The sequence below is a fragment of the Typha angustifolia genome, chromosome 12 (genome assembly GCF_048772165.1).
Source record: "Typha angustifolia cultivar Huaian chromosome 12, ASM4877216v1, whole genome shotgun sequence".
In the NCBI taxonomy this organism is placed as follows: domain Eukaryota; kingdom Viridiplantae; phylum Streptophyta; class Magnoliopsida; order Poales; family Typhaceae; genus Typha; species Typha angustifolia.
Window position 1 is genome coordinate 6,421,237 of NC_133250.1, and position 72,089 is coordinate 6,493,325.

General features: G+C 36.0%; 3 protein-coding genes across 4 annotated transcripts; 2 read left to right on the forward strand and 1 right to left on the reverse strand.

The window, feature by feature from the left end:
* Positions 1–26,379: 26,379 nt before the first annotated feature.
* On the forward strand, positions 26,380–29,219 carry LOC140772329 (zinc finger protein STOP1 homolog). Its single transcript, XM_073114351.1, has 2 exons — positions 26,380–26,768; positions 27,443–29,219. The coding sequence occupies exon 2, from the start codon at positions 27,493–27,495 to the stop codon at positions 29,023–29,025; it is 1,533 nt and encodes a 510-aa protein (XP_072970452.1). The 5' UTR covers positions 26,380–26,768; positions 27,443–27,492; the 3' UTR covers positions 29,026–29,219.
* Positions 29,220–41,928: 12,709 nt separating this feature from the next.
* Positions 41,929–50,575, reverse strand: LOC140772117 (uncharacterized). The gene is made up of 4 exons (XM_073114025.1): positions 50,352–50,575; positions 44,076–44,181; positions 42,534–42,682; positions 41,929–42,458 (listed from the first exon to the last, which is right to left on the reverse strand). Exons 1-4 carry the CDS (start codon positions 50,490–50,492, stop codon positions 42,363–42,365), a joined length of 492 nt encoding a protein of 163 aa, XP_072970126.1. The 5' UTR covers positions 50,493–50,575; the 3' UTR covers positions 41,929–42,362.
* Positions 50,576–61,605: 11,030 nt separating this feature from the next.
* LOC140772005 (uncharacterized protein At5g49945-like) lies at positions 61,606–65,823 on the forward strand. Of its 2 annotated transcripts, none has more exons than XM_073113883.1 (3): positions 61,606–62,645; positions 64,530–64,733; positions 64,817–65,823. In XM_073113883.1, the coding sequence occupies exons 1-3, from the start codon at positions 61,677–61,679 to the stop codon at positions 65,042–65,044; spliced, it is 1,401 nt and encodes a 466-aa protein (XP_072969984.1). In that variant the 5' UTR covers positions 61,606–61,676; the 3' UTR covers positions 65,045–65,823. The 2 variants fall into 2 exon arrangements, with proteins under 2 accessions (XP_072969984.1, XP_072969985.1); XM_073113884.1 differs by having other exon boundaries at positions 61,608–62,627; positions 64,817–65,820.
* Positions 65,824–72,089: the final 6,266 nt, after the last annotated feature.

Sequence of the window (72,089 nt, forward strand, 5' to 3'; positions counted from 1 at the left end):
AAACTTATAAGCCTTAGATGGAGGAATGGTATTAATGGAAAATGACTGCTTGTAAGATTGTCGGCACCGAAAAAATCAAACTGGCTATGTTTAACAGGATAGTAAAAACCCTTAAGGATGTAAGATATGTTCTAGATCTATAAAAAAAAAATCTTATTGTTTAGATCTTGAGTCAAAAGACTTTTCTTTTTGGGCATCAGATGGCGTTCTCAAAGTTGCGAGGGTAATAACTATCATTGAATGAAATATTAAAAAAATCTTTATAGATTTATAGGAGTAGACTACTAACATTAAGACATGTGTACTTAAACGAATTAACCGCTAAGGAATGCACCACTTTAGATTGAACCAATCAAATATGTAAATTGATTTGCATAGATATTTTTACCCATAAAATAAGTACTCTTTTTTTAGCCCAAAGCCTATGAGAAACTTATCACTTATATATGATATTAATATTTCTTAAATATCCAATATGATACTAAAACTCATTTCTCGTTATTTCTTTTATTGTCATGATACTCACTTTAAACTCAATTTTTATTCACTTCTCTTCATTCATTTGAATAAATAAATATATAGCATCAAAGTATTCTTTAAGCGCTTTTAATTCCACTATTAATACATGTTAATAATGTGTAAACTTTACTTAAATTTGAGCTCAAAGTTAATAAAATATTTATGTCAAATATATAATATTTACAATGGTTACAATTTTACAAATATCATAGGAATCTCTTACAAATTTCTCAAGTTGATTTTGGATACAAACATCAAGGTGGAGATTGTTGTAATTGATGCTTGAATCTATGTAGGATTAGGGAAAATGTTTCCTATTTGTGTGAGTTGCTACAATTGGATCAAATCCTATCTAGAGTTATAAGTCCTTTCTTCTAATATAATAGGACTTGGAGGTTAATGCACAGTAAGACTTGCAATAAGAGTTTCGTATAAGGACAAGGCAATTGTAGATTTATTTCACACCTATTAAAACGTGGATGCACTCATGAGTCAGATAAATTAAGGAGAGGATTAAGAGAGATGCATCGACCAAGTCATATCTACCCATTGTGCAAGAAGGGTTAATTGAGGGATCAAGAAATGGAACGAGGTGATCTTTTATTCTTACGAACTCTTGAATTTTCTTATTTATTAGACTTGAAAATTATTGAGAGGATGTACAAAGAATCTTGGCTTATGTTTTGAATGGTTTCTGACTCCATTTTATGGAGTAGATTTATTTTTATTAATTTCTTCTTGTTTAGGTAGTAAACAAATTTTCGCCCCCTTGAACGTAGGTCTAGAGTCCAACGGCGTAAATTTTGGTGTCTCATTTGTATGTGTTTATTTTCATCGATCCATTTCATGCCATCGTTGAATTCTTCAAAGCATTTTAATTGTGAATCCACTGTCATCAATGCAAAGTCCAAAATGGAGTTTTGTTATTACTATTGGCATGAATGGAGAAAATGGCATGCTTTTCCTCCTCTTTGTTCAAACTTCTTTTGTCTCTCTGATTTGATTTGGTGGCTAACATGGAAAGACCGCCACAAGGAAATTTTCAGCTACGAGTTGAACATAGACTGTGTTTAGACAAATTATTATATCCTTCTAGCATCTTTAATTCCTTATAAACTCTTTTTTTATCACCTTAATAAAACTTTAATTGGAGTTCGATCTCCAATCTTTTCTTAAACAATAAAGTGTGTGTGTGTATATATATATATACACATTATAAATAAAATGTCCCTATAAATACGAGAAATTCACGTTAATTTCCTTTGCCTTTAATGTATTAATGAGAGATGTATGTCATGAGTTTGAATCCTAAATTATCTCTCATAAATCTTTCTTCTCCTTCTTATGTCATGACCCACCCACTTGTCTAAGGATGTTCTATTCTTAGGACACTGCTCTAAGTCTTGCCACCTTTTGAATTCTTGAATAATTCTTTTAATTCTAAGAACTTATTCAAACGTCCACTTTTTTCTATTTTTCTAGTCTTTTTTTCTCCTTTCTTAGTTCATATTGGGAAAAATTCTGTATTATTAATCACCCTTTGAATTGTTCCCAAAGGGATAACCTTTCTATTCTTATTCTTTTCTAGTAGTCCGGTAGGTTCGGCTTAACAATGAAGGGGTGGATTTGGTAGTCTGGTAGAGGAATGACCCACTGTTGCTCGTAGGCAAACTTGCATTCGTCGGCTTGGTTGAGTTTGGGTCGAGCTCAACTCCAAACTTGAGAAGCTTTTATTAGCTTGAGCTGACCTAACCCTAGACTATTTTGATTTTCTTAGGCCCAAGCCCACATTACTTGTTGGTCGATGAAAAGTTGGGTCAGATTATACTAAGACCTAATATATTTATGGACCCAAACTCTTTCATTATTTAGGGTCTTGTTCGTTTTAAGTTTAAGGGGGTTCTCTAGACTTGGTTAACGATCCTTAGCTAAGTTGAGTACCTAAACATAGTTTTATATTTTTTTTATCTCTAACTAAGTTCCCTCTCGAATAAATAAAAAATAAATTCTAATTTACTCTTGATATAATTTAAATTTATCCTAAGCTTTCATACCTTTTCTATCTTTTCGTTATCTTCTATCTCGCTCTCTGTCTCCCTCTCTCCTTTCTTTTAGAAAAAAGGCTAATAAAAGGAGCTCGTCTTTCCTTAAATAACTCACAAAAAATAATAACCCTAGAAATATATATTCCTAACACCTGTAAAAGAAATTAAAACTTTATTATTTAATATAATTTATTGATAGGTATAATATGGGTTTAAAATGGCTAACTTGCACTTCTATTTTATAAATTTAATAATAATAATTTAATACTGACACAGACTTAATTTTCTTAAGAAAGAAATATATTTTACTTTTTCATGCTATATTAAGTAATAATTACACTCTTATATCAAATCTTCTCTTATTTATTTCTAATTTTCCTCTAATATAAATACATTTCTCCCTAATTTTTAATAAAGGTTACTAAGTCCATAATAAATTATAGAGGAGTTGCGGGCTCATGCGTTTAAACCTACATTGGCTCATTATTCCTTTTTTCTTAATGAAAGTTTACAATATGAACAATTTATTAAGGAAATATTTTTAAAAAGTAATATTAAAAAATTTTACGGTGTGCTTATAATAATAATAATAATAATAATAATAATATATTGTTATTTTAAAAAAGATATTAACACTGTATTGTTTTCAAAAAACATAATAATATGTAAGCCCATAAATAAGCCGCAAATAGGCTTACCGGTAGCATAAGCCCATTAGCTAGCTTATAATGTAAGCACATAAATTAATAATTAAAAAAGCCATTAATTGATTAAAAAAATTACCTTTAAAGTAAAAAGGTTATTTTGACTAATATTATATATTATTTATTTTACCTCTAAAACTAATAATTTTTTTTTAAATTTTTTCACATAACATTGACAAATAATAATTACACTTTGGCTTAGTTCACAATCAAACACTATATTTTTTAGTCTATTTTAAGGTACCTAAATTGAAACTAAAAAATAGGGCTAGCTAATTAAGTTTAGGGCTTAGCCTCAAACTAAGCAAAACCTTAGATTTCTATAATAATACACCTTAACATCTAGAATCCCTTATTGTTAACATCTATTAAGTTTTTAATATTGGCAAATATGTATAAAATATTCTAAATATTTTTATACATATATATAAGCATATCTAAAAGTTTTGATAGGATTTGATTTGAAGATTTTCAAAATTTGAAGCATTTAATTTAGCTCGTTCGTAGCGTGTTCACAGGTGTTTGAACGCACCCACAACTCTTCGCAGTGCATTCATACATATAGAGAACATCTTTTGGTTGTCCATACGTACTTGGAGGTCGTTTGAATGCAGCCACGAAACTTGCAAATTCTAAGGCTTCTTAAAACCTAATTTGATTTAGATTTGGCTTTATTTATATAAGGTATATAAGGGTTGGGATACCTTATTCATTGATAGAAGAGATATTCATCTCATCTCTAAGAGATATTTATCTTATCTCTAAGATGTATATAAAAGTGTTTAATCTATCTTTAAAAAAGGCCATTGATAATCTTTTGAGATAATCTTTTGGAGGCTATCGGAGATCATTTTCTAGTTTTAGACGAAACATGCTGAATGGTCTCAACTCTATGCATATTCATTAGATTTGGAAAGACTACATCTCAAGGGTCACTAAGACGGAAGAATCAACCTCAAGAGCTATTGAGGTTTGCAAACTTATCATAGAAAGCAGTGTATTATAGGGTCTAGCGAGCAAGATTGGTACAGATTGAGTTATGAAAATCGACGGGTGATCCGTAAGCTTCTTGTTAGCTATTATAAGTTTTAGTGATTAATTTTGATTGGAGTTTAGATTTGTGGATTTTTACCCTGTTTGAGGTTTATTTATGTAAAAGTTTTTATGTTATCTTTACTTTATTCTTTGATTATTATTCAATATTTTTTACTTATGTAAAGGGTTAGAAATCATGCCTAAGACTTTTATAGATATATTTGCATATCTATATTATTATCAATTGATATTAAAGCAGACTTTCTTAATTTAGAGAGAGATTTGCTAGGAATGGATTTTTCTATAGGACAATTATTATTTTTCATTAGAGCACCTCTCATATTAAATGAAGCAAACTATGCTTATTGGAAGGCTTGGTGCATGCATATTTAAAATCTATAGATGAAAGAGTTTGGTTATCTGTAGTAAATGGTTGAAGTCCTCCTACTAATAAAGTGGAACATAAAGCTGTTGAAAAGTCGGCCGATATATGGAATAAAGTTGATTATGAGAAAATTAGTTGGAATAGCAAGATAATAAATGCTATTTTCTGTTGCATCTCTCCAAATAAATTTCATCTGGTTTCTACTTGCAAAGTAGCAAAGGATGCATGATATATTCTTGAGATTACTTATGAAGGGACATCTGTTGTCAAGCTATCTAAGCTATAAAGATTGATGATAAGTTTTGAAACCCTTCACATAAAGGAGAATAAGTATTTTGATGAATTTTATGCAAAACTCAATGTATTGTGAATTCAAATTTTTATCTAGGTGAAAGAATTCTTAAGAACAAAATTGTTAAGAAAATTCTTAGATCCTTGCATAAAAGGTTTCAGGCCAAAGTCATTATTATTAAGAAAAGTAAGGACATAGACTTAATGAAAATGGAACAACTTGTAAGGAACTTACAAACCTTTGAGTCTTCTTGTTATAAACTTTGAAAGTCTACAAACCCTACCTTGACCACTATTAGAGATGAAGATGAGGAATCTAATAAGGATTGTGAGTTGGACCTTGATATCACGAAACTTTTCATGAAAAAAATTAAAAAATGCCACTAGCAACAAATTTGAAAGCAAAGTCATAGAGAAGGATAAAAAATCTTATGAACTCTACATTAATATTGGTTCTAAAGGATCAAACTAGAACAAAAGTCAAAGGGGAGTGGTTCAATATTATAAATGCTAAGGGCATGGTCACTTGCACGAGTATCCAAATTGCCTTAAGAAAAAGGATAAGGTTTTTTAAGTTACTTGGAATGATATTGATGAATCTAATAATGATGATTCTAAATTCGAAAAAGGATATTATTTTGCTTTCACTACTTCCTTGTTACTTGCTGAACTTTCTAATATATCTTTTAGTGCAGATAAATATGATTTAGGTAGGTCGAATGATGAAGATGATTTAAAACTTCAAAGAGCCTAAACTTTTATAAGAGTAAAAAGGCTAATTTGAAACTTGTAAGACAACTCGAAGTGACAAAAGAAAAAAAATAAAAAAATCAAGATGATGGAGCATCATGCAAATATGTTGAAAGATATGGAGTGTCTCAAAGAAGAAAGTTTAAAGCTCTAAGATTTGGATAACACTCTCTTAAATTCAAACTCTTTAATTTTTAAAATTTTTTTATTACAAGATAAAATTAAAATTTTAGAGGTTAATATGCATGAGCAAATTGTTCTTAAAGAGAATTTATTTAAAAAAATCAATTATCTCTTCTCCTAAAGTACAATATAATTTATATTCTTTTCTGTTATTTGTTAATTCATCTTATCTTTACATTAATATTTCTCATATTAATTATAAGACAAATGTTTAAAATATAATGAGAAGTATAATATGAATGCTAAAATATATATGAATATCTCTAAGGGTAAAATTTATATTCCTACTTGTCGTCATTGTGGCGGTTAAAGTAGGCCACATTGTAACTTTGTGCAAAAACCTAATATTGACATGCATTTTTACTAGTTCAAAATAAAATCCATAATCTACATATATATACCATATCTCAAATATTATCATTATAATTATTCATAAATTATACCCAATTAATTAGCATATATTTACTTATAGTATCTGTATTATAACATGCAAACTCTTATCACATATATGCATAAGGTTCTAGATTTTGATAATTACATAATTATCTTTAAGACATAAATATCATATTAAAACATTAATATGTCAAGTTTCATAATATTTTAATGACATCCTATATAAAGACCCATAAGTTAGGGACATTTTGGTGATTCTACTCACTGAATAATTTTCTAAAATATAAACATATGATATATAATTTCACATTGTATTATTTGAATTTGTATTCAGAACAATACATAATATTTTTTTATTTTATATATACCTTCGGGATATTTTTGAAATTTTTTCCAACTTAGGGGTATTTTTGAAATTTGATTTGGCATTTCCCTAAAAGATGTATAATGCTGTCAAATATCATTCTTAACCTAAATTATCCAATTAGATGATTATTGGATTATATTTTATTATTGACATATTTATCCATTTATTCATTAAGAACACAACATGAGAATATTCTTGTATTTTACATGTAAAATCTAATATATTTAGGTCTATGAGCTAATAAAAGTGAGTTTAAATTATATAAAACTCTCATATAAGTAAACATATTTCATCATAATGCATTTCATACTATGTATTAGTTGAATCAATATCTAATATGATTAAATTTATGTTTCTTCTATCCACATGGAAGCATGATCCACATGTCAAAATTATATAAAACTCTCTCTCTCTCTTTTCATAATTTCTCTCTCTCTAATCTCTTTTTCTTTTGATGTTCTCTCTAATCTCTTCTTCTTGTTTTTCTCTTTACTGATTTTTTTTTCCACATAATAACTCTGTAAAATCTAAATTATTCTTTGCTGAATTTACTAAAATTATAATTAAATATTTACAGAATTAATTAATTTTATGAAATTATAATTAAATATTTGCTGAATTATTTAATTTACTGAAATTAAAATTAAATATATGCTGAATAATTTATTTTGCTAAAATTGAGATTAAATATTTTCTGAATTATTTAATTTGCTGAAATTAAGATTAAATATTTACTGAAATTGAAATTAAATATCTGCTGAATTATTTAATTTGCTGAAATTGAGATTAAATATTTTCTGAATTATTTAATTTGTTGAAATTGAGATCAAATATTTGCTGAATTATTTAATTGGCTGAAATTAAAATTAAATATTTGCTGAAATATTTGAATTTACTGAAATTGAGATTAAATATTTAATTTGCTGAAATTGAGATTAAATATCTGCTGAAATTGAAATTAAATATCAGCTGAATTATTTAATTTGTTGAAATTGTGATTAAATATTTGCTGAATTATTTAATTTGCTTAAATTAAGATTAAATATTTGCTGAAATTGAAACTAAATATCTGCTTAATTATTTAATTTGCTGAAATTGTGATTAAATATATGTATTTGCTGAAATTGTGATTAAATATATGTATTTGCTGAAATTGAGAATAAATATTTGCTGAAATTAAAACTAAATATTTGCTCAATTATTTAATTTGCTGAATTTGTGATTAAATATTTGTATTTGCTGAGATTGAGATTAAATATTTGCTAAATTATATTTTAAATTTGATCTCTGTTTAGGTGTTTACATTAAAGTTAAAATAGTTCCAAAAGAAAATTCACTAGATACAAACATTGGCCGGTAAGATTGCATTGCTCTTAGCCAAGACAAAAAACATATCAATTGCAACTAGTGTGGAAAAGAAATTAGTGACAGTTTAAAAGAACATTTAGTTGGAAGATAAGGAAATGTAACAGCTTGTACTCAAGTTAGTTTGGAAGTCAAAAAAGAAATATTGGCTATTCTAATAGGCAAAAAAAAGAATAAACAAACTACACAAAGAAGAGAGTCAATGATTCGTCAAGAATTGATGTATGATTGTGAAAATATTGACGATAATAACAATGAGCAGAGTGGAGAGGATGATGAGGAGAGACAGATGAGGAGGGAAATGAAAGAAAACAGAAATATACAAAAAGATGAGGAGATGAGAAAAAATAATGGTGGACCTAATGGTAACTTTCAAAGATCTAAATCAGTTCATATATATAGAGAAAGAGAATATGGGGGTAGTAGTTCTAGAACTCCTAGTGTTATGGGTTTTTCAGTAGAGTCTGAAAATATTGGACTGATGGATACATATCTTCAAAGAAAAAAGGATCGTACATAGACTATTATTAAGATAGCTCTCAAAGGAATAAAAAATGTAAATAAACATATTGGTAGGACTATTTCTAATTTTTTCTTTTACAATTATATTCTTTTTAATGTAGCTGATAGCCTATTTTATTACACTATGGTGGATGCTATATAGTCAGTAGGGCCTGGTGTTCCGCCTCCAAGTTTAAAAGATATTGCTACTTAATATATTGACTCAGAGGTAAATAAGCTTCACAATTATATTGAGACTTTTAAAAAGTATTGGGATGAATTTGGTTGTACACTGATATGTGATGGGTGGACTATACAAAACAGAAGAAATATAATTAATTTTCTAGTGTACTCGGGCATGGGGATAATATTTTTGAAGCCTGTGGATGCTACTGCTCATTTTAAAAGTGTAAATTATATTTTTCAGTTGATGGATGAGATAGTAGAAAAAATTGGTGAAAAAAGAGTAGTCCAAGTGGTTACTAATAATGGGGCAAATTATAAGACTGCTAGACAATTACTTATGATGAAAAGACAACATTTATATTGGACGTCATGAGCTGCATATTGTCTTAATCTCATATTGGAAGATATTGCCAAAGATGTGATATAAAGATATAAAGATATTGCCACTCATTTTTCGACATTGGATAGCATAATGTGATATAAAGATGAGATTATACAAGTATTTACAACAGCAGAGTGGTCTACAAAAATTAAGAATATAAAACTTAAAGATTAAAGTTTAGGTGAAGCTTTGAAGAACATGGCTCTTAGAAATACATTTTTGCACAATATTACAATTGTCACCGCAATATTTGAGCCTCTTGTCAAGATATTACGACTTGTAAATAGTGATACCAATTCTTAAATGGGTTTCTTATACGAGACTATTGACTTAGCAAAAGAGTCAATAAAAAAAATGTGGGCAAAAGTTATAAGAAATGGTGGAAGTTGATTAATTCCAAGTGGAATAAACAACTACATAGAGATATACACGCTGCTGGTAAGCAATGGTTTATTAATTAATTTATTTTTTAAATATTTGAAATTTGAATGCTTATAAATTTTAAAATTTAAATTTCTATAGGATATTTTTCGAATCCCAGATTTTAATTCTCTACAAATGTCAATAATGATATTGAAGTCTTATTGGGAGTTAGAAAATTAATTAGTAGACTAGAACTTGATATTCATAAGCAAATCCTTTGTGATAAAGAAGTGAGTTATTATTTAATTAAATAATTTTATTATTATTTGTTTCAAGTTTCAATATATCTAATTCTTGTAAAATGTATTCAATTATATATTTCAGATGGAGAAATATAGATTGAGAGCTGGCCAATTTAGTACTGCTAAAGTTGTTGTATCTATATCTCATAATAGTCTAGCTGAATGGTGGTCAATTTATGAATGGGAGGAGGCGCCAAATTTGACACAAATAGTAAATAAGATCTTAAGTCAAACTGTATCTTCATCACAGTGTAAAAAAAAATTGGACTATATTTTTCTTGAACCACACCAAAACACGTAATCGATTGACAATAGAGAGATTAGAGAAATTAGTATTTTGCCATTATAATATGAGATTAAGGGAGAAAAATTTAAAAAGAAAGATAGAAAATAATCAGTTGATTGATTTAAATCATATTTTTGATGAAGAAGACCCCCTGATTCTATAGATCAGAGAAGTGAAAGATAGATTATTAGATGATAGAGATAACTCATAGTTAGATGAGGCATTGGGGGAGACCACAACTATAGCAGAGGCTGGTACAAGTTGTTTGGCAGCGAGAGATAGTATAGCTACTAGTGCCAACGATAATTCTGATGATCCTGATGATACATCTGGTAGTGAGATCGTCCCTTTCACATTTGCTGAGGAAAGTCAAGAAGGCATAGGGATTGAAAATAGAGAAATTAAGGATGTACATACATATCAGCGACGTCGTTATCAGGATGTTTCTTTCTATAATTATGGTTTATCAAGTATTTATTGTTTCGAATCATCACATGATCTATATGCTGATTATTATCCTCCTCAATATCCTCAGACAGAAGATCCACATATTGATTATTATCCACCTCAGAGACAACAAGATCCATTTGATATGAATGATATGACGTAATCACTCTTCAGAGCACTAGGCCCTAGACACCATTATTTATAAACTTATGGTGATTATGATGAAGACGACCATAAGGATTTAGGAGAGCCAGCTCGGTATTTATCGAAGTTTTGACTTTTGAGTAAGTTAGTACTTTTGTTTAAATTTTAGGGCTCATATGTGAATAATTATTATTTTCCTTTTTTTGTCATATTTTCTAAATTTTTTAAAATTTTCCTGTATTTTTAAAAAATATTTAGAATTTTTTGTAATTAACAAAAATTTGATCTGATCTGGGCAACCAATATAGCCGATCCAGTTGATACGTATCGTTTTCCCAAAAGGCCAATCTCGATCCTAATTTTTTGAACCTTGATTGTAATTCAATCTTTATATGAGCATTATCACATGGGGTGTTCTTAAGATATCTTTCTTATTAGGTTGACATTGACTAGTTGATCTTTTGATTTAGTTTCACCTCCTAATATTTCTCTTTATTAAAGATCAACGAAAATGGATACCATGTAATTAGTTTGAAAGTGTTAAAAGTGTCCAACTTGACATTGTGCACTTCTATATTATTTATAAGTCATCTAATCTTTTAATATAGTGCATTAAAAGTCGTCATTTCACTAAAATGGTTATATGATATAAGAAAGAAACAAGTGGAAGAAAAAAATGAAAAATGTTTTTGAATTGAAAGAGAAGATTGTAAACTGAGGAATAAAGAGCCTCAAGTTATTAAAAATAATAAAGAGCCTCAAGTTATTAAAAATAATAAAGAGCCTCAAGTTATTAAAAACTGAGGAAATTGACTTGGGAATAAATTTTGTAATATGCTAATGTATACATTTACACACATATTTCCTCTTGACTTTACAATGAGTCTGACTTTTTTCATAAATCAGTTTGAAATTTTTGAGTGCATCAACTAAAAATACTTGAATATGATATATAGAGTCAAATGTTAAATATTTTGATTTGTGAATTGTTATTGACTTTGAGTACTTTGAAATTGAATTTAAGACTTATAATATTTTTGTGCATTTTTTAAATTTATTGGCTAAAAAATAATGTGAAATAAAGTATGATTTCAAGAGGGGCATGAGTCTTTGAACGATTACATGAATCAAATATAATTTTGAGTGACATATTCCCTTTCATATTTCAATATTTTCACCTTGTAGTGATTATATTCTTTGTCAACAAAAAGGAGAGTTATCTAGAGTTGTTTCGAAAGAGTCGAGAGAGCCTAACTTACCTAACTTTAGTTGACATCTTTGAACATTGTTGAATTATAATTTAGATTTGAGTGTATCTTTGCTTCTCTCTTGTTATTTTTATCTTCCATATTATTACTTTCACTTTGTTCTTGGATTGTTATATGTTTTGTGTAGGAATGCAATACTATAATTTATAAACTTGTGTATATGCTCATCTAATTGATTGTAATATTTGTAACTCTAAAAATTTTATCACGAATTGCCAAAGGGAGGACTGTTAGCTTTTTATAGTTAGCAAATGTGTAAAAAAAATATTCTAAATGTTTTTATATGTATATGAGCATATCTAAAAGTTTTGATCAGATTTGAAGATTTTCAAGATTTGAAGCATCAACGTGTTCACTGCGTATTCACAGGCATTCAAAGTCGAATGCACCCTATAGCCGTTCGTAGTGTATTCACACATAAAAAGAACATTTTTGGTCGTTCGAATGTAGCCATGGAACTTGCCAATTCTTATTTTCGTGAAAACTAATTTGATTTGAATTTGATCTTATCTTTATAAGGTATATAAGTGTTAGGATGCCCTAACCCTAGAGGAGATCAATCATTGATCAGAATAGATATTTATCTTATCTCTAAGAGGTATATGAAAGAGTTTAATCTAACTCTAAAGAAGGTCATCGATCATCTTTTGAGATCATCTTTTAGAAGCTATTGGAGATCATTTTCTGACTTAAGATAGAAAATGCTGAATTATTTTCAACCTACACATCTTTATTAGGTCTAAAAGGACTATGTCCCAAGAGTCACGGAAGTAGTGTATCACGAGGTCTAGAAAACAAGATTAGTATAGATTAAGTTGTGGGAATCAACAGATGATCTGTAAGCTTCTTATTAACTGCTATAAATTTTTGTGATTCGTTTCTATTCGAGTTCGCATTAGTGTTTTTTTCACCTGGTTTAAGAATATTTTAAGTAAAAATCTTAGTGTTTTATTCATTGATTATTATTTCATATTTTTTTACTAAAGCAAAAGATTGGAAATCGTGCCTAAGATTTTTATAAATATATCCGCATATCTATATTTTCTCAACATCTTTTCCACACCAAAGAATGTCAAAGAGGCAGATTGAATATTGGTAGGAATATGATCAATGTTTCGCTATATTTGAGAAGGGGCTTTCAAAATTACCATTGTAGAGTTCCTTTTATTTTATTTTTTATAACCGTGGTAATTAAATAATTCAATCTTCTTTCATTTCCACCTCGAGTGAATGTACTGTCGTAAAAAGCTATGAAGTATGTGGAAGACATTTTGAACACTTGTTATTGTTCTCATCTTTTAATGAATTTGTGTTAGGTAAAACAAGAATAAGGGAAACTCCACTTTATTTATATTGTAATTAGGGCTGATTATAAGCGATATCTTTGCTTCTAGATCACTTAACCGCTAGATTTTCCATCTAATTACTGCTTTGAGATCAGTAATTATCATCAGTAATTATCATGGTTCTATACAAGGGTTGTTTCTACACTTTTCCGAACCAAATCTCTTGACAAAGCTTTTGACATACTTCTTTTAAGAAATAAAGATACCCTTGTTTGAGATAATTGAAAACTCAAAGAATTTTAACTTCACTATCATGCTCAATTCAAGATGGCTCTAGCGAATTCCTTAGCTATCTCATCACTAGTGCATAGCTCAAAGATAATATCATCAATCTAAACCACTATGATATCTCTGGAGCCTCTCTTGACCAAAAAGGTTTTATCCACTATCACTTGACTAAATCCAGACTCAAAGAGAAAACCATAAAAATGTATATTTTTTTTAAAGTTTAAAAACATAATTTGGAAACTAGGATCCTCAGAATCTTTGAGTTGTTCAACAACACTTCCTCATTCAGAAAGTCATTTAGAAAATCTTTCTTTGTTTATTTAAAAATGTATAAATTTTAAATGATCAGTAAGAGCAAATAAAATCCAGATGATTCTAGTCAATATTTTATTAAAATCTACACAACTTTGGCATACCTTTGTTTCCAACTATAGATCCAAGTTCATTAGTTCTATCTTTGGAAATCCACTTGGGTCCTATAACGTTAGTGTCACTAGTTTTATCTGGGAACTAAAGTCCAATTAAGCACCATTTCTGCCAAACTGCTCTAGTTCTTATTACATAGCATTAATCCAAGACTCATATCCTAAGGCATCTTTCACAGTTTTTGGCTCAAACGAAGAAGTATAGCATACATACATCTTTCGCAGGTAGTCTCGTTGTCATGTCCTTTCTCAGAATTCATTTTGAGCTTGAGTAATGATGAAACATTTTACGAACAAGAGTAATCAGCAAGACACAAGATCCTCATGTAAATAATATTCTGACCATGCAGTTCTAGTTCTTGGATATTCAACTTCTAGCCTATTAAGCTCACAATCAGATTTAGCATTTTTCAGTACGAAATGTTTGACGAAATTCAGCGATTCATCATACAATTTTCTTTTACTGCAAGCAATCTCCGTATCACTTATTTTAATGTTCATGAATTTATACATGCAATCAAACATGCATTCTTCTTGGTTCAATTCCTGCACATATTATGATGCCTTCAACTATGGTTAGTGATGATTCTATGCCCTTAAGTAGGCAAGAAACGAATTAATATCAAGGTGCTTTAGATCAAGAAAACACCAGAAACCGTGCAAGTAAAAAGTAGTGGAGTCAAACAGCAAAATAGCACAAAATAGCAATAAGACGGATCTCACCCTTTCTAATCAATGAAAGTGATATGTGAGAGTATCGTACTTATTCTAGTCTTCTAGCTATTTGGTTGCTCCTTCTTGAATGGATTTCTACTTCTCAAGGTCAAAAAATATTCAAACAAGAATACAAAAGAAATTCGCAACCTAACAAGTTGTCTAAAGCAATAATAATAGAAGTAAAATCTATTAAGACATGCAAGAAATAACACCAAAATGTTAACAAAGATTTACATAAAAACTCCTCCATCGCACGCACAAGAGAGGCAAAACCACGAACCTACCCAAATAGAGAACTATTAAAAAACCATTGAATATAAGTTACTTATAAATCCACTCACACTGATCACACATGAGAGCTTAAGCTGCCCAGAATATGTTTGTCCGGGCTCTCTCTTCAGTTAATTGGCCATCTCAAATAGTGCATTCGAACTAGTGTTATGCATGTATATAATCATGAATCGTTATGCATGTATATAATCATTTAATATTGTATATACCGCATATACAATTTCACTAATAATAAGTTAACCAAAATCTTACTCTGGTCCAACATTTGGGAAATCATCACTTTATGTATGCATAATTTATATCATAATACAGCCACTAGAATGGATTAATCATCATACCAAAAAGAAGAACAAAAATGATATTTATATACTAGATCTGTCAAATCAAATATCAAATTTAAGTATTCCTACAATATCCATATCATAACAGAACCACTCAGAAAACACTAGATATGCATATGCATTTGAATCCTAGGTATGTTTTTAAACCTTTATTTAAGTAAAAGATGTGGAATAATAATCAACGAATAAAGAAAAGATAAACACCAAAACATTTTATGTGAGAAAACCCTAAATAGATAGAAAAAAAATTATGGATTTAAATTCGGATCAAACCAATCACTAATAAAATATAGCAATTTACAAGACTGACTTATAGGCAATCAGTATCTCCCCATGACTTTATCTGACATAATATCAATTACTAGATTTTGTTATTCACTACTTTCTATGATTGATTTCTAATCTTAGTAATTCTCGAGATTGATTTTTCGTCTTAGTGACCCTTAAGATGATTTCAATGTAAATGATGAACAAAACCTTCGCCATGTTTCTTCAAAAAATTTCTTCTCAAGGTAATAGCCAACGTCCTTTAGGATTGGGGCATCATAACTCTCATATCCCTTACAAAGATAAGACCAAATTCAAGCCAAATCAGGTCTCACAAAACCCAGATTTCATAAAGTTTTGTGCTTGTTCGAGCGCAAGTCGACTCATTCGAATGGCATGACTTAAGCTCTAGGTTCATTCGAACGGCCAAAACACCCTTCTATATCTTCGAACGACTTCAAACAATTTCCACGGTGCATTCAAATGGGCCCCAAAGTGTGTTCATTCGTATAGCAAAATGAGAAGTTTAATACTGTGTTCATTCATTCCTATGCCCTTAAGTACTTTTCTTTTAATAGTAGTTCAATCATCATGATATCATTGAGTACTTTAATAATAAGTTTAAATCGATTGGAACACTTTGATTTTAGAATCAATCTTCCACTTTAATATTATTTATCAAATATTTCATAATTTACGTATATATTCATACATAAAATCTAGACACATTATATAAATATAAATTATATTCTAAAACACAATTTGTCAATTATATAAGAATAAATAAAACCTAACAATCCCCTCCTTGGCAATTTGTGACAACATAATTTTCTACGATACAAAGTGTCTACATAATAATAATATGTATATATCCTAATATAGCATAGCAAATGAAATGCCTATGAGAGTATATAAATAAATTAAGCATAGAAAACTAGAATCGAAAAGACTACGCCAAATGCCTACTATAGTAGGCTCCCATTTTTTGTCATAAATTGATAAATAATATAATCACTACAAGGAGAAAATAGTAAAATATGATAGCAAATTTTATTTGATTTACATAATCATTCAAGGACTCATGCTTCCCCTCAAAATTATAGTCTATTTTACATCACTTTTCAACCAAAAATTTCTAGAAACGCATAAAATTATTCTAAATCTCAAATCAAAATTCTAAGTATTCAAAATAAAAAATAATTCACAAATCAAAAGATTTAATATTTGAGTTTACATATCATATTCAAGTATCTTTTTGGTCAATACACTCAAGAATTTCAAATTGGCTTGTAAAAAATGTTAGGCTTGTTATAAAGTCAAAATAAAATAGATGCACAAATATTTTTATCAACACATTATAGATTGAACGGTTTGATCACCTAAATTTATCAAAAAAGAAATCTAATTATTGTATCTTAATAATTCGCTCTAGTAAAACATAAAAATATTAAACAATTCTAAGACATCAAATATCAAAAGGAGATATTAAAGTAAAGTTGAACCAAACATAGTTAACAATCTCATGTTTCAATTCAAAAATATTTTTTATTTTTTCATTTTCTCCACTTATTTTTTTATATTAAATAATCATTTTGGTGCAATTACAGCTTCCACACACGAGTTAGGTAGCTATTCTCTTGCAAAGCACTATATTAAAAGTGTAGATGACTTATGATGATATAGATGTGCATTTATAAGACGACTTTTATACTAATCATGTAATAGTCATTGTTCCTTTTAACAAGAAGAAATATTGAGAGGGTGAAATGAAGTCAAAATATTAAATAATAAATATCAACATAATGAGTAAGATATTTAAAGAACATCCTATGAGATGATGCTCACACAAAATAGGAATCACAATAACTAAAATGGATGAGCATAAAAGTGATAAATAATATTTAAAAGTAAACAAAATACTTAGAGATAATATACTAAATCTTAATACAAGTGACCATGACTTCAATAATAACTCTGTAAGAAGACAACTTTATAACATAAGAGTCACTCTAATTCGATAAGAGCATCAAAATTTTTAATTTTCTAATTATTTTATTTTTAAATAAAGCAAACTATAATCAAAAGCAAAAATGAAAATGAGAAACTCAAAATAATTAAACACCAAAATAAATCCTAAAATGCACAGATTATCAAACAATCCAAAATAAAAATCTAAAACTAAAAAGTAAATATATATATATATATATATATATATATATATATATATATATATATATATATATATATATATATACACACACAAAGCATATAGTTAGGAAATATAATAAACAAACAAACTCTTCCTAGTTTGTATATCTCACTAAGGGATCACTTAATAGCACCATCTTGAAGGGGTGTCAAAAGATCTTCTTTTCTATCCCAAACTTATTTAGTTTTCAACTCATAATAAAAAAAATGCTTAGGTATTTGACAAAAATTATAATGTGGCCTAATGTTTCCTTTAACTCCACAATAATAACAAATAAGAACAAATCTATTATTTTTTACTTTGTTGAGAGTTTCAATGTTTAGACTTTACCTTTTTTTTTTGCACATATCCTGTCATAAGATATTTTATGTTTCTTGGTACTCTAAGATATCTTAGCTTAATCATTCTTTTGATACTCTACAAATATAAAACAGTTTTAATATTAGATGAATTTTCTGCAAAATCAATACCTTACTTATCTTTGTCTGTAATTTGGGCATCCAAAATTTCATCAATTTTTGTTTTCCCTTTAAAAAAAATCACTTAGTTTGTTAGAATTTCTCGTTCTAGATTAACTTCTTTCCATTTCTCTTTTAGTTTATTCAGTTGATTCGTTATCTTGACTAAATGTTCATGCTCTTCTTTGTATTTATCTTTAAACTTTTCTTTTTCAAATTCAGCTCCTTTCAAATTAGTTAAGAGTTTTACATTTATCTTTTTCAGTTTATATGACTCTTGATATAACTCATTGTATGTTTGTTGTAATTCTGAATCATTTTCAGAATCTATCTTATTTTGATCCTATTCATCTATACTCAAAGAATCATTAGAAAGTTCTAGACATAACGAAGTAGTGAAAGTAATATAAACCTTTTTATTTTTGGTTTCAAGGTTATCATCATTAGAATCATCCCAAGTGACCTACAAAGTATTACCCTTTTTTTAATGCAAGTTGGCCATTCATAAACAAAGTTACCATACACTTGACATTTATAATAAGAATTTAGAATTAGAATTAACAAAGGGTTCACAAGAATTTAGAACAAGGATTAACAGAGAATTCACAAGAATATATGTTCTTCTCTATGGCTTTGCTTGTTACTGTGGCTTTTCAATTTCCTTAAAAGTTTCTTAAATTTTTTCATGAAAAGATCCATGACATTAGGGTCTAACTCATAATCCTTATTAAACTCCTCATCTTCATATCTAATCATTGTTAAGGCAAGACTTTCTGATTTTCAAGGTTCCTGATGAAAAGACTCAAAAGATTAAGTTGCCTATAAGTTATTCCACTTTCATTGAGTCTATCTCTTTACTTTCTTTAATAGCAATGACTTTGGCCTGAAACCTTTCAGGCAAGGATCTAAGAATTTTTCTGACAATTCTATTTTCAGGAAGTATTCGCCTAAATTAAAACTTGAATTCACAATATCACTAAGCTTTGCATAAAATTCATAAGAAGACTCATTCTCCTTCATATGGAGGACTTTAAAGTTTGTTATAACTTAGACATCTTGACAACAAATATTCTCTTATGAGTAGTCTCAAGGATATCCTATGCATTCTTAGCTATTTCACGAGTAGAAATCTAACAAAATTTATTCGATGAAACACAACTAAAAATAAAACTTATAACCTTGCTATTCTAGCCAACTTTTTTATAGTCCGATTTCTTTCAAAACTCAACAGATTTTTCAACAAGCTCGTTGTCTACTAAGTGCATTGGTGCATTCTAAACTTTTACTATGACAATCAAACACTTTTATCTACTGACTTCATAAAGGCTTTAATCCTTTTCTTCCAATAGCCATAACTCTCTCCATCAAAAATTAGTTAAGGATTGTCCATCTCTATGGAAATCCATGTTTACTGGATTTCTCTTTAAAATAAGATAGCCTGCATTGATACCAATTGAAAACACTAGATACGCATATGTATTTAAACTCTAGACATGATTATCAACCCGTGCTAAAGTAAAAAATGCGGAATAATAATCAATGAATAAAACAAAGATGAACCCCAAGATTTTAACGTAGAAAAATCCCAAGGGGTAAAGCATCACGTATCTAAACTTGGATCAAATCACATTAATAAATCATAGTAATTTGTAAAACTGACGTACAAACAACCCATCGATCCCCATGACTTTATCTAATATAGTATTGATTGCTAAACGTCGTGATTCACTATTTTTCATGATTGATTTTCAATCCCAGTAATCCTCGAGGTCGATCTTCCATCTTGGTGACCCTTAAGACAAATCTTTTTTAATGTAGATGATGAACAAAATCTTCATCGATGAAAACTCTAATTTCTTCAAAAACTTCTTCCTAAACTAATAGCTGACGTTCTCCAGGGTTCGGGCATCCTAACCGTTATATACCTTATGTAGATAAGACCAAATCTAAGTCAAATCAAGTCCTACAAAATCTCAGATTTCACAAAGTTTTGTGTCCCATTCGAACACAAGTCAACCCTATTCGAATGACCTGACTTATGCTCCAAGTGTGTTCGAACAGCCCAAAACACCATTTTGTATCTTCCAACGACTTCAAATTGATGCGAACTAGGTCGGATCGAATCAGATTGCATCATGAGGATATTGAGCTCAATGGATCGAATCTATTTATCTCTTAATTTATTTATGTTTATCTCTTATGTAAATTCTTAAGACAAGTCTAATTATGTCATGTAAGTTCTTAAGGCAAGTCTAGTTAAATCATATAAGCTACTGAGACAAGTTTAATTAACTCAAGTAAGCCACTAAGGTAATTTCAATTAATTCACATAAGCCACTAAAGTAAATTCAATTAAGTCATGTAAGCTTCTAATGCAAGTTCTAGTTTGAGTCATATAAGTATTTAGGGCTAAGTCTAAGTATGACTCATTGTACCGACCTCTATATATAAATGTTGAGCTTCTTTGTTTAATCATCCAAATATCCAAGTATTGAAAAATTATTTTAGTCTTGAGTTTATCTTAGAAGTAAAAGTAAGATAATCTACAAGTAAAAGTAAGTTAATCATAGCCATTTATTTTCCTAGGAGTAAATCTAACTTAGAACCCTAATTCTACCTATAGCCCATAGCCACCATAACCTCCACGAGCCACACTACCTTACGGCCGTCCACCACCACCCTTGGTTGTTAGTCATCCTTCAACAACCGCCACGACATCAAATATTTACCATTCTATCTCATTCTAACCTTACTCCACTATTTCATTTATATCTTTTCATCCCGACCTCTGATATCTTTCATAACTTTATTTCGTCTGAACCAGTCTAGATCTGGTTCGTAACATTGGTATCAGAGTCAACATTTCTTGGACAATGGTAAACACATGATCCAAAGCTAACCTGATGGAGCAACCATGAAGGACTAAGAACTCATCTTCATACTGACTAGGTCTTATCTAATACCATCTCCACCACTAGCAACTGCCAGTGGCAAACCACACATGGGCAAAGATGTTGATATAGTCATTGAAGGAGAGCTTCAAGAGGATGGATCAAAAAGGCTCTCCAAACCTTGATGACAGCTATCTTGGCTCGACACCACTCCCTTACACCACCAACGCCATCGGTCAAAGCAGAACCACCCTCCCTACGACATGAAAGTCCAAACCGTGAGGGAGGCAAAGTGTCAGCCCAAACCACAACCAAAGCACCACATCTGGCCATGGTGGAGATCTTGCCATCTCTGCAAACCGTTTTTGCCACCGATGCAATGTCGGAGCAGCCCTTAGCGACGACCCTATTATTATCTTCCTTAGCCATGGTGAAAATAAAGGTCAAAACTTTCCACTGATGATGATCTAGACACTTTTGATCTAATTTCCAACATCTTCCTTGGATCACATACACCCGAGCTATGACCTAAACCGTGTGCACTAAGACCCTACCTCAAACCATTAATGGCTAGGATTTGACCTGAGCCACCCATGATCAGGGTAGACTATGCCTCAAACAAGTAGGCTCTAGAGTAAAACCCACCCTAGTGCCCTCCTTGAGGATAAGGTGATCAAAAGCATGGTAGATTGATGCAAACCGAGTTAGATCGGATTGCATGATTAAGACATTGGGCTCAATAGATGAGTCTATTTATCTTTTAATTGATACATGTTTATCTCTTATGTAAGCCCTTAAGACAAGTTTAATTAAGTCATATAAGCAATTAAGATAAGTTTAATTAAATCACTTAAGCTACTAAGACAAATTTAATTAAACCATATAAGCCTCTAAGACAAATCCTAGTTCGAGTCGTATAAGCCTTCAGGCTAAGTCCAAGTAGGACTCACTATACCCAGCCTCTATATATAGAGAGACTGAGCTTCTTTGTTTTATCATCCAAGTATCTAAGCATTGAGAAATTATTTTGGTCTTGAACTTATCTTACAAGTAAGAGTAATGTAATCTAGGAGTAGAAGTAAGTTAATCATAGTCGTTTATTTTTCTAGGAGTAGATCTAACTTAGAACCATAATTCTACCTCCGACCCATAGCCACTATAACCTCCATGAGCCACCCTATCTTACAATCGTCCACCATCACCCTTGGCCACCTGCCACCCTTTGACGAATACCACAACGTCGGATATTTACCGTTCTGTCTCATTTTGACCTTGCTCCACACTTTTATTTATATCTTTTCATCTTGATCTCTAATTTAGGTGAGACTAAAGCTATTAGAACTCTAATCATGAGACTATAACTACCTAAATTTTCATAATTTTTTTACGTCCGGTCTAGATCTGGTTCATAACCCAAACATTTTGAGGCACATTTGAATGGCTTCGAAGTGTGTTTGAATGGTGGAGTGAATAGTTGAATGTAGAGTGGTCATCTCTCTGCTCTTGGATATTTTTTTTATTGTACTTCAATCGTCACAATATCATTTAAGCACTAAAATGACAACTTTAAAATCATTTCAATTCTTTGATCTTAAAATCAATCTTTCACTTAATATTCTTTATCAAACATCTCATATCTTGTCATAACTTTTGCATATGCTCATACATAAATTTTAGACACATTATATAGAAAAAAAATTATATTTGGAAATGCAATTTACAAATTATATAAGAACAAATAAAACTTAACATAGTCCTTGTAAAAAAAGGTCTGCAATCATGAAATTAGTATCAATATGTTTAATTGACAATAAATGATTCGTTATTGACCCTTATATAGTAAGTGCTTTAGTAGATGAGTAATTTTTCATACGGAATATCTCTAAAAGTTCTACCAATTAATGTGTTGTGATTGGTGATTAGAAAGTGCTTTTTTTGCTTATGGTTTTAATAGTAGTTTATGAATTGTTGAGTAGTTAGCTTGTAACTGGAATAAGCATAGGAAATTGAAGTCTTGCATTCAAAATTTCAAATGGCCCAGCTTGGTGTTCTAACATTGTAGCCCGAAAGAAGAAGAGCAATTTAGGTATTCAAACGGCCTATCTCAGCATTTGAATGCCGTAGCCCGAGAGCAGAAGAGCAACTTAAGTGTTCGAACAATCTAGCTAGATGTTCCAACGTTATAGCATGAGAGTAGAAGAGCAGTTTAGGCGTTCAAATGTCAAAGTCCAAGAGCAGAAGAGCAACTTAAGCATTCGAACACCAGTTGGCCGTTCGAATGCCCAATGGCTAGGAGATTTCGTATTACGATTTATTTATTATTTTTGGGCATATGGCTAGCCTCTAAATGTGTCGAATGGTAAACACTTTGGCATTATTGAATATTTGGACATTTATTTTGAATCTATGTATGAGCCGCCCTTCTCCCTCCTCTCTTCCCCTTGATATCCACAAAGAATTTCCTCACGCGACCAAAGCTACCCCTCTGTTGCTTTTCTCTCCTCACTCTAACGACCCTCCTTTCGATAAGTAGCCCCATTCTCCCTCTTTTCTACAACCCTAACTAATTTCTAATCCATTCATCCTCATCTTCTAGTGACCAAGGTTAATCTTCATTAACCTAACCTTTCTTATAACTATCCCGCAACTTTCCCAAGGCATCTTCCTCTCTTTAGCCCTATCTAAAACTTCACTCCACCAACATCATCACCTCCACAACGATCTCCACTTCCCTTTGAACTCCTCTAACCTTCGACCTACAGATTAAAAGTAGATCAATCCCAACCAAAAGCCCTACCCAATCCTATATATCTTTTCGAGTTTTGAATTCGGTATTGATTTGTGATTGGGTTGCAACAAGTTGGTATCAGAGTCAGCCTTTCTTGGCACACCTCCATGATGACACCAACTACTAGATCCATAGCGACACGAAGAAGAGAAGAAGGGGAGACATCCACGCACGTGGAGGAGAGCAACTCTATACCTTCACCTGCAGGGACACCCAAGGGAAAGAGAACTGTGCACAGACAATGCTACCTCCTCCACCTTACGTCACGGATCCAAATATGTAGATGCTGTCAATTTCCATCGATGCTTTGTGACTTTTATTCTCCACCATCCTCGTCTAAGTCATTGGAACCTTGAGTCAAACGATCATGTAACAAAATACCGGGTTGTTGTGGGCGATTCAAGAAGGACCGATCCGAAGATTAGGATTTTCACACCTGAAACCCCCCTCCCTCCCGGCCCCCCCAATGATGGTCGCACCAGTCGGTCAAAGACATCAGAGGGAGACCGTGCCCGAGCTGAGGTTAGGTGGACCTTGCTGGCTAGCGCAGTTTAAAGACAATGATGATGTCAATCCTTGTATTGAGATAGATGATGAGAAAGACCAAGGAGATGAAAGCAGACGTCGAAGGAATTATGTATGGCCAAAGGAGCACCCACCTTTAATTAGGGTTGGAGCAAGATTCAACCCCAACTGTGATATCGACATTTTGCGTACACTGTTCAATTAGAGTTTCTAATTTTTTGAGATGGTGATCCAATTAATTGGTTGTATAGTGCCTAACAATTCTTCAAGAATGGCTAAGGACCAAAAGGTTCTTCTTGTATCCTTCCACCTCAAGGATGCAGCATTAAGATAGCTTTGATTAGCTACCATGCATAGGTTGATCACTATATGGGTTGAATTTCACCGTTTGCTCTATAAATAGTTTGGATCATCGAGCTATGAAGACTTCCGTGCTATCTTGATGAAAACGGTCTAGAAAATGATGGTTAGAGCATACCAAGAGGAATTTGAGTGAGTGTCCAATGCACACCACCATAGTCGGAAATTCAGCTCAATTCCACCTTCATCATTGACTTACGGGAGGACATTCAAGGCAACGTGTGAGTGGTACAACCTATGGATCTAGGTCAAGCCATAGATGATGCTCTGCTTATGGAGGACAAATATCGAGCACTTAGAAGGCACTCGAGGCAGCTATGGAATAGCAGGCCACCACCAAAGCCATCACACACCGTCGACGGCTCTATTTACTCGTAGTTGGCTCCTATAGGTGCAACTGGTCAGCAACTAATATTTCGCACTTCCACTGATGTGAAGACAACTCCTAGGCCTCCTATGCATACTCTAATACCTACCTAGATGGAGGAGCGAAGGACTAAAGGGTTGTGCTTCATGTGCGACAAGAAATTCACCTCGAGACACCATTGTGCATAGTAGACCGAGTCGTATAATGGTCTATATTAATATAAGCTAGGTATACAATTCTTATAAGGCCACCGGTAGGTATGCAATATTTGAAAGAGAAACCACTACATGCACAATTGTAACATAAGGGGTTTTGCATATGTAGTAGCAATAGGTAATATTCACCTATATATGCAATGACTACATATGTTAATTCTCTTGTATGTAATCAACTAAACTAAACAACATAATAATCTCTATGTATGCGATGGCTATATATTATCTATGTATGCAATGGCCACATGTTATCATATAACTATATATTTTTCTAAAAACATGGTTAAGAAATATTAACATCCATTTTGTCTGTTAAAATTATTACGTTTCCTTTAAACCTAATTTTCACATGTTATATCCACTTTTCCTGATACATGGTTAACAAATATTAACCCCCATTTTGACTATTAAAATTATTATTTTAGTTATACCTTTTTTTTTCAAAACATGGTTAAAAAAATATAAATGCTCGTTTTGATTATTAAAATATTTTATCTTTTAAACCTATTTTTCACATGTTATACTATTTTTTGTAAAACACGGTTGAAAAATATTAGCACCATTTTGACCTTTAAAATTACTATTTTTCCTTTTAAACATGACTTTCACACGTAATGCCGGTTTTTCTAAGATATTGTTAAGAAATATTAACACCCATTTTAATGGTTAAAATTTCTAGTGAAAATTTTGATCTTTAATTACTTGCCAAACTGAAATGATAGTGTACCCAAATTTGAGGGAGGCGCAGCCAGAGCCAAAACCAAGTTTAGGAACCACATATATACATCTTTACTCCATTGTGGGACTAAACCTCGCTCCCACCAGAATCTCACTTTTATAATTTATTTGATCCGAATCAAATAATATGTTTGGATAAGTAGGGTTGCATAAATCCATGAAAAAAGCTTCGGATCTCCTTTATCAACTCATTAGAAATGAAAAGAATAATGAAGAAGTGGAAAAGTGGTCCATTTTTTTTTCTCTCTCTCTTCTTTTCCTCAACCTAGTGGTCTGGCGGTGACCAGACCCCGTGGGCCTCTTATTTGTCCGACTCCGCTCACCACCTCATCGCTGACGTCTGCTCACCTCCATGGTTCCTCTCTTTCCTTCGCCTTCCATATCCACTCTCTTTAACGTACCTTCGGATCTCGTTAGTCTAAACTACTACTCCAATAAAATACGGGGAGATCTTCGACGGGGAGCTCTATTTCTCCTCATCATATTGGGGGAGCATTTTAAATTAGTGCTTTCCTGCGGTGTACTCTAAGGAGAAGTCAAACATGGAGAAATTGGGAGATGTGGGAGAGATTGGGAGCTCTAAAGATGGGAGTTTGGATCAAGGATGCATCCGGCTAGTTGAGAGATCGATCAAAGGTGGAGTCTTGGGGATTACTTTCTTCGGGAAGCGCGTTGGATTACTCCAAGTAAGTGGCTTCTTTCTGGTTGTTACTATCTTCGTTGCAAGATCTTTTTTCTTTTTTTTCTTTCTTTTCAACTTTTTCTGATGGAATGGTGCTTAGGAGAAGTTTTGGTAGTGGCCATGTGGGAAATTTTGGGTTTTTTTGAGTTTGTTCTTTTGGGTCTAGGACATGAAAGATCTAGATGTAAGATTTACTTGCTTTGGAACCCATCAAATTCCGGTGCCTTCTTCTCGGAATTGTAGCGACCCAAATCAAGAGCTTTTGGGTGTGATCCATCTTGGGAGTTGCGAAATTTGAAGATTTTCTGCTAAAAGAACTGATTATGGTGGGTTGTTATATGGGATTATATGCTTTTAGATCTGTTTGTTATTGGTGTATGGATTAGTTTGATATCTTAGAACTCTAGAAGAAGGAAGATAAAATGGAAGAATCCTTTACGTTCTGATTAATGGAGGTTGGAAGGAGGTTAGATGTGTATTTTTTATAACTCCTCAATTTATAGTCTGTATGCTCTTGGGAGCGATCTGCAAAGGCGGCAGGAAATGTGTGGAGTTACAGCTGTGTTAGATTTTAACTTCAGTATGCAATTTAGGAGGTTTTTTATATCAGGAATTTGGTCATGCGATCTACTTTGATTTTATCTTACACTTTGTGCTTCATAAAATGTGTTCCTGCAGTTCTCTCTGAGCAGTAGACTTTAAGAGAGAAAGCTGAAGTGGATATCAATATGAAAACAACTCCCAAAGCTTCAATGAAATCATCCTCTTCATCAATGACGAGTGATGCAGCAATAGATGTCAACCATAATAAAACATTCATCCAATTTAATCCCTCAAATGTGCCTTACGCCCCAAGACCTGGGCAAACATTCACTGATTTTTCCCCACCTTTTGAGACCCAATCTCAGAGCTTGTATCATCCTGATAGAGAGGTTAAGACCTCAAATCAGTTTGGATCAACTCCAACTATGAATAGTTCGATGTTGGATTGGGACCCAAGAACAATGCTAAGCAATCTCTCCTTCCTCGAGCAAAAGATCCACCAAGTTCAGGATATCGTTCGGTCCATCATTGATCAGGAGGAGCATCAGCTCCCCAACAGAACTGGTGAATTGGCTGTTCGGCAACAGCTTGTTACAGCAGATCTGACTTGCATCTTAATTCAATTGATCTCAACTGCTGGAACTCTTCTTCCTTCAATCAAGAACACACTCCTCTCGACTAATCCTACAGTTGGACAGCTAGGAGGTGTACTTAGTGCTCCGACTAGCTTTGTCTTGAATGGCAGTCCACAACATAATGAGGTTGTAACTCCTGATCTAACCAAGGCTTCAGAGTATGCTGAACTGATGAAAAGTTTCAATACCTCTAGTGAAGAAGGAGATGAGCTGATCAAGTGTTTGAATGCTTGTGAGGGTGAAGTTTCTGAGTCCGTTCCGGTTGAAGATCACGATTTGAAAGAGAGCGATGATGGTATAGATGGAGAAAACCTGCCCCCTGGTTCTTATGAAGTCCTGCAACTAGAAAAGGAAGAGATTTTAGCACCTCACACTCACTTCTGTTTGATCTGTGGAAAGGGATTCAAGAGAGATGCTAATCTAAGGATGCATATGAGAGGTCATGGGGATGAGTACAAGACTCCGGCTGCCCTTGCCAAGCCCACCAAGGAATTAAACGCAGAACCCACGCTCATCAGGAGGTACTCATGCCCCTTTCTTGGGTGCAAAAGGAACAAGGAACACAAGAAGTTCCAACCCCTCAAGACGATACTATGTGTGAAGAACCATTACAAGAGAAGCCATTGCGACAAGAGTTATATCTGCAGCAGATGCAACACCAAGAAGTTCTCGGTTATTGCTGACCTGAAAACTCATGAGAAACATTGTGGTCGGGACAAGTGGCTTTGCTCTTGTGGAACTACATTTTCGAGGAAGGATAAGCTGTTCGGCCATGTTGCGCTATTCCAAGGTCACACACCTGCCATCTCCTTGGATGATAGCAAAGTTTCAGGAATGTCTGAGCAAGCAGAGGGCAGTGTGTTGATGAGCAGAATGGAGGGAATTATAGGATGTAACTTTCCTGGGAGCACATCACAGGACATTAAGAGTCTTGACACCAAAGTTGCTGACGATAGCTTTAACTATTTATCACCAATGAACTTTGATTCTTGTAGCTTTGATGGACTTGATGAATTCTCGCGACCTTTCTCCTTTTTACCTTCTGGCTCTTGCAATTTTGGCAGAAGGAATGGAGAAAACTAGATCTTCCCACCTGTAATGATAACGACGATGAAAATGGCAAAATAGCATTGATCAGCAATAGATGTATGCAGTTTTACATGGTTCAACCGTCCTCTTTCTTCCTATTGTGGGTTGATTAATGTCTAGTGAACTCGTCTTTCTTCATTCATGTACTTCATTATGGTTAATCAGTAATAATATCTACTAATTATCTATCTGAATTGCTTGATAACATTTCTGTTAAACTGTGTTCCAGTTATTCTTTCCTTTCAAGAGAAAAACTTCATTACAATTATTTGCTGACTGGAATTTAGAATTCACGAGATTAGATCGAGGAGTGTTTATGCTTATTAGTATTCCAATTTATGCATGTCTGCTGTGGAGGTAGGAGGCAGCATTCCTAGGAGAAACTAGTACATGCATCGTCTTCCCCAACAAATAATTTGTGTCAAACCTTGTTTAACAGAACCAAATGACTAGCTCTGGCAAAGGAGAAGGTAAAGAACCTCCCACTCCAGCAGGGGGGGAGGATGTCCTCCTTAGGCGAGCAACTGCATCCAAACCAGCAAAGGACTGAGAGGAGATGCGCCCAAGGTCTTGGGCGTCAGTAGCGGCTGGAACAAGTCAGCCCAAGAAGGGGGATGGAAAGATTCCAGTTGAGATATTAGCCAAACTCAAGAAACAAACTGACGACTGTGTCATTGTTTCGCCCGAAGTGCTCGAGTGGTGCAGGGAGAAGTGGAAGATGACTCTGTTCGGGAGATTCGTCGGTAGAGGCATACCTCTAGAGAAACTCAAAGGAACCTTTTGCGAGACTATGGTAGGGTATAGAAGGTTTTTTGGTCTCTGACATGGAAGATGGGTATTACATCTTCTGATTCGACCGGGAGGAAGGATATGGAGTACGCATTATTTAATGAGCCATGGACGGTCTTGCAGAAATTTCTCAATCTGATACCTTGAAGAAATAACTTCAGACCATCCTTGGCGGCTTTCGCCACCGCACCGGTGTGGATCCAGTTACCTAACCTCCCAAAAGAATATTAGGAGTTAGAAGCTCTTCTCTCGGTGGCTGGCTTACTTCGGGAAGCCACTACGAGTGGACGAGACCACTTTAGATCATACAAGAAGTCGCTTCACGTCTGTGATGAACTCGACCTATCAGTGATCCCTATGTTATGTTATGGCTACAAAATTATCAATCACAAGGAGGAAGCCTACCCCTCGGCAAATTGGGCAAGGTCGGAGGGATAGAAGAAGAATAGTGAGATGCCGGCTGCAGGAGCAATGCTGGAGAATGTAGACAGAGACGGAGGAGTAGAAGATGATGGTGAAGGACATGAGGCAATCTACATCCCATGGGTTAAGGTACAACGTAAGCCAAATAGAAGGACGACGTCTAAACCAACAGGGTCAAAATAGGAGGAAGCACTAAGCAAGGCATTAGGGATGAAATCCTTAGTAGGTCCTAGAGATGCAAACTGAGCCAAACCGAAGCAAGGGGGGAATGTTGTGGCTCGAGACCACCGGAAGTCTAACTCCAATGCAAAGCTTCAAAAACCATCGGAGCGAGTGGTGGGCAAGATGCATACCGGTGCAAGAGGCCACGGTAGCACACCACGTACTATGGAAGAACCATGCAAAGTGGGTCCCATAGAATAGAAGGGGTGGGTTCCACCCACGCGAAGATAAGGGAAAGGCTAATGAATAAGGCCTTTGTATGGAATTATAGGGGAGTGATGAAGAAGGAAGTTCTGGATAGATACCGAGATCTGAACTGGGAACATCAGATGGAGATAATGGTGTTGTTGGAGACCCATGTAGATAGGGAGAAAGCAGGAACAATAGCGAAGGCTTTAGGAAGGTGTTGGTCCTAGTTTGCGGTGCCGGTAGTTGGTGCATCGGGAGGCATAATCCTGCTTTTGAAAATGAAGATCGACTAGGTCGATGTAATGGCATCATCCTGGTATGCTGCGCATTTTGTGATCACCTCGACGACCGATAACACATGGAGGTTTACAGCAGCCTATGCCAGTATGAAACAACGCAACCTATGGGAGGAAATGATTCTGACAGTTGCCATCGACAGCCCGTGGGTGGTGGCCAATGATTTCAATGCTTATTTGAGCATCCACGAGAAGAGGAGTAATGGCACGGTGGAGTTCGGACTGAAGGCGAAAGGTTTTGGAGACTTTGTCCAAGCGGCTAGCCTATGTGATCTTGGCTATGAAGATTTGCCATTTTCATGGTACAATAACCAGCGAGGCAGTCGCCATATTTGGGTGCCCCTGGACAGGGTGCTCGCGAGCACAAGGTGGTTGGGGTAGCACTCTCTCAGCAAGGTCATCCATCTTGATTGATCAGCGTTGGACCATACGTCCCTCCTGCTCACCTATCCGCGGTCGAACCTTTACATTGCTAGACCTTTCAGTTATGAGTTCTATTGGCTCGACGATGCTGAAAGCAAAAACATTGCTAGGAAGGTTTGGGCTAAAAGGGGGAGGGGCAATCCCATGTAGATTTTCATGCACAAGATCTGTAAGTTGCAATGTGAAATGCACCACTAGAGTAGGATAGCTATAGGTGAGATTGAGGCCAAACTGGTAGAAACCCATCAAGAGCTTGAAGCATGGGAAGAACTTGATGCAGAAGGAGGGCTAGATAATCATGGACTCGGATGTCTACATAGCCTTTACAACCACAAAGCGGCCCTCAGTCGACAGATCAACATCAAGTGGCTGTAGAGGGCCCGACTCAAGTGGATTCAAGAAGGGGATAAAAATTCAAAATTCTACCATTTCACGGCCTCAATACAGTGTCACTGGAACCATATATCAGGTATATTCCAAGAGAAGGGTGAGTGGGTGCAAAGTAAGGAGGAGGTGGAGAAGACGTTCAAAACTTCCTACACCCAACTATAGGGTTAGTTGCCAGTAGGAGAGGGTGATAATCTGAGATGATCGTAGCTCTCACGGATCTCATCGATGGAGGCGGAGCAGCTGATAGTACCCATCTCAAAGGATGAGATCAAGAGAGCTCTATGGGGCCTCCCACGCGACAAAGTGCCCGGGCCAGATGGCATCCAATTGGAGGTCTACGTCAAATTCTAGGAAGAGCTATGAGACGGGCTATGTTCAGCTATAAGCTATTTCTTATCCCATGGAGTGATTCCTCAATAGTGGGGAAGACCTTCATCACTCTCATTCCAAAGGACAGTCCCACCATGGTAAAGGACTTTCGACGAATCTCTTTTTGCAATGCCAGTTACAAGATCATTACCAAATTCTAGTCGACCCTCTTCAGGTGCTTCTACCCAACTGGTTGGGCCAGAGCAAGCGGCGTTCGTAGCTGACCGGGCCATCGCCGATAATATGCTGGCGGCCCATGGCACATTCGATTGCCAACAATAAAAGTGCACCGTCGGTAATGATGCTCAAGTTGGACATGGAGAAGGCATACGACTGGGTTTGTTGGGAAGCGGTGATCCAAACGCTAACGCAGATGGGATTCCTGACCAGATGGTGCTCGTGGATCAGAGCTTGCATTCCTTCCCCTATCTTCTCCTTCCTCATCAATGGCTTGCCATTGCCATGACTTAAGCCTTTCTGTGGGCTCTAGCAAGGAGACCCACTCTCCCCTACCTCTTTATCATCGTCTCTCAAAATCTCTCCAGTTTACTCAATGAGAAGGAGGAGAGTAGACTCCTGGCTAGCTTTAGAGTAGGTGAGGCCCAGCTCACTCATCTGCTGTATGCAGATGATCTCCTACTCACCACGTAGGCAACCGAGGCGAATGTGACGTGTATCCTAGAGTGCTTCACCAAGTATGCTAGGTTAACAAATCAAAAGGTTAACTGAGGAAAGTCTAAGCTACTTCTCCCCCGGTGGATCAAGGAGAATGATAAAGCACCAGTCTGCATCCAGCTAGGGCTGCAGCCAGCGTGCATGCCTTTCACATATCTAGGAGTGTTAATCTCAGACAGCAAAATCAAAGTGAGGGAACACCAGCTGCTCATGGATCGGATCGGCAAGGAACTAGCCAACTGGAAGCAAGGGGTGCTTTCGACAGTCGACAAGCTCACCTTAATCAATGCGACGATCATAGCAATTCCCACATACTAGATGGGATACACTTGGTTGTCGGACACAACCTTGGAAGCCATCAATAAAAAAAGCCAGAGCATTCATTAGGCAAAACGCAACGGGTGACCATTGCAAAGGAGGAGGGTGGCTTGGCCATCCAAAAGCTCAAGATGGCGAGGACAGCATTTCTCGAGAAGCTCGTGTTCAATGTGCTTAACAGGTCAAACTGCCCATGGGTGAAGATCTTGCGAGCCAAATACAGAGTGCTCAACTCCTAGGAACCATAAGAGGAGGGGTTGAGCACTCTGTAGTGGTCACCTCTAGCCAAGGGCGGGGAACAAAGTGGTCGAGCAAGCCTACACCCGACTGGATAACTGCAGTGTGGAGTGAGGACGCAAAAGCAAATGAGGAATGCTTGGCACTCATTGTGTCCTCCCTATGTCTAACATGGGAACAGTGCAATGCTAAGGTGTTTAAGGGCAAGGTGGACCACCTTGGAGAAGTTTGTTAGGACCGTTTTATTCACAATGTCGGTCCTATTGTATTTACCGCTTTTTGAGTTTGTAAATGGGATGCCAACCCTATGTCTTTTGCATGTTTTTGAGTGTCTTTTGGTTTCCTTCAAGAGCTCCTTGCGAAGCAATCTTGGGATCGCAATATTAGTGTCCTCGCAACACTAGTTTGAGATTTTCCCCGCACATGCCTATAAAACTTATGGGCCAAAACCCAAATAGGGCTTACTTTCAAAACGTAATGCCCCACAAGACCTTTGAACCCCTCGGGTTAGTAATATATGAGAACTATCGAGAAGCATTAAGTGAGCCAGCTTCGCAACCGAAGTGCCACTGGTTCAATGGTGTTCATTTTGCCCTCAATGGCTATCCTGGCACTTTAAATTTCTTGTCATTGGCATGTCTTGCAACTTCCTTTTTAATCAATAGAGAATCGCAATCTTGTTTGCCAAACATTATATTTTGCTTGTCTTTGCTTTGTTGCAATCCAAAACAAGTGCATCGCTTATGAAGTGAACGGCTGACTTAACTTTGCAACTTGAAAGTTGAGTACTGTGCGGTCTTTGTCCATCTCAAAGACTTAGTCCGTGACAAGTGGTATCAGAGCGGGTCGACAAGAGCAACATCCTTGCGAAATGGGGTGCCATAAGCAAGGCGGAGAGACAAGTCAAGCAACAAATACAGCAAATTTGGGCAAATGACCAGTAGTGCCAGTGTTGATTATAGAACCACATCTGAGCAATTCTGAAAGGCATCAAAGAACAGGGAGCGGTTTGATGACATGGAGGCACACATCTCGCAACTGAGTGCCAATGTTGCTCAAATATACACTCTCGGTGATAGGGTGGATCGCTTGGAGGCGTATCGGCAACACATGGACGACGAGGTCGAAACGTTGCGAGACAACACCAAGGAAGCTGTCCAACATCTCAAAGAGCAGCTAGCAGACCTCTCCACAAGGGTGACGGTACTCACGCGAGCCATGAGCACCGTGCAACCCGTCGCACAAGTAGAGGGACATTCTGGAAGGGTCAGAGTGTCGAAACCACGTTGCTACTAGGGCGCAAAGGATGACAAAGAGTTGGAGAACTTTCTTTTCGATATTGAGCAATACTTTTGGGTGGTGCGACCGGGCTCTAAAGAAACAAAAGTCACCTTCACAATGATGTACCTCGATGGGGATGCCAAGCTATGGTGGCAAACTCATTATGAGGACATCCAAGGTGGCCACTACAACATCAAGACTTGGGAGGATTTGAAATGGGAGCTGAAGGTGCAGTTCCTTCTTGAAAATGTGGAGTTCATCGCAAGGCAGAGTTTGCAACATCTCACACAAACGGGGCCGATTCGAGAATATGTCAAACAATTCTCGATGCTCATGCTGGATATTTGGGACATGTCGAAGAAGGACAAGCTTTTTCACTTCTTGGAAGGCTTGAAGTCTTGGGCACAAACAGAGTTGCGACGTCGGGACATTCCTGACTTAGCGGCGGCCCAAGCTATGGCGGAGCACTTGACGGATTATTCAGCCCCTGAAAACCCAAAGAAGAAACCTTCGATGAGCAATGCAAAGCCCCAAGGCCGAAAGGCAAAGGGGTGATGCAAAGCAAAAAGAAGGGATCATGGCAAAAGGGTGTGAAGCCAAACAAGAGTCCCGAGGAGGGGTGCTTCCTATGCGGAGGGCCACATTTTGTGAAGAATTGCCCACAACGGAAGTCGCTCAATGTAGTGCAAGCCCAAGAGCAAAGTTCGGAGAGCAACGATGAGAAGTCGACGAAAAGCCCTCGCATGGGGGCATTGCAGCTTTTAAATGCACTAAAGGCTCAAGTGGGGGAGAAGCGAAAGTCTTTGCCTTCAAAGAACCGAAAGCCAAATGAGCTAATGTTCGTCGACATTGAGCTCAATGGAAAGTCGACCAAGGCGTTGGTTGACACTGGTGCCACTCACAACTTCATAGCGGACCATGAAGCACAACGACTTGGATTGCTCTTTTCAAAGGACTCAAGTCGAATGAAGGTGGTAAATTCGAAGTCTCAACCGATCGCCAGGCAAGTGAAAGATGTGCATGTTGCGGTTGGGTCTTGGAGAGGCAAGGCCAACTTCATGACAGTTCCTTTGGATGACTTCCAAGTCATTCTTAGGATAGAGTTTCTACAAACGATAAGAGGAGTGCCAATGCCATTTCTTAATGCTCTTTGCATGATGAGGGATGAGTTCCTTTGTGTCGTCCCGGTGGCGAAGACGACGACAAAGGAGACAAAGCAACTTTCAGCACTTCAGTTGAAGAAGGGTGTCAAGAAGGGTGAGCAAACATTCTTGGCAACCTTGAAGCTTGAGGCGGATCCTTTGGAGAATAGCCCAATTCCTCTTGGGGTCGCAAGGGTTTTGAAGGAGTTTAGGGATGTGATGCCGCCCAAATTGCCAAAGACCTTGCCTCCTCGACGAGCGGTGGATCACAAGATCGAATTGGAGCCAGAGACAAAACCTCCAGTCCGTGCACCATACCACATGTCTCCTCCAAAGTTGGTGGAACTTCGGAAGCAACTTGATGAGTTGCTTAAAGGTGGGTTGATCCGCAGCTCAAAGGCACCGTTTGGAGCATCGGTGCTATTTCAAAAGAAGCATGATGGAAGTCTACGACTATGTGTAGACTATCGCGCCTTGAACAAAGTGACGATCAATAACAAGTACCCAATCCCTCTCATCGCGGACTTATTTGATCAACTTGGAGAAGCGCGGTACTTCTCCAAATTGGACTTGCAGTCGGGGTATTGGCAAGTCAGAGTTGCGGAAGGTGATGAGGCAAAGACAACGTGTGTGACACGTTATGGTACATTCGAATTCTTGGTGATGCCATTCGGCTTAACGAATGCCCCTGCAACCTTTTGTACACTTATGAACCAGCTGTTCCATGAAGACCTTGACAAGTTCGTGGTGGTTTACCTTGACGACATCGTGGTGTACAGCAAGACGTTGGAAGAGCACATCCAACATTTCAAAGCCATCTTCAAAGTGCTAGTGGACCACTCCCTCTATGTGAAGAAGGAGAAGTGCTATTTCGCACAAGAGGAAATCATGTTCCTTGGACACCAAATTGGCGGAGGACGCATTCGCATGGACGAGGAGAAAGTTCGTGCCATTCATGACTGGCAAGTCCCTTCGAAGGTGACAGAACTTCGTTCATTTTTGGGACTTGTCAACTATTATCGACGGTTCATTACAAGCTACTCGTGGAGGGCTGCGTCGCTGACTGATTTGCTGAAGAAGGACCGCTCATAGGAGTGGTCAAGCAAATGTCAAGAAGCCTTTGCTGATTTGAAGAGAGCGGTGATGGAGGAACCTGTGTTGTAGTTGCCAAACTACTCCCTTCCGTTTGAAGTTCACACGAATGCCTCAGATTATGCCATCGGAGGAGTTCTTTTGCAAGAAGGACATCCGATTGCTTATGAAAGCCCCAAGTTGAATGATACGGAACGGAGGTATACGGTGCATGAAAAGGAGACGACAGTGGTCGTACATTGCCTTCGTGTTTGGAGGCATTATCTCCTTGGGTCTCGCTTTGTGGTGAAGACTGACAATGTTGCCTTGAGTTATTTCCAAACTCAAAAGAAGCTCTCTCCAAAGCAAACAAGATGGCAAGACTTCTTAGCTGAATTTAACATAGTTTTGGAGTACAAACCCGGTCAAACAAATCAGGTTGAAGATGCCTTAAGCCGCAAGGCTGAACTTGCTACTCTCAAAGCGGTGGCGAACGAGAGTACAAGCCAAGTGTAAGCGTCGCTTCTAAAGAAAATTTGCAAGGGGATGCAAAGTGATCCGATGGCAAAGACCCTCAAGAAGCTTGTAGATGAAGGCAAGACGCGACGGTTTTCGGTCCAGGAGGGACTCATCGTGACAAAAGGAAACCGTGTGTACGTGCCACAGGCGAACAACTTGAGAAGAGAACTGCTCAAGGAGTGTCATGACACCTTGTGGGCAGGTCATCCGGGCGTACATCAAACCTTACCTCTTGTGGAAAGAGCTTATTATTGGCCAAAGATGGGGGAAGACGTCGAAGAGTACGTGCGCACTTGTCTCATTTGCCAACAAGACAAGGTGGAGCGTGCAAAGCCTTGTGGGTTGTTGGAACCGCTCCCCATTCCTGAGTGGCCATAGGAAAGTGTCTCTTTGGACTTCATTTCGAGCTTGCCAAAGGTCGGGGACATTGGTTCAGTGTTGGTTGTGATGGATCAAAGTATACGACTTTCATATCGGCTTCGCTACATTGCACCGCTGATGAAGCAGCTCATTTGTTCCTAAGGCATGTGGCCAAGTATTGGGGAGTTCCACAAAACATCGTGAGCGATAGGGATCCTCGGTTCTTGGGTCGGTTTTGGATGGAGTTGTTCAAACTTTTGGGGTCAAAACTCTTCTTCTCCACAAGCCTTCATCCCCAAACTGATGGCCAAACCGAAAGAATAAATGCTCTTCTTGAGCAATACTTGCGGCACTTTGTTAGTGCCAATCAGCGAGATTGGGTCAAGCTACTTGATGTTGCCTAATTCTCGTACAACTTGCAGCGGAGCTCTGCATTCACCAAAAGCCCCTTCAAAGTTGTCATGGGACAACAATCTTCCACACCACATACTTTGGTGGTAAGTTACACAGGCAGCAGCCCTTCGGCATATCACCTTGCCAAAGAGTGGCATCGGAATGCAGAGATTGCCAAAGCCTATCTTGAGAAGGTAGCACAAAAGATGAAGAAGTAGGCGGACAAAAATAGAAGGCTGCAAGACTTTAAGAAAGACGATTTGTTGCTAGTCAAGCTTCAATTGGCATCGCTCAAGTTCTTTCGCAAGGTGCACAAAGGACTTGCTCGCAAATATGAAGGCCCCTTCCTGTCATCAACAAAGTAGGCAATGTGTCCTACCGAGTGCAACTCTCGGCTTGGCTTAAAATCCATCCGGTTTTCCATGTGAGTTGCCTCAAACCGTATCATGCCAATCGCGAAGACCCTTTTCGCAATGTATCAAGTCAGCCAAATCCCACAATGGCATGGCTTGAAAGGTAGGTTGACACCATCTTAGCGAACAGAGTGCGGAATTTGCCCAACGGAGCTACAAAGACCGAATACTTGGTCAAATGGAAGAATCTTCCAATGTCAGAAGCTAGTTGGGAACTTGAAGAAGCTCTGTGGCATGAAGAAGACAAAGTTCAAGCCTACCAGAAGAAGAACTTGGCGAGCACGTCAAGATGAAGTCAAGCATCACTTGGTAGTAGTCGAAGATCACCTCAACGAAGACGTCGAGAGTCTAAGTGGGGGAGTCTGTTAGGACTGTTTTGTTCCCAATGTCGGTCCTATTGTATTTACCGCTTTTTGAGTTTGTAAATGGGATGCCAACCCCATATCTTTTGCATGTTTTTGAGTGTCTTTTGGTTTCCTTCAAGAGCTCGTTGCGAAGCAACCTTCGGATTGCAATATTAGTGTCGTCGCAACACTAGTTTGGGATTTTCCCTGCACATGCCTATAAAACTCATGGGCTAAAACTCAAATAGGGCTTACTTTCAAAACATAACACCCCACAAGACTTTTGAACCCCCGGGTTGCAGAATTGGGGATGCTTATACTTAGTAGTATAGAAGAACTATTGAGAAGCATTAAGTAAGCCAGCTTCGCAACCAAAGTGCCACTGGCTCAATGGTGTTCATTTTGCCCTCGATAGCTATCCTGCCACTTTAAATTTTTTGTCGTTGGCAAGTCTTGTAACTTCTTTTCCAATCAATAGAGAATCGCAATCTTATTTGCCAAACATTATATTTTGCTTGTCTTTGCTTTGTCGCAATCCAAAACAAGTACATCGCTTGTGAAGTGAACAGCTGACTTAACTTTGCAATTTGAAAGTTGAGTGCGCACGGTCTTTGTCCATCTCAAAGACTTAGTCCGTGACAAGTTACTCGACACATAGTGCAACTGACGAAGGACTATGTCAAGCAAAGGAGAGCAACAAGTAGAAAGGAGATAATTGGTAGCACTCGGTGGGTACAGCCCACTCTAGGATGGGTAAAGGTCAATGTGGATGGAGGCTATTCCGAAGGAGACCATCAAAGTGGAGTAGGGGCGATGCTCAGAACAGCAGACGGGGCCTTACTATCGGCAACGTGGGAGCCAATTGCAAGCGGTTCATCGTTGGAGGTGAAGACGCGAGCTTTTAGACTTGGCCTATAGATCGCGGCGGCTTACAGCAAGCTTAAAGTGGAGTCCGACTTGCTCGAGTTAGTCAAAGTTTTGAAAGTAGAGGTCAGTTACCCTAAATTAAATAAAAAAAATAAAAAAAAACTTTGTTTCACTTGGACTAAGACTCTTTTGTCTTCCCCAACAAATAATATAATATAACATACAATTTGCATATAAATTATGCAATCCTTGTTTAAAGGATCGTTTATGGTACAAATTGATCTTTCTATATGTTTGAATCCAGATAAGTGTATCAGTTCTAGATGGAGGATGTGTTCAAATGAACATAGCATTTGGGTTGATGCTGAAATCAAAATTAGAATTTGGATGAGATGGAATATATTCCTGCTCCTCCTAAACTCCCTTGTGAAAAACAAACCTCCTTTTTGTAAATCCTCTTTCCTTTCTACCTCCGAATAATTGTTGCAAGAAAGTTCCATCTTTTTCCACTCTTCCGTATAGCATTTTCCATTCGCCAATTCCCAAAATAAGTAGAATCAGGATGGGACTTTATGCCCAAACAATAGATTCATTATGGTCCAAAAGAAGAAAGAAAAACGAAAAAGCTTGCAATAAGGAACAAACATTTTTTCCCCACCACATTTGCCGAAAGAAAGCGAGTCCTCTCAAGATTGTACATCCTGATCCGATGGAAAAGATTATATTAATTTGATAAATGCCAGGTAATGCAGTCTAATCCGTTATCTAGTGAAATAGTTTTTTAGACAAGTCGATGAGTTAAGAACTCATGAGCATATCTAGAATAGTTATGTTCTTCCAGAAATAGAAAATTGGTACCAGAAGATGGGGTTTAAATCGCAATCTGTTGTTTAACAATGGCATTTTTCTGACCCAATAAGATAAACCAACTTGAAGATTTTAAATGGGTTTATTCTTTAATATAATCAACTTTGGATCATAAAAGGATTAATCCGCCCAAGTCTATTATTAAATAGGTTGTATTTAGTGCTTATCTCAATTTTATTTAATCCGTTAAATGAATTGATAACCTCACAAAAACTAGAATAATTTTTAGCTAAATAACTCATAAATCTGAATAATTCATGTAACCCATTTAATAAATAGCTTATATTCTCGTATCTGAATTATATTTGATTACCCAACATGATAACCATCGACGTCCTTTACGACCAATAGTAGATTCAATCTCTTATATCAGCAATAAGATTATTATTATGAGACAAGCCCTTCGCGAATTTGAAGTAGAGAGTGAGGAACCCTCAAAGCCATTAAGATTGTTGGTCAAGATTTCAAGACTTTGTCAGCAGTTAAGTTTTCCAAAGTAAAATTCTTATCCTGAGATATGATAAAAGAAAAATAAGCAGGTTAAAAGTCACCAATAATAAAAGAAATTAAATCATGCTCATCAACAACAGATTTAAATGCTATTAAAAGTTGATCCGAGATGTGCTTTTGTTATGTTGAATTTATTTCTAGAATTGTCTTTTTAACAAGACAATCTTCTATCTAGACTGAAAAAAAAAAAAAAAAAAAAATCTAATTTGGAGAGGAATCCAAACTTTATAAGTTTCTAATCCGTAGACTGTGAAGATAAGATTCACCTAAAGAGCTGAGATAAATCAACTTAGCAACAGTTGGTCTTTCTTCTACCATACAATGTATAGCTGTTTTATGATAAAAATATCTTCTTTTTTTTCAAAAAAATTGTCCTTATAACCCACAATAAACTAGGCAATAATTAATTCACCCTCCTAATAGCAAACAGAAGATAAAATAGGCCCCATGCATGAAACGGAGATTTTTGCAATTTAATGGTATTCAATTTTTTAATTTATAATAATAGATTTTGGTGTGTATTGTATACATAAATTGTATGCACTCCAATGTAACAAAATATGCATCAAGACTATAAAAAAATATGTGCACCCAAGTTTATACACTAAATTAAAAAATCAAATGTAATTAAATTGTAGAAGCCGCATCCAACAAGCATACATAGTAATCCACTGAAATATCATTGCAGGTTCATCACTTGCTAATAAGCATTCATAATGTAACTGAGGATTTTCCTAAATGTGACTAGTCTATTTCAGACTTTTGGCATTTGAGACATGTAGCTAATTAAGAACAAGTGTGAGATCAACCTGAGTCGTAACATATATCACAAATTTCAATCACAATTCATGTAACTGACAACTATCTAGAGCAGATGGTACACAACAAGAGCTCATCAAAATTTCCAACCATATTGAATATTCCTTGTTTGGTAAAATTAGTCTAAATGCCTTTTCTAACCCTTCATACATATAGTTGTACAACTCACTACCTCACGTCTTTCAAAGACCATATTCCGTAAGGAATATATTCCATGCAAACTTATATGAAGCAAAGCTCACTGTCATTGGCTATAACTGAAAGTTCTTCTGCGTATTTCAAAGAAAATGTAATACGAAAGTATAATGAACCTCATCCACTTGCCGTACGACTTAAGTTCCTAGATGAACAAAAGAGTCCCTATCTTACTGAAACTAGAGTTGGCCGCAATAGACAGAAAGATGTGTTAATCACTTAATCCTCCTTGGAGCGAGAAAGCCTAGCACGATGCTTGAGTTCTGCTCTCTTCCATTTTATGATCAGTTGGCATAGTGTAAAGAGAGTATTCACCTGAAGATAGGGAAGAAGTTGAGTAAAGAATAGATATATTAATGAAATTTATATTAGAAGTGAAGAGTTACTGACCACAATGATGATTGTTACGAAGAGAAGTGGACCAGACCAGAGGACTGACAAGAAAAGGCCTTGAGGATCAAAATAATTCTGGCTTGCAAAGCTCTGCCAGTGTTTTCCCAACAAAGTATTTATCTTCTCAGCAAGATATACACCAGAAACTGCATGAAAAATCAACCAAGACACTATCTGCATTATTACAAGCATACAAATTCAAAATATAAACTCTTTTGACTTTGTAATATTCCTTTTTAATTTTCTCTTCATAAGTTTTTCATTGGCATTCTAGGACGTTATGATTGATTTGTATACATACAGAAACTAATTGTTATTGATCCACAAATCAACGATACAATAATATGACCACTCGCAGCAAACTTCAGGAGCTGCATGACATTCAGAACATGTCCTTTATCATAACTAATAAGAAAGGTAGAGTAGAGAAAATAGAAGAGGTGGCAAGGATGAACACTGATTCTCTTATCCTATATATTTGGTAAAGACTTTTAATAGCCTAACCAGCTGTCAAATAGATTAATATATCCTGTAATAAAAGGACAAAATGTGATAGGCAAGATGCCCTACCATCTAAACTTCTCATTCATACTCTTTTCCAGGTTTGGTCCAAGAAGTGAGTTAATTTAGCCCAATAATCAGAGCTTCTTCACATTATTTTAGAATTCTTGGTGTAAAGATCCTGTTAGACTAACTTAAATAAAATTCTGATGAAGAGTATGAGAGGTGAGATGCACTTCCAAGCAGTTGGTCAAGATAATCAAGGATGGCTTCTTCCTATAATTTTAGCCCTCGGCTAGAGCCAAGGACACCCTACCATCTCAGCTTCACTTCCCCTTCACATTCTCTTCGATAGTGGTCAGACGTGCCCTAGGGCCCAGACAATTGAGGATAACTTCTTGCACCATCCAACCAACTACTTGAGGTATATAAATTGTGGGAAGTTAGTCCATAAACATTTTTGAGGTTTTTAGTGTCATCCATATGTAGACAGAGGTTAAATAGAAGAGAATAAAATTTCTTAATTTGTTAACAGGAATCATATAGTAGTATGATACAGGTTACACCTATAGTTCACTTCAATGGCATCAAAAAGATATTTTCTTATCTTGATGTTTTTCAAAGAATTCAATGGTGTACATTCATCTGACCGGCTGGGATAATAGAGAACAGGTAATATGAACTAATAGGTCATTCTCTCATTTCTGCAAGCATGGGGGCAACAGTTCCGAAACCTTCATGCTCAAAGGAAGAAATGTATTGATTGGAAGGGATTTAAGAAGTATCATCTCCATTCATACTGCTATTACAATCCCACAAAAAATAATTGTATCATAAAGGAACCAGCATCCTTCTAGAGACAAATGCAGCAACATTTACTATCTTGTTAAATTTATGACCAAATAATTTACTTTAAGATTAAATGATAGGAGACTAGAAATTTGTATCATGGCAGTGATACTGAATCTAGCAATTAGAAACCACAAAAGGGACCCTGTTAGACTAACTTAAATAAAATTCTGGGATGAAGAAACATACATGCCAGAATCGACAAGAAAAGTTGGAAGTTAATATATTTCCTTGTGAAGATAGTTGTCAGGAGCAAAAACACGTGGAAAGCTAATAAGCACATCAACCAAGGCTCCTACAAATGCAACAACCCTATTAGTACAATAATATATTATAAATTGTTATGCTAATGGAATGAATAATATTCATAGCAGTATAAATATTCTAAAATTTGCAACAAATGATGTCACCATATGATGAGTAAAGAGCACCCAAGCATCTAACTAAAACTTATTTAAAACCTGCGCATAATAAGTTGTCATGGCATGTACAACTTTGTAAGAACAACAATCCTAACCTTAGTTCAGTGAGAATGACAAGTTAAGAGGATCTGCTAAGGACAGAAAAGTGTGGTTAATGGTTAATGTCTCTCATTGGCCTGATTAAATGCCAAATACACAAGGTTGATGCACATACATTCTAGACTACTAAAAGCAGAGGAATTTTGAACTAATCCTAGTAGGTGAGAATTGAATAAGGAAAAACCCAAGTTGACAATGAAAGGAGTGAACCTGAAGCACAGACAATACCTCCTCATATATTAAGGGAAAAGATACAGGGTTAAAGAGTTGCATGCTGATCAATGTGTGTAAGAAAATAGAAGTTTCAGATGATATTGACTGAACCCTTTGACCAATACAAATAATACTGTAAACTGTCTCCCACCCAAATGACCCTGTTCCAAATCTTCATTAACCTTTCACTAGCCAACAACACCTCAAATTCATTTATCCACTGATATGTAGGCCAGCTCACTATTGTATTAAGCAGTAAATTGGATTTCAAGATCCCAGACAGCTCACCTTTTTTCAAATATTTTTCTTATAAAAATTCCTATAGAGCCTTCTTCTGTACATTGAAGCTAACTTTACTTAGCAGGCAGTAGCAATAGGGAATTTTTAAAATAACAGCATACATTTTCACTATTTTTTAATTAACGCACCGGATCTTTCAGGATTTTATAACACAACTCCTCATTTTTTTCCTCTTTCAGGATTTCAGGATTTCATAATGGAGTATGCTTATAAAGGGTTTAGTATTGGCCTAAATAAAAAATTTTAAGAATATTTTAGTAATGTAATCAATAGAGTTACATATAACAAGATTAATGTTAGTTAGTCAAATTATAAAAAAAAAATGAGAGTCAAGTTATAAAATCCTTAAAAACAAAGTGTTAATCAAAAAATAATAAAAATGTAGGGTGTCATTTGAAAATTTCCCTTCATAATATTCTATCACTAAGAATGCTACTTTCTAATCATACAATTACTCACTAAATACTTTCAAGTATGATAAATTGTGCCAACAAAATTAATCAATAAAAATTATTATGAGGTGTTATAAATATCTCATTATTATGAAATAGTGCTTCATATGCATGAGGATGTGCATATGTATGTGCAGTCAATATTCGATCATTGGAGGTCAAAACGCAAGTGCATATGCATATGCATATGTAGTTTGCATATGTGTCCTATATGCAACCAATATATGTGCATATGCGTATGCGGACCGCATAATGCATATGCGTATGCTACTGCCTAGTGGCCACCTATGCAGGTGCTTTTTAAAACAGTATTGACTTCTTATGCACTACTAAACGGATCAAGATTGGCCCTTTCTCTTTTCTCATCTTTCTCACTTCGTCCACCGACGAACGAGTAAATCACCGGCTACGTTCTCCAACCAAGATCTGACGACCTCGGGTGAGTTTTTCTATTTTTTTTTATTTTTAATTCTTCTCTCTCATTCCCTCTCTCTCTTCCTCTCTCTTACTCTCTTACTCTTCCTGCCGCTCTACTACTACAGTTTCTAAGCAGTAGCTACTAAGAGAGAGAGAGAGGATGGGAGAGAGGGTAAGAAAGAATAGAGAAGAAACAAAATTAGAAGAAAAAATTGAGAGAGAGATTCTTTATTTTCATAAATTTTAAATTATTTTATATTTTATTTTTATTTATGTTTACTTTATACTAAAAATTTTTAAATTAAAATAGCTCGAAAAAAGAAGTCATATAATACTAACATTAGGTGACAATATTATAGTACTATTAAGTAAGATAAAAGGCGTTAATGTAACTAGTGTGGAAAGGAAATGAATGGTAGTGTTAGCCGTTTGAAAAAACATTTGGCTGAATAGTAGTGTCAACCATTTAAAAGAACATTTGGTTAGAAAGTAAGAAAATGTAGCAGCTTGGAAGGTCATAAATAGACTTCTATTAAAACAGCTCTCAAAGAAATTAAAAATACAAAGAAACACATTGGTAGGACTATCTCTAAAGTTTTCTTCTACAACTATATTCTTTTCAATATAGCTGATAATCATTATTATCACACTATGGTGGATGCCATACAATCAATAGGGTCTAGTGTTCTGCCTCTTAGTTTAAATAATATTGCTACTAAATATGTTGACTCAGAAATAGATGAGCTTCGCAGTTACATTGAGATATTTAAATAGTATTGGAATGAATTTAGTTGTAGACTAACGTGTGATGAGTGGAGTAAAAAAAACAAAAAAAATATAATTAATTTCTTGGTGTACTCGGGCATGAAAACAATATTTCTTAAGTTTGTGAATGCTATTGCTTATTTCAAAAGTGTATATTATATTTATCAGTTTATAGATGAGGTAGTATAAGAAATAGGTAAAAAAAGAGTAGTCTAAATAGTTACTGATAATAGGGCAAATTATAAAATTGTTAAAATATACTAATGATAAAGAAACCTCGTTTATATTAGACACCATGTGTTGCACATTGTATTGATCTCATGTTAGAGAATATTGCAAAAAAGCTTGAAATTAACATGGTTATATATAAAGATCAGAGGTTAACAAATTTTATATACAACCATGATTAAATTCTTAATTTACTTAGACAGATGACTAGTAAGGATATTTTTACATGGTACTTTATTAATCTAAGATTTCAATTATCTACAAATGTAAATAATGATTCCGAAATCCTATTGGAGTTCAAAAGGTAATCAGTAAGCTTGAGCTCGATATTCATAAATAAATCATTTGCGATAAAGAAATGGGTTATAATTCAATTAAATTATTTTATTATTATTTATTTCAAATTTTAACTTTTAATATAATCAGTTTCTTATTAAATGTATGCAACAATGCCAATAATACATTTTTGACTCTAAATAAAGAGATGTAGATTAAGAGCTAGGCAATTCAGCACTACTAAAGTTGTTGCAGCTATATCTCATAATACTCCAACTGAATAGTGATCTATTTATAGATGAGAAAGGGCACTAAATTTGATACTAATAATAAAAGAAATTTTAAGTCAAACTATCTTCATCAAGATTCCCAATATCGGGATCGGTATGGCTGTCCGAAAAAACGAGACGTACTCATATCAGATCAGACTACTTTTTAATTATGTAAAATTCTAAATTTTATTTTAAAATACAAAAAAAAATTCTAAAAATATAGAAAAAATGAGAAAAAAATAAAAAAATAAAAATTACTCACATATGAAGCCTTAAAACTTAAAATATGTATTAAATTACTTAAAATTCAAAATTTTGATGAATATCAAGCTCTCTCTCTCTCCAACCCCCTCTCAAAATTCAAAACTTACTCAAAAATTACTCATATAGATAAGGTTCCCATTTTTTCTTTACTTTTTCCCTCTTCTCTCTCCTTTCATCCCTCTCTCTCTTTTAGGCTTTCAGTAACTGGTTATGCTGCTTCTTGCAGCAGCAACAGTAAAGGTCATCGGATCTACTACGTGTAGGAAGAAAAAGAGAGGGAATGAGAGAAATTAAAAACTAAAAAAATTAATAAAAAAACTCATTCGAGGTCACCGGAGGTCGAGGTCGTCGGATCTTCATAGAAGAATGTTGCCGGAGGTCGCCAAATATCTACTCGGTCGCTGGTGGAAAAACGAGAAAGAAGAGAAAAAGAGAAAGAAAAAAAGAGAGAAATAAATAAAAGAGAGAGGAGAGAAGGAGAGGAAGATAGAGAGGTGGGATCTAGGTCAGACCCCACCCGTTCTCGCCATTTTCGAGCGGGATCGATCGATCTCATTCGAAACGGATCGGGTATCGGCCAAAACAGCCAATAATACCCCAGCCGAAACCAACCAACAGGTTGGTTCCGAGGATTGAGATATTAGAAATAATCTATAGTAAGATGAGATATTAGAAGAGACCACAATGAGGCCAGAGACAGGTATAAGTCGTTCAGCAGTGAAAGAAAGTACACCTATTAGTACTAATAATAATCCTAATAATACGCCAGATGGTGAGATCGCCCCATTTACATTTGCTGAGAAAAGTCAGGAAAGCATAGTCGCCTTGAACACATTACGTATACTAGCTGAGCTTCATCCCTAATCGTGACTAATTGTTATTCGTTTCGATCAAGTAATGCCTTAGCTTCTAAAAATATAGGAAGTAAGTTCTCTTAAAAAAAATCATCATTATTCAAAGATAAACACGGGATTGAAGATAGAGAAATTGAGGATGTACATACATATTAGCGACGTCATCACGAGAATATTGCTCCTTATAATTATAGTGCATCGAGTATTTATTATTTGGAGTCATCAAAAGATCCATATGCTAATTATTATTCTCAATATCCTTAGACACAAAATCCATATAGTAATTATTATCTTCCTCAAACACAAGTCACACAACAAGATCCATATGATATAACTAGTATAATGAAATCACTTTTTGGAGCACAGATCCTAGACATTATTATTCACAAATTTATGATGATTATGATGATAAAGACCATAGAAATTTATAAGAGAGAGCTCTCAAAGTTTTAAATTTTGGGTAAGTTAATACATTTTTTAAGTTTTAAACTTCAAGTGAGTAATTTTTACTTTCTTATCATTTTTTCTAAATTTTTAGAAAATTTCTGCATTTTTAAATAATATTTAAAATTTTATATAATTAAAAAATAGTTTGATATGATACGAGCGACCAATATGGCTAATACATATCGTTTTCCCGGATAGGCGATATGGTTGATACAGATCGTTTTTCCGAATAGCCGATATCAATCCCGATCCCAATACCGGAAACCTTGACTACTATGATACATAGTTTGAAGTTTTGTGTAGATTTGAGATGTTTTACCAAAGTGTTTCGCATTTCGATCCTATTTAATCCAAAACTATCCCTCGAAACTAGCATCAAATTGAAATGACCCTACAAAAATTCTTTTAAAGTAAGTTTTAGATTCAAGACTAGATTTGACTTGAAATCCAACTTGTACCTAATGCAATATCAACCTCATTGCTTAAATGCTATTAGATCTTGTGTGGTGCAGTAAAAGTAAAGATAAAAAAGACTATTTATCAAAACAATTCCAAACAAATACAATGAAACTAGAAACGAAACCAACTGAAAATTTCGCTATTTAACTGAGGGGAAACCAAAACTGAAACTTTGAACCATGCTATGATACATAAAGGAAAGAGAATAATGGGAGACTAAAAGCAGAACAGAGATAACACTACTAAATTTTCCATTAAGTTTGGAGATCGTCTAAATGGTCTCTCAACTGGGTTGATATATGATAGAAGTCCACTGGATGATACGTGATCTGCAGCATCCCCCTAATATCACCAAGTTTCATCTCCTTCCTTTTTACACTCTTTTACTGATATATCCATCTTACCTCAAAACTGTTAAATTAAGTGAGGTTCTACTCAATTAGCAATCATTCTAACAGAATAAATTAAACAAGCATACAACCATCACCCCGCACCTATCAAGTACAAGCATTATACCCCTAATGCTCTTTGAGTTAAATTCCGAAGACAACTAACAAGTTTAATGCTGCAACTCAGCAAAGCCAATGTAAGCCCATGAAAGTGGATATGTTCATGAGCGTATCATTGCGTCCCATAGTAATGATTCAACTTTCTAATGAAATGGACCATCCTGCAAACTCCAGTCATGCATACGCTGCTATTAAGAACACTCACTTGTCTACTTCACATCTTTACGTGTGCTTGATTCGATCACTCGCCGAGCTAATAAGTGCCTACAATTCACACTAAAAAGGAATTTTCTTTTTGTTTGTTGCAATAAAGCTGAAATGTACGTAGTGATATGCATAAAAGAACCCAAAGAAGAAAAAAAAAATTTCTTCTGCAAGTCCAAACCGTAAAGCACTCGATCCTCAGATCCAAGTAACAATTAAGGAAGATATGTTAGGGTTTTCGAATCAAAACGTGGAATTGGATACAAAAATAAAATCGCAAGTACCTTCCAATCGATGGCGTGGAAGAAACCCACGAAATTGTCGACGGCGGGGCGGAATCCGGTGCGGAGCTCCGCAGAGAACCTCTCGAAGAGATCAGTGACCAGATCGGCGTGCTCTTTCAGCGCCGCCCTTAGATCCTCCATTGACGCTAACTAGAGAGAGAGGAGGGGGGAGGGGGAGGGGGAGGGGGAGAGGGAGAGGATTAATCGGAAGTCAAAAGGTGATAGTTAATGAGTCCCTGAAAACGAGGGTGAGGAGACTACGGAACACAAGAGACACAATGCTAGATCTGAAAGTTGCCGCATAGACGAAAAGAGGAGGTTAAAAGCATGGGGTCATATGTAAGTAGGGATTTTACATAATTGCCACTAAACCTTTTAAATATCATAATTATCATTATATTTTTAAAAATATTACAATTATTGCTGAAATTTTTGACTGTTAAGATTACTATTAAAATTAATAAACATGTATAAATGACTAAAAAATCTTATCTTTAGGTTTAGAGTGTAAAATATTTATCAATCATTTTTATCTCACATAAATAAGATATATTTCATCGTAATAGCTTATTAGATAAAATATTGAATAAAGAAGAACCATCTAGTTAATGTCACTAGAAGCGTAGTTAATCCAATTAAGAAGGATTAACGAATCATTGAAAAGCCACGTCTATCTATTCCTTACTAGCTCAACCAACTCCTTTAATCTTTCCAAAATGACTACACATTTGCCATAAGGAGCTTTTGGACAGTAGTTTAAGTAAATAACTCTACTCCATTGAATGCCCTCAGGTTGCGAGCCTAAATTGATTCCAATACCCTACAACTATCACTCGATCGATTTATCCATGTCCATCCAACCTATAAAATTGAAAACTATAGACCCCATCGTAATAAACCAAAAGAAAAAAAAGGCACGTGCCCACCCTCACGTCCCCTCTATTGTCAGGCTATGGTGAGGGGAGGATGGCAAGCCTAGCCCTTCCCCCTCCCTCCCTGCGCATGCCACCATCGGCTAGCGCGGAAGGGGTGCAACCTCGGGCAGAGGGCCGCCGCCCCCTCCCTCCCCCTCTCTCTCTCTCTTTCTCTCCCTCCCTCCCTATTTGTTCTCCCTCCCCCTCGAGAAGAGCTCGGCGTCACCTCCCCTTCCTTCCACCCTTCTCTTCCTTTTCAATCATTGCCATCGTGGTCAGGCCGTGTAGTCCTCGTCATCGTCGGTGAGTCTTCCCTTTCCTCCTCGTCTTTCTTTCCTCTCTGGTGATGACGCGGCGCTTCAGGCTGCACGTCGTCACCGCCCCTCCACCCTCGGTAAGGCAGCGGCAGTGGATCGTTGGCATTGGTGCCCCCCCCCCCCCCCCCCCCCCCCCCCCCCCCCCCCCCCCCCCCGTAGCCCCCACGATATGGGGTGGCGACTTGATAGGACAAGGGAGGTGGTACCACGCCCCCCCTCTTTAGACTCGGGTTGGGAATGACCCAGCCTGAGCATACTTGGCTCGTGCTAGGGCAGTTAGAGCCCCCGCATGGCCGGTAGTTGAACTCGCCCCAAGCTGGACTGGGGCAGTTCGGGCGTGGCTGCCTCAAGCTGGGCACGACCAGCTCGGTCGCGCCAACCTTAGGCTATCAACTTGCCTGGGCGCATCGAACCTACCTCGGGCTAGACTAGGCTAGCCTGGGCACGGTTGCCTTAAGGGGCTGGGCGCAACCAGCTAAGTCACACCCGCCTAAAGCTAGCTCAACTAGCCCAGGCACGTCGAACCCGCCCCAGGCTAGATTGGGCCAGCCCGGGCGTTGTTGCCTCCGGCTGGTCACAACCAACTCGAGCGCGTCGAACCCGCCCCGAGTTGGACTAGGCTAGCTCGAGCACGACTGCCCCGGGCTAGACGCGTCGAACTTGCCCCGAGCTAGACTAGGCCAACCCGAGCACGACTTCCTCGAGTTGGGTGTGACCAGCCCGAGTGCATCCCCTCCCTTCGGGCTGGCTTGGTCAACTCGAGCGTATTATGCCGCCTCGCGCTAGTTAGGCTAGCCCGAGTACATTATGCCGCACTGGGCTGGGTTGGGCCAGCCCGGGTGCACCCGCCTCGGGCGGGTTGTGTCGCCTCGGGCTAGGTTAGGCTAGCCCGGGCACATGCGCTAGGCTGGGCTTAGCCAACCTAAGCGCTGGCTACGGGCCGACCGTGACTAGGTGGAGACTGCTCTCCACTAGGGACTTTTTTTTTTTGCGAATCTAGACAAGTGGTCTATCCACTCTTGAATATTACTTAATGTGATAGCATAATCATTTATGGCATGCTAATCTTTGCATCCTAGCAAAACCTGTCTAGTTAGTATGTTGCTTGACATGATTCTTTATATATGTAATGTGATGTGCCGCAGTCTTAGATTACATAGCATAATCATTTATGACATGCTAATCTTTGCATTCTAGCAAAACCCGTCTAATTAGTACGTTGCTTGACATAATTTGTTATGTATGTAATGTAATGTGCCACATACTTAGGTAACCATATTTACTATTTTGTTATGCTAAACTTAATTACCTTATCATGACACTTGCACATGTGCACAACCCGAAAGGGGATGATTCTACGTCTCGGCACTACCTGTCACCTCCCCAGCCAAGGTTAGGGGCGGGGGATATTTTTATAGTATATATAGTAGGGCCTATGCCTGAGGTCTTAGTCTATGGATCCTAGGCAATTAAGCAACCGTTTCGCCGGGTGATAGGCGATTTATTGTCGATCGATGAGAATCTACCTATTAAGGGTACTTAAACTAAAAAATAAGGGTAGGATGACGTAGACCTAGTAGTACCCAATGACGCAGGATAAAGGCGTCCATGAGTGATGGTTCATGAGATTTTTACACTATGGGGCGATGATGTGGAGCCGTGGGCTCGGAGATGTCGTACCGATGTGCGGTACCAACCCCGGTGTAGTTCTTATGATTGGGATCGTTAGTCTATAGGGCAGACGACTGACCATGTTGTTCGCCAAGTTATGGGCAAAGCGATTCTACCACTAGCGTCTACCCTCCTTTGAGAGCCTATGTTAGGAGGCATATCATGCGTAAAGAATGGATAAACTAACTGTAATCCTATTGGACTATGCTTGCCCGTTATTGACATATGTACTCTATGTTATGATGCACTTTTCTGTATCTCATTTTGAGCTAAATGTGATAATTATTACTGATGGATACTTAGGGATAGTACCACTTGCTGAACATTAGGCTTATTTTGTGTTGACATTGAATGTAGATTGATTTACCCCTGGCGAGAGGATTGGCAGTTGCTAGCTAGTAGGGCGATGGCCTCTTTTTATTTAATTTAGTTTCATGTTTTATTCTGAACTTATAATCAGGGATCTTGATAGGGCTATGGAACGATTTCTTCAATATCTAGATTTATTACAGAAAGCAGTCCACGCAATCGAGAAAAAATATTCACCAAATATTTTCTTGTAGTCAGAAAATTACAAAACAAAGTGGGATCAATTTGTAACTCAATAATCTGTGTTTTTCATATTTACATCATTTGCAGATCTGAACTACAACTGGGACAAAGATACGATAGAGTGCGGATGATAGTGGTGGTGACAAGTGAAGTGGATGTTATGGTTATGGGTGATAATGGAGATGAGGGTGGATGGTTGATATTGTTTAAGGGATAAAAATGAAGGAAAAAAGTGGTCGAGATCCTAAGAAAGAGGAAGGACTCGATAGACGAGGGAAATTAGAAGTTAGGAGAAAATAGGCCAAATCACTCGCACAAGGCTGCCCCACCATCTGCTGCATCGCTAGAATCGGTGGAGACTGAACGCCATCAAGTCGCACATCTTTGTTTTCTTGCTTAAATTTCATCCATATGCTCCAAAAATTAAAAGTGACGGGTCCTAAGCTCTGTAACCACTCAGTGCCAAGGATAATGCTTGTTCCTCGCAACGCCAATACAAGTCCACAATGATGTCATGTCCTTGCACCAATATACCGACCTGACGTCAAGCTCTCCGCTATAAAATTCGTGCCGTCTCCAATAGTAACATCAAACCCCACGGTCGGTTCAACATCCAAGCCCAACTTCCTCACTAACCTCTTGTCTAAAATGTTATGTGTACTCCCGAAATCGATAAGAATGTGCACACAATGCTTTCTAACAAGTCCGTCCACTCACAATGTTTTCGGCATGAAAGTATCTAAATATGCATGTATCGATATTTCAGCTTGGATATCTTCCTCCGGGCCCTCCTCCACAACCTCCTCATGGACCTCCTCTGAACACTCTCCATCACCAACAACCTCGTCGTCCTCCTTGAAACCGTCGATGAGCATAACACTCCCGATCGATTTGGAACACCGATGACCGGGAGTGAAACGTTCATCGCATCGAAAGCAAAGACCCTTCATTCTTCACTCCTCCACCTAAGCAGGTGTGAGAGTTTGAACGGGGGTCTTGTTATATGATTCGGACTTCATCGATGTCGTCTCGAGCGTGGATTCATTTTTATGAGTGTCTTTTCTTAATTGTTTTAGTGTTTATTTCATTGAAAAATAAGTTTTTTGTAGGTTGCGTTCGAACGTAGGTGGGTGCGTTCGAACACGCTTGTTGTAACACCCATGAACAAAAAAAAAAAAATTAAGCGCATGCGCGTGCGATGACTTATTCTCTTCCTTCCCCCACATCTCGCAGGTGGGAGAGAAGTGTGCCGAAGTGGAGTTGAATTCCACTTCACCCCCCTCTCCTCCTCATCTCTATACAAACTCCAACACCTCTTCCATTCTGGCTTTCTTGGCTTCGCAATCTCTCTCTCTCTCGCTCTTCCACATCTTCCTCTCTTTTCTCTTTTCGAGCCGCCAAAGACCTCGTCGCGGACAGCGAATCACTGGAGCGCCGGCGGCCAATCAAAACCACCTCACATCAATCATCGGGTTAGCCTCCTTCTCCCTTTTAAATTTATTTGAATATTGCTTAGTAAATCATAGTTAATTGTAGTTTATCCATTTTTCTGGTTAGCTATATATTTGAGATCATAACCACAAAAGAGATGGATATATATATATGGACAAGTCCTTAGAAAAGTCTACTACAACAAGTATAGATCTGTAATATATCCAGGTATTAATGGCTATTAACTATAACCAATTCTTAAGTAAGTGGGAAATGCAACTTGAGAAAATAGAGGATTACTGGGTTCTAAATAGTCATTCAATATCACTCTACTCACAAGAAATAGTTGAAATCTAGAAAAATTAAAGCTGACAATACTGTTCCAAATTACATCTTGAAGTAACAATTGACAAAGGTATATATCTATCCAACCCAAGTTTGGAAACAAAAGAAAATGATTAAAAGAAATCCTTGCTCAAATAAAAAATTAGAGACTGAGAGCACTTGCAAAGAAACTAGATCTTCCAAAATCTAAGATATATATATATATATATATATATGAAGATCAAGCATTATACATGCAGAAGGAACTCAAATATTAGAATCCATACTTGTGTCATATGCAGAACAATAAATCCTAGTCTTACCATAAGTATGTGAAATTGCATCTAAGTATAAAATGAGACAAAATTATATGTTATAGAGATTTACATGAAGTGTACCCAGTCAACAAAGAATATAAAGTTCATTAGTCTTATCATAAAGGCAAATATGATTCCGTATTCCTCTATCCATTGGGAGTTACTTCAATACAAAATAACAATGGCTTCAATTTGGCAATTTACTAATGGCAATATTGGTTTCTTAAAATTGGATGATGAACTCTAGATACAGGCTTCTTTCAACGTTGGCACTTTGACATGCACTGCATTGCAAACTTATATATGAAATGACATTATATTCGGAGATGTGACGAGTGTGATGATGGAAACCAAGGAGAGGAGACCATTTTATGGTGATGATGATTAGGCAACCTCACTTTGGTATTCTAGCATATGCAAATATTTAGTAGCATCTTCAAAATCATACAGATCATCTAACTGGTCTCGCAACTTACGACCTTTGTGATCTTCTAATAATATTGGAGAAAAGAAATTCTATCCGGTGAACCTAGTAGCAGTCTAATTGGTTCTTCATTGTTCCTATGACTTTCAAAATCAGAGATAGAGACCATTAAACAATTTGAGCATAAGTTAGAGAGAGCGAAGTGGTATTAAAAGGAAGAATCTTCTCGTAGATGGGTTATCTAAACAATTTGCTTTAGAAATAAGGAAATCCATAAATTGTACACTGAGACAGATGCAAGGGGCATCACTTGCCTTTACCATGATGCCCAGATAGAGATGCAAGACTCGGAGGGCTTGGACCACGAGGCTACGACCGACGAGGGCTGTGATAGAACAAAACGACGGTGAGGGGTGTGACCGGCGAGGGGTGCGATTGGCGAGGGATGGGACCAGCTAAGGCTGCTGCGATGAATAGGTTGAAGAATTGTTGAGAAAGCTGAGCAGTAATTGGCAATTGAAGATATATCTCAAGATTTGGGATATATGGGTTGTTGCGATCTCTGATTGAGTTGGATCAATTGATCCTAAAATAATTAACGGCTGAGATTGATTCCAAATTATATTTGGAAATTGTGGATGCTCTAATCCTATGGCAAATATATTGTAGGTGCTAATTTATTTAAATGTCTCCCAGCATTTCCAAGAAACACTAGTATAGTTAATTTTTATGCTGGCGTTTCTATGCACACGCTATTACATTATATAACTTATCCCGACATTTGAATATAATGTCGCTATATTATATATTTTATCCTGGCATTTTATATAAACGTCGCTATATTCTTTAATTTCTCCTAGCATTTTATATAAACGTTGCTATATTCTTTGATTTCTCCTAGCATTTGGAATAAACATTACCATAATTGCAACGTTTTGTATAAACGCCACTATATTCTTTATTTATCGCAGTGTTATTTAACAGACAATAGGATAGTCTCCGAATTTTACTAACATTTCTTTAAACATCACCATTTATGCCAAAAAAAAGTGATGGGTATTGTAAGTTGAACATTTTTATCGGCATGTAATTCTAAGCATCGGTAAATACTAATTTATACTGACATTTATTATACATGCTAGTAGATAAACGTTTGGGAAAAACCTATTTTAGCGTAGAGTCACGTAACCATACAAGCAGGGCAATCATGAAAAAGCCCCTACTCCATTCTGTAGAAGGCCTTTTGATAGATTAGCTTTCAGCATGAAGCCACTGACCATGCTATAAGAGGTATTGAGGAAATGAACTAGCTCCTAGGCCATCACATCATTGTTGATAGTTTGTCTCTCTCGATCTTCGAGAGATGAGCTTGTAGATTGTATTGCATAAACTAATGGGCCTTAGTTGCCTACCCTAGAGGGATTCTCCTTGATAAGAATGATATTAGTTATGTTCATGTTTTGATAAATCTTTTTTGACACAACAAGTTGACGAATGGCATCACAAATATTAGACTTCAACTTTGGCCAAAATATCTAAAGCTATCAGGTCGTCAAAGCTTGAGATCCCTATCAAGCCAACTTGTAACTTCAAGAAGGAAGTCTAGTCAATTTGCTGAAAAGAGACAATAGAGGGAGGACTAATAGAAGAGAATATTGATTGGAAATACAAAATAAAGATGCTTCTAATTCTACTAACGACCTCAGACGTAAGGTCAATAGGATCGTGACTATGTTGAGCGATTAATTATCTCCAAGCACGACCTAACCCTCATGCCCACTCAGATATCCTCACGCTTTCTATCAACTATCCTATCAATCACATTTCATGTTTTTTTTTCTAAATGATAGATCATATACATATATCTAGTACGATAACGAGTCAATGCATAATAAAAATTTAGGTGGAATAGAAATCAAGAGAAAAATAATGCAATGTAGTCTCCAACTATATATCTAACACATGCATACTCCTGCTAGTCTATCATATGCACACTCATGCTAGAGATAATCTCGATATAAAATCATAATAGTATAATCATCCCAATCATCTCTATATATCACCAATGTATTCATATCCCAGATCAGTCTAATCAAATGTATGATCAAATATGCTCGACTGTAATCATCTATAGATAAAGTCATATTATTATGCTAGAGGTCAAAATATGCATGTATATAATATATAATATAACATAATTTGAGAAAGACGTCTAAAGGATAAGACTACTCATAGTTTGATCAGAAGACACGAACTATACATCTCTCACGTCTGTCAGTCAAACATCAACTTATCGTTAGGGTCTACGGGGTCTCATATATAGGGGTTCGGGGTCGACACTTGTGGAGGTGGCGGCGGTGGTTTCCAAGGATGGCGACGGCAGCGGTAATAGTGGGAGAGAGAGAAAAAAAAGAGTTTAAGAGAGAGAGAGTGAGAGTGAGAGTGAGAGTGAGAGTGAGAGAGAGAAATATAAAGGGGGAGAGAGAGGCGGTGGGGATGTTGGCGGGCCCACTAGAGCTAGCTGGCCTGGCTTGGTTGGCCGAGCCAGCGGCTAGGAGTGCGTGGCACCCCCAGCCCGCACCAGTACCATGGCATGAGGCCGGCCACATTCACATTGTGCCATACAAAAATCTTTTTTATTTATTTTTATTTTTAAGGTTGGGTTGTTACAACCTATATTCATGATATGCATGACTTATTATAGTACTGGATAACAATGCATATAATCTGTTATTTAGAAGAAAATAGTTGGTAGAAAGTATGAGGATACCTGAGTGGTCGAAAAGGTTAGGGTGTGCATGGAATTAATTGATTGCTCGACATAGTCGCAATCCTATGGCTTTACGTTCGAAGTCAGTAATTTATATGTGTAGCAGATATTCGAACATATGTCATTCCCTAGGGCATATGTTGCGAGTTATCCTTATATGATTTCTATCAACTAGTTGGGTACTTAGGACTAGTTGATGATGATATCCTTAATAGTTGGCAGGGTATGATTATATGATTGAGATACCTTTAATGGTTGGCAGAGTATGCCCTGAGCCTTCAGGCTGAATTTGAGACTAGGTATAGGATATTAATTGTGCATAGTGCTCTAGTGTGATAACGATATTTAGAGATAACATTAATGACTGAAATGTTCAGAAATACATATGATTTCATTATCATCTAATATACTTGATTATCGAGTAGTCAAGATACATCATATGTGATTGTATTTGATATCATAACATGGTTATAGTTGGCATGCATTATTTCTATCATATTTGAGAGAGTGTTATGATGATAGTATGACATGGAGATTGTTTATACATTATCGAGAATTATATACTTTGATTAGTTATGACATGATATCTATATTTTATTTATATATTGTTGAGGATATATTCATGTATTCATTCATAACACGATGCTCCTATGTAATTCATATTATCTAGTATATGGTTTTTTCTTTATTTGGTATTACTGATTCGGTGTATCACTAAGCCTTTAGCTCATGACTATCTTTATTTCTTTTCTAACCTCTCAGATATTATGGTATGTGATAGCGACCTAAGATATCCTAAGAAAATATTTTAGAGCAAAGATGAAGTGAGCTATAGACGTGAGATAGTATAGAAAATAGTTTATCTAGATATTGAGTTGACCATTATTTGATATTTGTACTCCATTATATAGACGATTATTTGTATAATATAAGTCGAATTATAATATACTCGTGTATCAGTGGTTTTAGTTCTATCTTAATGGTTTGTCATGGCTTGTGTGGATCCTACCAGATTATGTAGCTGTCTAATATAGTTGTTATGGATGTAGATATGAATATGTTAACTGGTTTAACTTGATAATGCTATGATTTATAGTATGATAGATTATATGAGGATAGGTGTATCTGTGGATGATGGGTCCCCTTCCTATTCTGTCGCGTGCGTCGCTTGTGCAGTGTGGACGAGTGGGCAAGTACGTGCCCATGCCAGTGCTAGGTTGGGGCGTTACAATCTCATCTATTGATGCTACTTTTAAGGAAGGGAGGAGATGATGGAGAGTACTTTCCTTTCCCATAGCTTTGGAGAAGAAGGCAATGTTGACAAAAGTGATGCGGAAGAAGCTTTTGAGATTCTGAATCATCGTAGACACCACTGATAATTCTAAGCTCGCATCCTATCATTTCCACTTGGACGTTGCTTCTAAGAGATTATTGTTCAACAATTATATTTTTAGACAAGCTTCATCACCACCTTTCCTTCCCAAAGTAGATAAATAGAGCATTTGAAGGTGGATTGGAGGATAGAGTGGGCTTTGCATTTACCCGAATAGCTCCAGCCGAATGAAGGATAATACTAGTTTTTTTTGGATTAGAGTGTTAGATGCTCACAGGATATTACATTTAATATTAAAAGATCATATGCAATTTTTATTTTACAATAACTAATTAGAAGAATCATTTTTAAATTGCTTTTGTGTTATGCTTTTTTGTCCAGAATCATTCTCATTAAACACTTTGGATATTACAAATATGTTATAAAAAGTTTCACAGTTTAACAAAAAATTATTCTTATTATTAATTTTGAAAAGAAAACTAACGGTTAAATATATATTATGACCATAAAGAAGTTAAGCGACACAAATAGAAGTTCACAAGAATTACAAATTATAGCCTACCTATGAGTGTATTTCCCTCTAATTTTAACTATTACTTGCTTTATAATTAGATATTCTGCAAAGGTAAAGAGTGTGAATAACTACTTCGAGGTAAGCATGTAATATAAGAATATTTGTAGTGTCAAATAGTTTATCTTTATAAATATGAATTTTTATAAATCACTTTCTACATTTATTTATTTTGTGACTTATACATCTCTTTGAAGATTTTATAACTCAATTGTTTATTTTCTTTTTTATAATTTTAATTTAACACCTTAACGTTACTTTCGTCAAATAAAGTCGACTAAATTACTAAAATATTTATACTATTCCATCTCATTTTCTATATTCCTCCACCATTTTTTTCACATATCTCTTTCATTGTTATCGTCGCTGTTCTCATCTTCTCCCCTCCCCGTCCTTCTCCTCTTTTTTTATTCTTCTTATTTGGAAAGAAAAACAAAAGGATAAAAAAACATGAGTAATTTATATATTTATAAATTATTTTATTTGTTATAATAAAATATTTTTTTTCTAATTCCTTCTAAATTAATGGTGGGTGTTAAATCAAAATTATTGAAAAACATTAGAAGTTGAGTTATAAAATTTTTAAAAGGAGCGTGAATTATAAAATAGATAAAATATATGATTTGATTTGTAGTGTCACGTATGTCTTAGTCACTAATACACGCTATTATCGAAAAGAAAACCTCGACCCAGAGCATTCCATGGCGAATCCGAGCTCAATCCACGTCCTCGTCGGAATCCTTGTCCTTCCCCTCCTCCTCTCCCACCTTTCCACCCTCGCGGCCCAGTTCGAGGGTTTCGATTCCGACGATGTTGCTACCGCCGACGAGGACGAGTTCGAGGCCATCACCTTCCTGCCCTCCACTCCTCCCCTCTCTTCCTCCTTTTCTCCTTCCCCTCCTCCTCCTCCTCCTCCTCCTCCTCCTCCACCACCACCACCACCACTACCACATCCTCCTCCTACTGTCGATATCTGGGACGAGGACGAGTTCGAAGGGATCCCCTTCCTCGTTCCAGATCCAATCCCTTCCAATCTCACCGAACGCACCTCGTCTCCCGACTCAATTCCTTCCACTTCCTCTTCCTTCCTCTTCTCCTATACCATCGAGATCTCCTGTGTCGCCTTCTTGATCTTCTTCGCTATCAACTACTTCACCGGAAAGCGCCAGAACGAGGCCATCGCCCTAGCATGGGCGTCCAAATTTGCCGCCAAAGATTCCATATTTGACAAAAATTTCAGCCTTTTGGGCACCGGCGATGGCCAGGACACGCCGCTTCTCCTCAAGGAAGGGAATGACGTGTTCAAGTTTTACGCCAGTGGCCGGCGGTATTGCCAGGGATTGTTTGCGACGATGGAGTTGCGGAGGAGGTATGATCTTGTAGCCAAGGTGTTCGATGTAATGTTTGCGAAGAAGGATACGATTACATTTGAGGTGATGATGAATGAGGAGGCGATGGATCACGTCATTTTGGCGGTTGCAACGAAGAAGGTGGCGAAGGCGATGCAGAAGGAGGCCAAGGATCTTGGGCGGTTTGCTGTGGTGGTGAATGCAGCTCCTACGGGAAGGAGGTGGGTTGCGGATGAGCTGTTGGTGATCGCGGAGTCGAAAGAGGTCGCAGGGGATCTGATCACTGATGTTGTGCTTGACCAGGTGCAATTTCCATTGTTGGTATTATACTCAGCTTCTGAGACCAAGATTTTGCTCTTTGAATTTTTTGATGTCGCAAAATGTATCAGTTCATGTACTTTTGCAGTAGTTAGTTAGAATAGTACTTCAACGATTCCTAAACTGGTTAAATGCTTAATTTTCTAGGTAGGCAGTTTTCTTCTATAACCTATGATATGTGTGCTAATAGAAGACTACATGTCTGTGAAATTGAATGAACCATTTTACTTGATGAGGGAAGTTGTGTAAATGTTAAATACCCTGAGGGAAATGTGCTGATTCGGTGTTGCTATTTGCCGACTTGGAACCTCCCTTGATGTTTAAGCAATGGATATAGAAATTTGGTAGGTGTTCTCCCTTCTGAACACTGACTTAGATATATTCTTCTTGTCCTTAATCACAAATAGAAGTCTGATTTACCTTATAAATATGTGGACCTTATTTGATGTACTCTGAAGGGGTATATCTACCTTGGATGAAACAATGAGAAGAGTTGTCACGCTCTTCTGCTGCTTTAGTAAATATTTAGTGATGATTTATCTTGTTTCATGCTCTCCTGAGCATCTTGAAGCTTATCCTTAAATAAATTGACAAGATTTTGTTAGAAACATAGTTTGAAGTTTCGTCTAAAACTGAGACATTTCTTCAAAATGTTTTGCATTTAGGTCTTCTCCAATCCAAAATTCATTTAGCATCCAACTGAAACAACCTAAGAATAATTTTTTTAATGTATGTTTTATATTCTAAGTTGGATTTAACATACTTGTACCTCATCAATATCAACCTCATTTCTTAAATGCTATTAGATTTTGTGTGATACATTGAAACAATAAGATAAAAAAGATTATTTATTAAAAGAAATCTGAAACCGATACAATAAAACTAGAACTGAAACTGGTCGAAACTAACTGAAATGATTCGTTTTTCAACTAAGCCAAAACTAAAACCGAAACCAAAACTTTGAACTATGGTTAGAAATGTAATTTGCTATTTCCGTTAGTGTGAATTGCATCCTATGTGGAGTCAAGATAATGTCAAAGTTATGGTCATAGTCAAAGTCAATACTAGTCTAAGAGTCATAAGTGAGTTAAAAAGACATAGGTTACATGAACCTAAGGGTCATAAGTCTAAGAGTCAAGAGTTTTAATATATCATGAATTATAACAGTTGAAAGGTCATGAGTCGGTCATATAAAGGGACACAAATGTGTTCATATAAATGCATACAATCATGTATTAGTAAGCAAGAAGAAATTAAGAAATAGAAAAATTAGTGTTATGTTTGTGCCTTTTTTGGTGCCTGCAGGATAGCTCCCTAGGGGATATTTTTAGTATCTTTTATAATTTTATGCTTCCATTGACTCAGACAAACTTGGATTTGCGGTTAGTCTTCAATGAACCCTCTATTCTTTGTGGATATTGGCAAGAATTGTCATTTGCAACTAAGCGGAAAAGATGCAACTTGTGGTAAAATTGAAAACTCCTTTGCTAACTATTCACCAGTAAAGCAAGGAGGAAATTATTCTGTTTCTGAGCTGTCATTTGTCTAATTCTTCTCCTGTTGTTTATTGGATATGTATCAAGTTGGAAATATCATCTCTAGTAAAAGCCAACTTTTGAGAAACGTAGGAATTACTGTGTTATTCTTCAAGTCTGCTTTTCATTGAAACGTCTCCTTTCATCTGTTCAAACTTCAAACCAGTCTCTACTGTTCTCACCTTGTCGTTTTATGAATTACGATCATTCTGAAGGGCTATTAAAAAGAAATGTAAGTAAAAAATGGAAGTTGACCTATTGTAACATACACTAGTCATCTGATTTGCATTACTAAAGATTAGTGTTGTGTTCAGCATATCTTCTCCCTGTATTAACTGTTATCTCTTTGTAGGTCTTTGGTGATAGGGTATTTCAGAAGTTCGGGAAGTGGTTCATCTCGCTCCATTTTTCTGACCAACAACCTGGCTCTCATAAGAAAATTCTCACGTTCAAATTTGTACTTCCAGATGCCAACAGCATGGGTGATATGATGAGATTGGTCTCCCTTGTACCTTATTACATCGACTTAATTGGGCGCTACAAATTAAGCTCTCATGTCAGTAGCGTTCTTCGATTATTTTGGGTTCAAAATAGTTCACTTCCTAAGTGCCATCATTTTTATTTCTATGCTAACTGCAGGCTCGCTCTAAAACTGAGGCAGCTAGAGTGAAGGCTGCCCAAGAGGCATATAAAGAACTCCAGAATGTTAGGCAGCAATTGCTGCAAAAGAAGAAGGCAGAAAAGAAGAAGCTCATGAAGGAGGCAGCGACAAAGTTGAGTGCTGAGGTACTTCGCAGAAAGGAGGAGAAAGAGCATGGCCGACAAATGAAGAAGGCAACACCAAGGGTTAAGATGCCCCGGTCTTAAATTAAGCTTCATAATTTGCTCTCCTTTCTTCTATCTGGATCTTAGCCTAAATTGGTTCCATCATTAGTCCTTTCTTCCACTGACTATTGACTTGCTGATGGGTTTGTGCATTATTTTTTCCAAAGAAAAGAGAAGTTCTTCAGGAGATACTTCAAATGTTTAGAAATTAGTTGGGGATTTTAAATACTACTCCACTATGTAGCTGGTTGTAGATTACAGTCTGCCACTTTCGTTGTTGTTAGTGCAGGTTGTAGATTACAGTTTGCCACTTTTGTTGTTGTTAGGGCAGGTTGCTATTATTGTGCAGTAGTACCTATGGTAGTGAGGAGTTATTTTCATCATCTTTGATTTCCAAGCATCAAATCTCCTGATGACTAAGCCTCCAGTTTCCCTTATAATTGTTCAGAACAGCTTTAGTAGTACTGCCTGCTTGTTGGCTTTCACTCTTCTCATTATGACTTGCTGTTTAGTTCCATTTTGATCTCGAACTCAATTCTTTTGTTCCTTAAAATTGATGTACTTTTATTTTGTGGTGCACGAACAATATCCAGCAGGTGCTCCTTGTTGCTTAATGAAAAGATTATCACACCTACAGGCTACAGCTCGTACCACGTGGAAGTAGCATATTGTACTTGAGTCTATCTATATTTCTAAATTTATAACCTTGTAAATCAATTTAAAGATTTATATTTCTGGATGCATGCCAGACTCAAGATATATTTGTATTGTATTGCAAAGGAAGGTCCACAAACTGTAGGTTTGACAATCTCTGGTTATTTTCTTTTCTTAAAGTACATATGATAAGCTTCAATGACTTTTTAGTTGTCATTTGCAAGGTTTAACTGAATGCAATTCGTCTATAAGCTCTCAATTGAAGATTACGGCACTCATGCCTTTTTATTAATTGTTTCATGCATTTTAGTGGCTGATCATGCAATTGATACAATATCTTGTCTCACCCTATGATTTCCATCATTGTGATGATGCAATTTCATTAACTATTTGCTGTTAGTTTTACAGCAGTATTAATAGTGTTCTCAAATTTACAGCTACTATACAGTTGAGATGGATAAATTATGCAGATTCCATCTTTTTGTAGGAATCTATAAATATTGTAAGTTTGCTTTACTTTTACTGACTGAATTTTGTCCAATTTGAGAAAATACCACTAATCTGAACTGTTATCTATTCCCTTTTCCTTCCCATGTAGGCTACTCCTTGTGTCTGTCAATATTGGTTTGGTTCCACAGTAAAAGCATGGTTCTAAGTTTCAGTTCGTTCTAATTTTGACCCCTAAAAAAAAAAGAATATTTTGAATTATGATCCAAAATTTTGATAGTTTTACCCTTAACCAATGTTTGCGCTTTAGTTTTCATTAGGTTTCCGCTGTTACTGTTCCATCTTGGGTGAAACTTCAACTGACATAGTCTAATTATTCTTCTGATCTTTATCAAGTTAACTAACATCAAAACTTACCTCATGCTCAAATTTATTCTACAGTCTGCATGCACCTGCTATATAAACTTCACTCATATTATTTGATTTACACGACATCAGAGATCACACTGTGACCTAACATACATATATTCTAGATGACATAGTACTATAGGTGACATAGTATTATAGGTGATGTATCTACAAGCAAGCAAGCATGCATGCATGCATGCATAATTATTGTTCTTAAGGGCACTTAAGGCGACCTTCATGAGTTTTCATGTTAGCATAGCAGGGGCAGACTTCTTTGTTCCCATAAGTTCCCGGCGGGACACAGCCGCACCGCTGGCAGCAGGTGTTGCATGCCCTAATGCACGCCTTGTGCCACCCCGCCTTGCTGCATCGGTAGTCGCACCTCGCGGGGCAATCTGTAGTATTATAATATCGTCAGATATGATTATAATTCTCTTCTAAAAATCCAAATGTGATTTAAGTTTTTAAAACTATACGAAAAATTACATTTTATACAACGCAGTTTGCATCACTCTTAACATATTAGAATTTTTTTCTCCCCCAGGAACATAAAGATTTAATAAAGCATTCATGATGAGTGTCTTGATAGTTAAAGCACTCTTCTTGAGAGTGAAATGCTCATCCGAGTTCTTCCTGATCTATATACCTTAAGCTGAAAAAGGACATACTTAATGACTGGCATAAGTTATTTTCCTATTTTCTGATATGACCACCTTGTTATCATTGAGATTTATCACTCTCTCTAGTAATGTTACTGAAGAAGATTTCCCTAAAACTAATTCACTAATAATTAGACAACATCATGCTGAAATATTAACTCGTCTGTAGCCTTACTTATTTGCTCAACTCCTGCCCATGCACCATTGACTATGTTCATCTGCACACAGAATTATTACAGGTCACAAAATGATATAAATCAAAAGTCATAGTAGAAGGTAGTCAAAGAGAACTGCTCCAAGATGATGGCTGACCTGAACAAGGAGGATGAGGAAGAACATTGCAAACAAGAAGTTAACCCTAGCCATGAGAAGGGAAAGGTAATGAAGGACTATTAACTATTAAGAGAGAGAGAGAAAGAGAGACAACAGTGTACGTGTCCCTCTTATAGTCCCAGTGTTGGACAGCAAACAACCCTAGACATTATCAGGTCATTGTCCTCTAGTCCCTAAAGATGAACACTTAGCTCCTGTGCCAAGTTTATCTAAACTGAGTCTGTCCACTTCTATGAAGTGCTCACCACATCACCATAGAGAGCTCTGGTCTCAATAGAACTAGCCAAATTAACTAAAATACTTTACATCCCGATATTTTAACTTCTATTAGAGATAAAATTTATAAACTTAGCTCTAAAGAAAGTGTCAAATAATAATAAAAATTTGTCATTTGAGCTATGTGTTTTGCTTAAAGTGCTTTAAAAATGCATTGCTGTTAGTTTCTTTTGTAACCAATTTTTTTTAACCCAATTTAATATAATCCAAATGTTTCTCTCTCTTATTACTAACATTTATAATTGTTAGAATGTTTTCTTATTGATTAGATGAAAGTTTTCTCATTGATTGAGATGGAAGTTTTCTTATTGATTAAGATAAAAGTTTTATGATTAGATGAACGTTTATTTTTAATATAGTAACTCATAGCCATAAAGCTTGATGGGAGATAAGCTATATATAGTGGATTTGGGCCCTAAGCTTATTCACTCAATTCAGAAAAGTCACACCATAAAACTAAAGTGTTTGAAAGCTTAGAAGATCTAAAGCTAACGTAAGAAAAATCATAAGTTTTGAAGTATGAATTTGAACACCAATAGCCAGAGGTATGATGATCTTTTGGGAGTTTAGTTTTTGATCCTTTATAATATCTAATTCCATATTTTGGATCTTATTCTTTTATTCTAACATTTGGTATCAGAGCACTTTTTAATCTCTGCCTTAGTGTTTATGATTAATATCTATGTTCTTCTCTATTTGCGACTAAGATTTTTGTCATAAATTAAAGTTTCCTTTTCAGTTGTTTTTTATGCAAAAAATAAAGTTAGAAATCCTTAAGATATTGATTTTCTAAATATTCTATGTTTAATAAAAAAATAAAAAAAGGAAGGAGTTTTAAGCATCAAAACATTGAATTTATGCCGAGTTGTGGTGCTGGAATTTCTAGGTCTAAACTAGGTATGTGTGACCCGAATGAAGATTGAAGATGACTATAATTTACAAAAATAATATTTCCCATCATTTTGCGATAATACCATTTTTTTTTTTGGCTTAGGAAAATAATAGTTTTGAGATTTATATAATTACTAAATTTAACTCTTAAGCATTATTTTATATTGCTCGCATATGCTATTTATTTATGCTTAGAATAAGATATGTAATTTTAAGTTGAATTAAATTGTGCAAATTGATTGATTATGCTCATTATGTATTGCATGGATTAATATTTATGTTCTAAATTAATGCATGCAATTTTGGAATGAATTTTGAAATTATCATAACATGCATAATATATGCAATAAAGAATATTATGGTAAAACTTTGAATTAAAAAAATGTCTAATAAGTAATTTATATGATTTTATTTAATTAAACGATAGCCACAACGTCTTTAATTAAATGAAATTATATTTTATAGTTTTAAAGATCACATAAAATAATTTTAGACATTAATTGTAATTAATTATTTGAATATAATAAATTTTATCCCACAAGAAATTTTTTTATATTTAAATAATTAATTAGGATAGGATATCAAATTATTCATAACTTACCCATAGGAATTATGAATTAAGTGATAATTTGATAGTTTTATCATAAAGTTTAAGATATATATATATATATGCTCATAATATACCTATAGAATTATGAATTAAGATAGTTTGGGAAACTCTATCATAAAGAATAATGAATCTTAATGAAACAAAATTTAGCTCACAGACAAATTTTATGTCATTTGATTCATTTTTTCAAGTATGATTTACATTGGTAAAACATAATTTTATTTATGCCTCAATTTAACATAAGCATGTAGTATTGAATGCAGCTTCACGACCTAAGAATTTATCTGATATCCGTTGTGATATTTTCGAATTGAAAGGGGATAACTATAAAGTATGGAAGGAGAGAGTTCTCCTTCATCTATGGTGCATGGACATTGATTGTGCAATAAGAAAGAATGAACCACCTACAATCACTGCTATTAGCCCTTCAGCGGACATTGCGCTTTATGAACGATGGGAGCGATCCAATCGTCTAAGTGTGGTATTTATTAAGACTAAAAGTATCTGCTAATATTCGTGGTTTAGTAGATCAATAAGAAAATGTCCGAGCCTTGCTTAAGGCCATTGATGACCAGTTTATCACTTCAGGAAAGGCTTTAGCAAGCATTCTAATTATGAAGTTCTCTTCTCTAAGGCTAACTAATGTCAAAGGTGTGCGTGAGCACATTATGTAGATGAGGGCATTGCGGCTCAACTTAAGAAACTAGAGGTTGAAATGTCTGAAACCTTCCTAGTGCACTATATCTTGAACATTCTCCCACAACAGTACGGGCCTTTTAAGATCTCGTACAACACACATAAAAATGTAATGCTGACTACAACCCGTAGGAAGGGAAAGACTCAAGCTAATCAGAAGGGGAAAGGTAAAACACCACGCCAAACTGATATCAAAAAAGAGGCCAAGTGTTTCTTCTGTAAAAAGAAAGGACATATGAAAAATGAATATGCCAAATTTTAGAAATGGTTTGAGAATAAAGGTAATCCAACCTCATTTGTTTGTTATGAATCTAATATGGTTAATGTTAATATTAATACCCGGTGGATTGACTCTAGATCTACAATCCATATTACAAATTCCTTGCAGGGTATGCAAAACCTAAGAAAGCAAGTGGGAAGTGAGCAAAATATCTTATCTAGAAACAATATGAGCTCACATGTGAAGGCTATAGAAATATGTTTATTAACTTTAAGTAGTGGCTTTGTTTTGCAATTAAACAGAACCTTTGCTGTTCCAAGTTTTTCACGAAATTTGATTTCAATTTCCAAACTTGTACCGTTGGGATATTCCATAGACTCATATGGTCAGAGATACTTCATCACTTTTATTGATGATTACTCACGATATATGTATCTCTATTTGCTTTATAATAAGAATGAAGCATTAGATGTCTTCAAAATATTTAAGGCTGAAGTAGAGAAATGATGCAGAAAATAAATTAAAATTGTGAGATCAGATAGAGGTGGAGAGTACATGTAGATACACTAAAGATGGACAAACACCTAGTCCATTCGTTAAGTTTCTTTAAGAACATGAAATAGTTGCCCAATATACCATGCCTGGTTCATTGGATCAGAATTGTGTGGTAGAAAGAAAAAATCGAATATTGTTAGACATGGTGCGAAGTATATTTAGCAACTCCAATCTTCTTAAATTCTTGTGGACTAAAGTACTAAAGACGATAGTGTATATATTAAACCGAGTTTCAACTAAGGCTGTCTCAAAGACACCATTTGAATTATTGAAAGGTTGGAAACCGAGTTTGCGACATATGCGTGTTTGGGGATATCTGTCTGAAGTTAGAATCTATAATCTATAAGATAAAAAGCTTGACCCAAGGACCATTAGTGGGTATTTTATTTGATATACCGAAAGGTCTAAAGGTAATAAATTTTATTGTCCATCTCATAGCACTAGGATTGTGGAATCAAGAAATGCAAAATTTCTTGAATATGACTTGATGAGTGGGAGCGATCAAATCAAGAATATAGTTTTTGATACTGATCATTTATAGTCTCAACCTTCCACATCAGGTGAGATTGTTAATTGTGCACAACACCCCTCAAGTACAAATTAGTGTTGAACAACCAATCATCGAAAGTCTTCAAGCTGTTGACAACAGTTCAGTAGATTAGGTTGTTCAAGAGATGCATGAAGTTTTTGAACAACAAGTTGAACCTCATACTTCTCAGGAAGATGATAGTATGATATTAAGAAGATCTACTAGAATTAAGAGATCAGCAATTCCTAGTGATTATATAGTGTACCGATAAGAATATTACTATAATATTGGAGTCGAAAATGATTTTGAGCCTTTTTTTACAAGCCATGAGTTACAAAGAATCTGGATTATGGTACAATGCCATAAAAGATGATGAGTTTAATGAAGAGTAACAGAGTTTGGGATCTTGTTGAGTTGTCTGATGGTATAAAGGCCATAAGTTGTAAATGGGTTTTTAAGACTAAAAAGATCTCATTAGGCAATATTGAGAGATACAAGGTGAGACTTGTTGCTAAGGGATTCACTCAAAAAAAAAGGAATTGATTACATTGACTTTTTCTCTTGTATCTAAGAAAGATTCCTTGAGAATTATATTGGCATTAGTAACCTATTTTGATCTTGAGTTACAACAAATGAATGTAAAAACAACATTTCTTAATAGAGATCTAGAAGAGGAGGTTTATATAGGGATGAAAACGGGTCGGATTAACTCCGACCCAACTCGCAATTTGACCCGATTCGGATACGGATAGAATTTTTGAAAAAAATTCGGATACGGTTCGAATATATTTTCGGATTCGGATACGGAT

Bases quoted from the DNA above. Each gene is read 5' to 3' on its own strand.
- LOC140772329 (XM_073114351.1), top strand. From the start codon at position 27,493: ATGAAAACAACTCCCAAAGCTTCAATGAAATCATCCTCTTCATCAATG.
- LOC140772117 (XM_073114025.1), bottom strand. From the start codon at position 50,492: ATGGAGGATCTAAGGGCGGCGCTGAAAGAGCACGCCGATCTGGTCACT. The intron at 44,182-50,351 runs GTACTTGCGATT...TTGCATTTGTAG, and splicing joins TCCACGCCATCGATTGGAAG to GAGCCTTGGTTGATGTGCTT. The intron at 42,683-44,075 runs GTATGTTTCTTC...TTTTTCATGCAG, and splicing joins TTTCTTGTCGATTCTGGCAT to TTTCTGGTGTATATCTTGCT.
- LOC140772005 (XM_073113883.1), top strand. From the start codon at position 61,677: ATGGCGAATCCGAGCTCAATCCACGTCCTCGTCGGAATCCTTGTCCTT. The intron at 62,646-64,529 runs GTATTATACTCA...ATCTCTTTGTAG, and splicing joins AGGTGCAATTTCCATTGTTG to GTCTTTGGTGATAGGGTATT. The intron at 64,734-64,816 runs GTCAGTAGCGTT...TGCTAACTGCAG, and splicing joins GCTACAAATTAAGCTCTCAT to GCTCGCTCTAAAACTGAGGC.